The following is a 72,089-nucleotide window of genomic DNA, read 5'->3' as shown; positions in this document are numbered from 1 at the left end:
AGGATTGAATTTTCCTACAAACGAGAATATGATTCATTCTTTACCAATCCTCATTCTTTTACGAGGAAAGTGTGCTATGTTTGACATTAGTGTGTAGTAGACAAAAGTATCAGGACAATAAAATAATAATGTGGTGGAGGAAGAGCAAATGTTGCAAGTGTGTGTTGTTGCAAAAACTACATTGAATGGGGATGTGGACACTGGTGATCACATAAATATTCAGATATTATTAAAAAAACTACTATAAAATGTCCTCTAAAATTATTTTATCCCTCCAAGTTAATACAGTTAGTATTTAATAGCAAACACACAATGATTTATAACTTTCTCTGAGCATTTGGGCATCGTTGTTACAATTTTCCTGGTGTAGTGTGGGGAAATATTGTTCCAATCTGTACGTAATCCTTTTTTCAAACCTTCTTTCACCGTAACTCGTATATATTGACCTTACGTTGCAATTCGTTCCAAAGATTCTCAATGGGATTAAAGCCGGTACTGTGTGGTGGGGTTTAGCGAACTTTTGGGCAGTTTTAAAGCAACCTTTTCTTTACAACATATACTTTGTTTGGGATCAATATCTTGATAAAATTAGAAGTCCTTCTAAGAACGTTAAGATATATTTCTTCTGTATTTTAAAGCAGGCTGGAAGTTCTTGTCATTTATTTCTGTATTTCCTTGTCGAAACACTATTATTCTACCATCATATTCATGCAGGTTTAACTTAAATTCGTCGATAAAAACATTCCCACCAGTTTTGGGGTTTATTTTCAAAAGCTCTAGAAAATTTAAGTATCTTATATTTCTTAATTTGGGTAATACATGGTTTCTTTCTAGCAATTCTACCATTATATCCTTCCCGTATTAACTTACATGGTACAATACACTGACCAGAAGAAACATCGTTATCACCCACTACTATTTGAACGACGTTGTTGAGCTCTACCAAATATTCGAAACTGCACATTAAAAGCATTCTATTGCTTTATAGTCGTAAAGTAACAATTAATCACAAATATACTTACTATTAAAATATGTTATACATATGTGGTAACTTCTCAATATTTTACAAACGTAAGCAAACGAACAGAAACGTTAAGAACACAATGAAGTACTATTTATTAGTTACCTGTCTAAATACTTTCTTCTACTAGAAACAAATGTCAAACTTAGCACACACTATCGCGTAAATGAATAGAGATCGGTCAAAAGTCGACTCAGTAAGGGATGCGCACGAGACGAGTCGAGACAGAATTTTCCTGAGAATATTCGAGTCGAGACAGCTCTTCCAATAGAAAAATGCACATTTTTCGAGTCGAGACATCACATTTACAGTACATTTTTGAGACGAGACAGCCTCAAATCTTGTCTCGTGCGCATCCCTAATTCAGATTATCGTTTGTAGCAAGATTCTAGCCTAAATTTATGACACAAGTACCCCTGTCTATTTGAAAATATTTTATGGTATATAATATGCGGAATTCAAGTTGGGTGCCATGATCATTTAACGCAGTTTTAACACCAATACCAACCTGTAACATTTCCTTTTCCTTTGTCCATTTGTCTCTTTGTTACTGCCCTGTCATGATACTTTTCTCTATTAGATACATATTTGAAACACCCTGTCTCATAAACAAATGGTAATGTGTCAAGAATGAGTTCACCTTCACATTTGTGGAAATATAAAGCCTAAACTGAAGTGTAAGATCATAGCCTTTTCCATTAAAAAATGTACGATCCGCAATATACTGTAATTCAAAATGGCTTCCACGGTGACCACACTCCAAGCCAATGCATTTTTTGCAATAACACCAATTGCAACATTTGATTTTCCCCCTCCACGCGTGTCGTTATTATTGTTCTGTCCCAATACTTTTGACTAACCCTGTATGGAGATCCATATGTATGTTCTTACACCAAAATTTAAAAAAAAAACGTTTTCAAGATAATATTATTCATATAATACGTATTTTTCTACCTTGATTCAGGGGCAGAAATTGAATTTTAGAACTAAGGGAACAGTCATTAATAGATAGTCTGATTGGGCTAGGTCTCGAGAATACAAACTTAGAGATATGATATGATTTATACTTTAGCATCCCTTTCAGCAGCGAGGATGTATGAGATGTGGACCTACTGATTAACGTGGAATTCGAACCACATGAGATCCTGCCGGGAATCGAACCCGCGTCTTCCACGTCTACAAACTCAGAGAAACGCGGTTGAAAGCAAACTTTCATCGAGAAACGACTTAAGCGATAGGGATTGTTGCAGAACAAACAGCAACCAAACAAAATTAAGATCACCATTCAAGTTTCCTTTTGTCTCTAATAACCACTGATATTCTTCCTTCTATTGGACAATCACTTCTACTTACTAAGGTGGCACTATCCCCTCGTGCATCTTTGATTTCCACTTCTGTTTTGATTTCAGGCTTTCTGGCCGTGGGACTATTTCTACCCGGGCTCTTTCCACTCAAGCCCTTTTTCGCGGGACCCTTTTGACATGAGGCTCTTTTGACTCGGGCCCTTTCCTCGCGGGGCCGTTTTGACGCGGGGCCCTTTAGACTCAGGCCCTTTTGTTGCGGTGCCCTTTTGTCGCAGGGCCCTTGTGACCCGGGACCTTTTGACGCCGGGCCCTTTTGACCGGGGCCCTTTTGACGCGGGGCCCTTTTGATCCGGGCCCTTTTGACCGAGGCCCTTTTGACCGGGGCTCTTTTGACGCGGGGCCGTTTTGACTCGGGCCTTTCTGTCCTCGCCCTTTTGTCCGGGCCCTTCTGACATGGAATCCTACCAGGCAACAGGAGTATTAGGAGCTTTGCAGGCCAAGTGACCGTCATATCTTTATTTATGTGACTCCCCAGTTTTCCTGCCGTTGAAAAGCGGAAAGTCCGGGGATTGAACCCAGGAGCACGTAGACATGAGTCCAACGCTTTAGCCTCTAGACTATGGAGGCCCTCTACTTAATGAATAGATGAATGCTTGATATACAGCTAAAGTTGGTTAATACACATCTAACGAGTAAAAGTTTTATCGCTTTGGTACATGTATCAAGCATCAGTGTTGGTATAGAATGTAATTATTGCTACTTATATCAATGGGTAAAGAACTTTCTTTGAGCCTGAAGTTCGCCGCCTATCTGAGAGACCGCAACCCTACCCACCCCAGCCTGCTAAGACGCTACGTGTGTAAACACCTCTTCTCTATTAAACGTAATAAAACGAAAATACGTTACGTAATGTAGGCCTACTTACCTGTACTGTGTTGTTATCTTCTGGAATATTTGTTGATTTCTTGCTGGTTTCCTCGTTCTCTGGTTCTACGTTTTCATTTCCATTATTGTCTGTTTCAGGAGTACGAAAGAATTTATTTAATGCTGCTGCCTGTTTCTCATTTTCAGCCGCTAATTGTGCTCTACTTTTTCTGTATACATCTCCAGAAGGCTTCTTTTTTTTTTTTTTTTTTTCCAACACGTTGATAAAGCACACATTAACGCAACGATTCTTCTACTAAGAGTCAAAATTCAGGAGACAAAAGAAGAACACGCACACCATGAAGCCTGCACTACATGTACATGACTTCTGATTTATAATTTTCTTTCACGAGACATTTGACAGTACAAACAGGACTAATTTCTTTTTGGTTGCCGATAACTCAATATTGTTTGTGTGTATTGTTAGAGCGGCCGACATAGCTTTGTCGTAAGGAGTGCAATTGTCGGCACCGCGCCGGTTGTAAGTGTCAGAGCGTGTTATTGTTGCTCAAAACTCCCAACTCTTAACAATAGCCTTTAGCTTTGTCAGCGGAGATTTTTTTTATAGACAAATAAGGTGAAGGGATTTCCTTTATAAGAGATTCAAGAAGAAACCGGGGTTGTTATAAAGAGTGAGGCCTATGGCATGAGGTAGTAACCAATGTTGCTACACAATTTATGAAAAAGTTAATTTTTTTTAAAGGCCAGCCGGAGGCTAGCATCCTTTTAGAGGGCTGCACCCTCTTTTAGGTATAGGATGTGAGAGGATAGTTTAGGTTCAGAGGAACAATGGTTGGGCTAAGTGATATTCGTTAGGGATCCTTTATTATTTTTATTTTTCTGAACCAGGACATTATGATCTTTGCGACCATAATCATAGCGTTAGGAAAGGTATTCTACGTTTATTAGACAGAACTTGCAATGTAGATTAGGTGTTACACATAGAAAAATATATAATAACAATGACTATGATAAAATATATACAATAACAATCACTATGAAGGGCGACATAATGGGATACAGTAAATGGTTATTAGTTGATATGAACACATACAAAATAATTAACATGTAAAGTATTAATCAGACAATAATGAGGGCGAAGAATGTGATGAAGTGCGATGCACGGGACAACACATGGTTATGTTAGGAAGACGAATGAGTGTTATCTTCTGCCTAGGGGCATCTCTAGGCTGATGAGGACGATGGGAGCCCTGTTAGGCACAAGAGGTATCACTGTGCAGTAAATGAAGGGAAAATGTGAGGTAGATGGGCATGAAGTTGATAGTCTTGTAAGAGGACTCGATCTGGATGATTGGGAGGCAGAGTGTAGCAGTAAAGGGTGAAAAGGAGACAAAGTGGAGAGTAAACGTACCGACGACGGGCAGGATGAAGTTCATGAAAATGCATACTGGCCATGAGTAATGGATGCCGAGAGCTGTAACGAGCTGAGATAAATTTCTGTCGGAGAGACTCAAGATGATATGTGATGCTGGGGAATTTGATGAGTTCATAAAGTTCTCTGGTGGGGCTGGGTAGCTGGATACGGTGGGCTATGCGGAATGCGTGCCGTTCGAGAATTCGCAGCTTTTCGTAAAAGAAAGCTGGTGCAGAAATCCAGGCGGGGAAGCCGTAGCTGAGAACTGGACGCATGAATGCTTTGTATGTATTAAGGACTATGGTCGGTTGGAGTCCCCAGGTCGTACCAGTGAGGTGCTAATTTTTAGTTCACCGTTTACAATAATATAAATTTACCAAGGATTTTGGCGCCCCCAAACTCCCCTAAAATTTGGCGCCCCGGGCGGTCGCCCGGCTCGCCCGGCCCTTCCGCCGGTACTGAACACAATACAAAATAAGTGTTTATATTATTTTTATGCACATTCAGTTGCAAAATGAAAGATTTGTAACGTAAAAATGCATGTATTTTGTAATGTTTACATGGCGCCATCTAGGGACAACATCTGAAATAACACTTTCTTCTCTTAAATTAAGGAAAGTAATATACTGTAGTTTTGTGCAAAAACTGTACGTGATAGAAACAAACAGTTTTCATTTTCGGAATGAGCATGTCAAAATTATGAAGAAACAGCTATTACCTTCGAGACAACCGAACCCATGCTGACCATAATTATTTACACAACCACTGCAAAACTGTACGAATTTTACAAGAGTATATTTTTTAATGAATAGGGCACCCTGTCCAATTTAATTTTAAAAGACATACCACAATGGTATAAAAAGAAAAACGTTTAATACCCTCCCACTGATAATTTTCGGTTTATGGTCGTTTCTGTGCGTACTCAAAAGTTATAGATGGTCATGCATGGTGCCTATTCGATAAGTGAGGGGCGCCGCTAGGGTTATCTAGGGGCGCCAAAGGCCATTATTACGCCAATGCCACAAATCAAAATATTTCCAAACTAATTTCAAATTATATTTAATCAGTTGTGCTATGTTTGTTGTGGATTAGGCTAGTGAGATTTAAAATCTTTCTTACCAACAATCCATGGGCGCCCAAAGGGGGCTACGTAATATAGTGAACCATTCAGATGTAATATAGCGACTAAGGAGATGGCTCCCTTAGAAAATTTTCTTCGGGAGCCCATGCAATAATCAGAATGCTAATCAAAAAACAAATGGCGATGCTGGCTTGACATCAAGTGGAAATCACCATTACTTAATACAGTGAAACCTGTCTTTAGCGGAATCGAGCGGGACTTGAAAAAATTTCCGTTAAAGTCAGGTTTCCGCTTAGTGGAGGTAGACCTTTTCATTTTTTTTAAAAATACATGCTTATAAAGGGGCATACTGAGAAAATATATTGCTGCACGTACATTGTTCGATTACAGTACTTCTTTCTTCTACGAATAAATACACAAAAAATTAAAATGATTACAAAATATACTATGCACACGTTTTCTTTATTTTTCTAATAGCCAAGCAGGGTTTTCTGTGTACATTGCTGCTTGGCTGCTTGACTTTCCGCATACACTTTAGTCTGAGAAATTATATTAAGTGAATCAGAATCATTTTTCCGTAAGGCAAATTTTTGCAGTTCCTTTAAACTTCTGAGAGCATCTTGATATGTATTTATTCTACACTCTTCTTCGAACTCGGTATTGCATTCCTCTATCTCGTTTACTTCTTTCCGACATTCCGTATGATTTTTGATTAAGTTGCGGGGATTAAGGACAATTAGTGGGGGTGAATATGAGTTGTGGTTGGGGAAGGTAAACACTGTCTAGAAATATTTAACAAAAGAACTAACATTTTATCGCAGACAGTGTAATGTATATGTCGCACAAAATTTCTAAACATCTTCTAAACGTTGTAGTCCGGAACTCAGAATTTTCCGTTAAATGTTTATTTTTCTTTCCGTTGTCCGCGTAACACAGTTTCCGCTTAATGAAGGAACTTTTACACGTTTTGTTCTCCAAAATTCATGGGACCGTGAAATATTTCCGTTTAAGACAGTTTTCTGTTTAATAAAGGATCCGTTGAAGACAGGTTTTACTGTATAAATATATTAAAAGTTAAAATTAAATATATTAAATAGGTATTATTTATATATAAAATAAATATAGGTCTATAGTGGTAAGAGTGGTACCTGATCTCACTTCGGACTTTGACCCCGAGCTCTGTGACGTCATAGGTCAAACTTCAATGGCCTTGGCCCAGGGTCAATGGCCTAGAGGCACTTAGGACCACCTCTTCTAGATTTTGGTAGGGGTACCTTGGCCCACCCTTAAGTTTTGGCAGGATTATAGGATCACCCCCCTTAAATTTTGGAAATTGCCAAATCTAAACATTTGATATGGTAGCCTAGGATCATAGTATATACTTCTATCAGTATTGGGGATCCATCTGGCTTCCTTTCATGGGTAAAAAATTGCCAAAAAGTCAAATTTCAGTTTTTTTTTTACCTAATGTATCCCCTTTGATGAGGTTTAATTACTCTATATGGTTATATAGGCGTATACAGGGGTTCATTCCCTTTCATAATACATGGATATATTGACGCGCCCTTTAAATTTTGGGGAGGGGTACCTTGGCCTACCTCTTAAACTTTGGAAATAGCCCAATTTAAACATTTGGTATAATAGTATAGGACCCTAATATATATCACTATAAATTTGGGTGGTCCACCTCCTTCCCTTTTAGGGGTAAAAAATGCCAAAATATAAACGTAAGCAATACGTTGTACCACGTGTTTCGTTTTGGCCCAATTAATTCCCTTTGATGAGGTACTATTACCTTATATGGTTATACGGTCATGTATAGGAGTCCATTCCCTATCATAAGACATAGGTACATTGGTGCACCCCTTTAAAATTTAGGAGGGGTACATTGACCCACCTCTTCAATTTTGGAAAATGTCCAATTTAAGCATTCGGTATCATAGTACGGGACCTCAGTATGTATCGTGATAAATTTCGGTGGTCCATCTCGTTCCTTTTCATGGGTACAAAATTGCCAAATTTTAGTACAACCACGTGTTCGGTTATTGACTCAATTTATCCTCCTTGATGAGATCATATAGGGTTATAAGGCGTAGATGGATATCCCCTTTGAATTTGGTAGGACCCTTAGGGTGTCAAATGCTAGTACGGTCATGTGATCGATGATTTGGTTTTAATGCGCGAGTTTTTGATACGACGATGGGTCCCTGGTCAATGTTCTCTATGAGTTAGGTGGAAATTTTGAACAAGACTTTTACAATTCATGGCATTTAAAAATGTTTTAACTTTCAAACTAAAAAATTCAAACCAAAATTTTCAAAACAACAAAAATTTGAAACGAAAACTTTTAAACAAAATGTATCAAACTAAAAAAATTCAAAACAAGATTTTCGAAACAAAAAATATCAAATAAGATTTTGAAAGGAAAAATTTTTCAAACTAAATATTTCAAACAAAATTTTCAAACAAAATTTCAAACAAAAAATTCAAACAAAATTTTTAAAAAATCAAAAAATTTGAAACAAAAAATTTTCAAAAAATTTGAAACGAAAACTTTCAAACTTTTTGTTTGAAATTTTTGTTTAAAATTTTTAGTCTAATAATTTTTCGTTTGAAATTTTAGTTTGAAATTTTGTTTGAAATATTTAGTTTGAAAAATTTTCTTTTCAAAATCTTATTTGAAATATATTCAGATAAATTGCAGATTCTGTAAAATGGGTGGTGAACTGGTGGAACAAACTGTAGGAGATAAAGAAGATCTTCTTTCCTGCACTTATGGATTGTCCAGAAAGATACAAAGAGGATAAATGTACTGAACCCAGATCTTTTGGTCGTCCTTTCGCATTTCTGTTAAAGTTGACGGAATCATATTCGTCCATATTGAAAGATGTCTTGTAATACGTTATTTCAGGATTATACTTCTCAACTTTTATTTCCTTTATCTTCAACCATGGAACTTTGCACTTATGCGAATCCACTTTCCTGTAGAGTGTCTGCCTGCGAAGCAACACTAGGTGCCGTGCGTGCAAACGAATCCTGCTACGAGAGGCCATCCTGACCGAAGTGTTCCCTGAGTTTCATCAGTCCCACCAGGCGAATGTTGGAATGGTACCTTCTGTAAGTCCAAAATTGTTGCCTTTTCACATCCTTCCCTTCCCTCTCTTAGCCTGAGCATTAGTTGCCTACTGGCCACAAATAACAATTCAAATCAAAATACAATGAATTCCTCTTTTACCAATAAGACAAAAATGAAGTAAAATATTGAAAACAAATTGTTAATAATATGAACTGACATAAATGTTTGGGAACCGCATTTTTGATTAAAAACACCAGAGGATCAGATCAGGGGGGACCAGAGAGAACCTCATATCTGCTTCATTACAAATGTTTAATTTATTCGCTTCTACAAAAATAACAAGAAAATACTGGGTCTTTTGTTCCGTGGTAAGAACAAGCACTTTGCGAAGCATTCGGATGTTTTGGCAACTTGACAACGCTGGAATCATAGCCCAGCTAAATGCGAGAACCGGAAACAGAACGGCCCGATAGATACATCATCGTTTCATAGTGAACTATCTCCAAACTAATATAGAGAACATTATCATGCCATAGTGAACTATCTCCAAAATTAATGCATAGAGTTATTGCATGTATGTGTTCACCAAAAGTACTTTCACTGTCATGTAGCTACTCTTCATCTCTAGCATTTAGGAATTTTTATGCATCAAATTCTTCATTTACAGATTATTTGGACAATTTTCCTTTAGTTCACTATGGCACAATTCTGTTCTTAACATAGCGACTGGAAAGCAACAATGTAGTAATATTACATATTACTTTTAAGAAAGTAGTAAGTAACAGTTTTCGTGACCTTCGTCAGTGCTAGGAGCATATTCTGATCCACTAACACTAATATCACTCGTGTCTTGAAATTTCATGTTATTACAGCTAGGTTTCTTGGCCCTTAGTTCACGATTGCTTCTGCTGGCAGCCATGTTCTACGTCTCTTAGTTCAGTGTGGCACAAACAAATACAGGTTATTTTGGAATGGTGATATTTTCGTTACCTGATGTCGCTATCTTACACACTCTTCCAGTGGTTCTCTCTGCCTCTACAAAATTGAACCATACCTACACTACCCAAATAATACTAAATCCGCAAATCGGCGGAATGTGCGTGGGTTTTCTCGGGTTCTCCCGTTTCCTCCCACTTCTTCATTCCACCATTTCATTCATTTCTCATAATCACCGTCTCCTTTAGCCTAACCGGCATAGTCGGGGGACGTAAAACTCAAAGATTTCATTTCATTTCATTTTTTGGTATATGAATTGCGAATGTCACATATTCATACATAGGGCTGCCAACTGGCCGGTTTTTCACTGGCCTGGGCGGAACAATTGCTGTTATTTTGATTAAAGCCGGTGATGGGTAGAAATTTCTCACCAGCCCCTTTATGACCGGTTTTTTCAAATTTGTATCTAGTTCGAAGCAATTTCATGTAGTTCGAAGTATAGATATTGAAAAACTGTCATTGTGTAAACCCAAAACTCTTACCTTTCACCATCTATCAACGATTAATATATTTTGTTCACCCGTTTAGATATTTTTAGAGAGATGACAGGGACTGTATCAGGGAAAATTTGAAATTTACTTTCAACGAATTTTATACATTTTTAAGAGTGGAAAAGGACTTCTTAAAGCAATTTCCTATAGTTGAAGTAGAGACTATATGTTTAAAGAGTGAATTTCATTTTCCAAATCCAAAATTGTCACGTAAAAATTATTATACTTTTGTTCCCCTGTTTCGATAATTTTAAAGAAATTGTAGTTACTGGTAAATACAATAAATTGATCAATGCCGATTGATCAATTTTAGTTTCTCATTTATAGCACAATCCCAGACAGCAATTTAAACTTGCTGCAAGTTGCCACAAACTTGCTGTTGCAAGGTAAATTAACTTGCCGCAAGCTATACTATGCAAGCCAATTAGCTTGCATTAAGCTTGTGGCAAGCTAGTTAGTTACATCTGGGCAAGGCTTGGGGCAAGCTTGTCTTCCAAGTTAAACACAAGTCAAATTATCTCAAACGCAAGCCAAATATAAGCGTATTCTCATCAATGGCAAGCTTTATTAAGCTTATTGCAAGCGAAACACACGCCAAAGAAGTTATATGGAATCTTGCAGTAAGCGAATTTAGATAAAACAGTATGAAATCAGTATAATTTAACCGTCTGACTAAATCTATGCTACAATATATATTGTACCCTCACCTCACCAATTATTGAAGCATATGCACAACCATGAAAATACCCAAGTCTCCCATCCGCTTCTGCAAAACATCAAAATAAGCATAACTGTTACGGTTTAGTTGTGGCACGCAACGCGCCGTTGCTTCTTACAAATATCTAACATGTTGCTATACTAGCGGCGAGTACTTGAAATTTCTACCTTTTTATATAAAAACGCAGTAAAATGTTTATACTTTAAACACAGCGTTCAGATAAAGTTTATAGTAAACTGTAAGTTAAACTTGAAGTTTATATTAAAATATCTGCAACAGTTCTGTATTCTTTCGCAAAATAAGTAGGCTCAAATCTGCTGCCATCTATGTTCACATTTATGCTTTATACGTAAATACTACAATTCGTTATGCCTCAGTTTCCGAAATATCAGGAAATAAAGAGCGATATTATAGGTACGTGGGACTAGAGTACTAGAGTACTAGACGGAACAATTAAAAAATTAATTAAGTTTGTCCTTTATTCAAGCTGAATGCTAACAAGACACTAACAACGCGAACACTACCTTATCGCCGAAAGTAAGGAGGTCAGCGTCACGTGGATTTTGAGAACAACTGAAAATCGAAAGCGCGCTGGCTTTTTACCTCAATCTAAAGAAAAGTGTCTCGCAAGCGAAGCGTGGGTTGCCCGCACTACGGCTTGCGCTAAGCAGAAATAAGCTTTTGTGTATAAGCCAAAGCGAAATAAAATCAAATAAAAGCGATAGGCAAGCTTGCGGCAAGCAAACATGCTGTATCTATTAAGCTTATTAGTGAATGTTCTAAGGATATGTAGAATATATTTGCTAATGCACATTTGTTCACGATAGTACATTTCCTTTCTATGGATATGTCCGAAGAGAGATACTTCACGCTTAGACCTATATCATAGGGAATTTTGAGGAGGTGCCGGTTTTCTTATTTTACAGAGTTGGCAACCCTATTCATACATCAACACACACATATGTGCGTAAAAGAAGAAACACTACATTCCAAATCATCCGTCTTTGTTATTACGCAATGCACGATGAACACAGTATACTTCCACATAAGGCGAAACAATGCTTATCAATGTCATACGTTCTGGAAAGCAAATATTGAAACCCGCCAGATGTAGGATCGACATGTAACAGAACCCAAAAATCAAAGAACGTCAAAACAAACAGCATTGCCAGTTCTACACCCAGAAATGTTAGTTGGGAGTTGTCCAAAGTATTTGAGGGAGATTCAATAAGTCTACGTAATATCAAACCTGTCTTATACTGCACCCGAAACGACGATAAATAATAATAATTAATTACTGTCACCTATATTTTTAGAAAAAATGATAGAAGGATTATTTTTATAAGAAAAGAAAGAGTGATGAGGCGTAAAATAAAACATTTAGCACACATCAATCATTTCTCTGTTAAACAAGTATAGTTCGTTAGGAAAGTCTACGAATGTTGGTCAAGTTTCGAAATTTTTGGAGGTCCGGACCCGGTAGACTTCCCTTGTGGCTACGCCCCTGAGCATTGCTAACTATCCCAAATTCAGTGATGCCAATTGAAGGGAAATTTCCCTTGGCGCAGGGAAATTTGGAGTAAATTTTGGAGAAAAGGGAAAAAGGGAAATTGCTTGTAATCTCTCAATATTGCAGGGAAATTTGAACCTCTCTTCAATCATTTATAGATTGAATGTATTTACGTATCTGATTAATCTCATTAAAATTCAGTATATATTCAACGTCGTATTTATTGCAAACATAATCCGTTGCACATATTTCATATAAATTCTCACAAGTTATCTTGCATTGCATTCGTTAATATTTACCAACATACTCGCTGCAACGCAATATAAATTAGAGTCTCTGTGACGGATTATTTTTCGCTTTTTAAAACGGATTAACGAAACGGACAGTTACAGAAGTAAAAAGTATGTTATTTAAAGTATATATGGGAGTATTAGAAAGTATTTTTCTGTTCTTTACTACTATTGCTAATAATATTTTTTTTCTTGAAATACTTTGGTCGTTGTGCAACGCTGCAACACTAACATTAGCCGCCACTGGCCAAGATACAAAATCACAGGCGCCGACTTCGGGGATGCTCCGGTGGTCGAACACCTTACAGAATTTTTGTAGGGGTGCTCAGTACCCACACAAAAAGGAGATTTTAAAAAGACAAATCAAGATGGAAAGAAAAAGAGAGGAAAATTCTGCACGTTTCTTAAATTATACTAGATTCCGATATATTCATAGAGCGTAAAGAGGAGGCAAAGTTTGAGCTGTCTTACCAAGGATGGAAACACGTAAATTTCCAGAATTGTGACGCTGAACTTTTAAAGTGACAAATTTAATGACCGTTTTCTATGCTCTATCCCGCTAAAATATCTCACATTCCTTATATTACGGATGGACGGCACTTAGAATGGAAAGGCGAGAACTTAGTTACGGGATTAGAACCCTCAAACTTACCTGGTTACGCCGCCACACTCCCATTCAAGAATAAATATTTTCTACTGTAGAAAAAAAGAAAACGAACATAAAAAATCATTTTCATTCGACCATATTAAAGACTACATGTTCAGGATTGCCAATTTCCAAAATTTTGAAAGTTTCTCAGACACCCCGTTAAGCCTGAGTGGTATCCCATATACGAGATCTCATAGTCGTGAACTGTGAAAGCACCCCAACTGATTTTTAAAACCTGGCGCCTTTCTGCAGAGTAAAAAGTAACATAGTCTATTAGAAAATACAGGCTACAAGATGAAGGCAATCCTAACCGTTGGTCTAGTGGCTAACCTTTGTGTCTTTGGTGCACGTGGTAGAGGGTTCGATTCCCGGTAGGAGAGCGCAGTTTATTTTCACCCAATCATTCACTTTCACTAATCATCATTCTCCTTTAACCTAACGGGCATAAATGTGGTACGTTAAACTAAAGAAAAATAAACCCAAGTTAAGCAGATGACAACACGTTTACTGTATGTTGCCACATAGGATGTTTACAAATGTCACAATTTCCTAGCGGTAGAATATTTACTTTGTTGTAGATTGCGGAGTTCCAAGCCAGATTGGACATGGTATTAATGATTAACCAACATCTTATCCTTGGTTTCCTTACTTTCCGAATCTGTCAAATTTAAGTCACTTTTATTTTTCATTCTTTCCGAGCCGGTAGGCTGCGGAGTCTTAATTTTTTTTAACTTTGTGTATCAGAATTCAAAGAACGAAATGAATGTCCGTTCGATTTCTTTCTCATTTTCTGACCTCTTTAAATTCAGGGTCAACTAGTGGCAGCGAAGCTGAAGATGTGCCTCTGCCACGAGACACAGCGGATATTGCCCTCATTTAGTCGTCTGACTGCGGTTTCATATTTATAACACTAGAGGGAATTACAAGCGATAAGCTATAAGGTGTCTGCCACATCAGCAACACGTTGCGTATAACTTTTTGAACGAAGGTGTGCGTAGTGCAAACCACTCCTGTAGATTTAGCCTTTTTGGCCGATTGTACATATGTTTTTGGGCTATTGAAGTCATTGATTTTTTTTAATCTTTTGTAGAACTTCCGTTCTGCAAAAGGAACAGGAAGAAGCGTTTGAACCGAAAGTCACGTGACAAAGTCTTTTCGTGCACTTTACTGCATGGCCCCAGCATGAGCACGACACCGCAGACTCTTCACCGAGGAATTGTAAAACAAGTAAGGAGTTACTTTACTCACTATCAATGTTGTTGTGTGTCGCAATGTTCGAATATGTGGCTTTTCGAATTTTATTGCAATATTTGGTCTGGTAATATTGTTTTCACATGTCTTATGTCGGTCAGAATCATGATGCAGCTGTATACGAACGGCATGCGGAAACATATGGTTGAATAAAATCATATGTGTGTATTTACGTACTTTTCTGTAATTAGTGCTAATGTATTTAGAGTAGAATATTGCGAATTTTAGGATTCATATTTATGCTTATAAAATTTTTGTATAAAATTATTCAGTATCAAAATTATGATTAAAAAACTTGTCTTAATTTAGCACATTGTGATTTTAGTTACCTATAATGTTACGAGATAATTACGTAAAATGTTAGTTTGAAAGAAAGTATGTGACATATATTTTTCATGGTTATAGTTTGTGATTATAAAACACTGTTGTGGAAAGCTGAACTAATTACCGGTACATTAACAACCCCAAATTGAATGTTAAGAATATGCATTACAAGAATTAGGGCACATACTTTACAAATGCTTGATGAATATCTTTTTCCGTAAGTTTTAAAGGAAACTATATTGCACTAGTAGTTTTTCGCTATTTTGTAGTGTATGCTATTAAATTAGAGTAGTGTGCGTCAGCACTTCTCAGATTTTACACGTACATTCGATACAATTTTCTTTAGAGTATTTTAATTTTCTCCTTTCCCTGTCTTCCCACTTTTTTTTTTTTTTTTTTTTTTTATATAAATCATGAACAGTGTGAGAAAGGGATTAACTAATTCCGATAAAGGAACCATATGTGTACGAATTTCCACGTGCATATAGTCCAGTTAATGTAAAGAGCCTTCGGTTCGGTAAAGAATTCCATGTAACAGCTAGTGTTTATCAGGACCTACGTTAAAGGTGTAGCTGCGTACACGTCTTATTTAAACTGACAGAGGAGGCTAACTCCAAAATAAGATAACCAGTCAATAATATAAATATAAAACTGAATAGAAAGCTTTCTGGAATTGTGGTGGGGTGCGAACTCCGCAATAACTCAAAGCTGATAGGCCTACCTCATGTGTTGGTTCTATAGTATTGTTTTTAAATATTTGTGGTCCCTGATCCAATTTTAGCACTGTAATTGTTTACATTATCGTGCGTTTGTAATGATCGTGGTTATAAAGTTGGATAAATTACCGTAAGTGAATTGTTTCGATTTTACAACTTGTGTACGTATAGTTCATAAATTATTCAACATTTTGGCCAATATTTAGTTGAAGGGGCCATCCTTTTTTTTCGTAAAAATGTTATAATTTCGCTAATTTCTGTAATAGGTTGGGCTAACTGCTTGCATGATTGTATTCATATTCCCTTATGTGTGCTTCCAGTAAGTACATATACTCTCTACAACATTTCTCATTTCTACAACGTGTACTTCTATTCCATTTTTAAGAGGCACAAATCAAGTACACTTCCCTGACTTCAACGCATCTCCTGTAAATCTATTTTTTTTTTTTTTTTAATACCTACTTAGGCCCCTTACATCTAAACATAATAAACATAGCTCAAAATTTGAAGTAGGTTATGTGAATAGTGAAACTCTAATGTGTTCATTACATTTCTGAAAGAAAAGAAAATAATAATAATAACAAAAATGAACCGGTAATAGTTAAGAACAGCTACTTCTCATCTCCCGTGCACGAGGATACATCTTACTGTTGCACTACCTAAACACCCTAAGTACAAGGGCAAGAACTCAGTCTATTACCTACTTTTTAACATCCTAGATAGTCAATGAATAATTCCTGAAAGTATGGCGTTTCTCGTCCTTCCCTAAATGGGAAGTACGGCTTCTTAACTATAACCAATGAACCTAACATTTTGAAAGCCAGAATCAATTTGCAGTTCCCAGAATAAACAACTGATGCGCAGTGATATAACGCGCCTCGATGTATTCCTTCTTACTTCCATTTCAGGCATTACTCTCCAAAACTATAATTAAACTACTATTCAAAACTGATTTTTATGTTTGAATGTGAAAAATAAAAACATTCTAAATGTAGAAAAAACATGAAGTCTTAGTATCACCGAGTGCCTGAAACGATCTTAGCGCAGGTCTTTCTTACCGTGTGTGGGCGCGCGTTATCATCGTGGGTAAGCACACAATTGCGATGAACCATAGCAGTTATTTCTTCAGTAGTGCAGTCCATAGGGTTTCAAACTTCTGACAGTAGACATTTGCGTTAAGTGTGTGGTTATTACGTGGCAAGGATTCAAAATGATTAACCCACCAAATTCTCAACGTCACTTTACAAGGGTGTATACCCTGTTTTGGTTCGCGCCCCCTTCCTTCCTTTTAGCTGCCCACTGACGTTTCCGTGTAATGTTATGATAGAAGACCCACTTTTTTTTTTTTTTTTTTTTTTTTTTGTTATCATCCTCTGTCACAATTTTGTTCAGAAATGACTTACATCTGTAGCAGGTGAGCAGGGAACTGCAGATGTCCACTTGCTGCTGCTTGTGTTGAGACATTAACATATGAAATATCCATTTATCGAGTTTCGACACGTATTCAAAGTTCTGCGGATGACGAAAGAATGGTCGAATGGGTAACGTGGAGTTCGCTGAACATTTCAACAATTTGTAAATGGATTTGCCTTCACCATGCTCAGAGAGCATCGTTGTCTAGCTGCACAGGGCTACATTCTTATGGCTTGGTGTTCCCAAACCGGAATCTCTGAAAGTTCCACACATCCACAGCACCCTGACTTTATACGGCATTGATGTTTCTTGCCGCTGCGCTGGCTTAATATTCCTGGTGAAATTCATAGAACGTGACATTCCATATGTGGTCCTCCGACACTACCGTGGTCAAACACAAGCCACAATTCCAAAACTTGGGGTGCACTGTTCTCCTTGTACAGTCATGTCCAAAATGATTGTCGCATATCTATAACTGTCTTGTTGTGGAAATATAATTTGATAATGATTTTGCAGGGTACTTTTAATACTGTTACTAGGTATATAATCGGGAAATATATATTTGTGGTAAATTTCATAGGAAAAGAATTATAAACACGACAGTTAGAATGAGTAAAACAAAATGATGGTAAGTAGACACGAAAATATTTTTTTCGTTATATTGTTGTTATTTACTGCTCTTTTGACATAAAATTTACCACATAGCTACATGTCTTTGCCCATTATACACATACGAACATTATAAGAAATACCGGGCAAAATAGTTATATCAAATTATATTCCTACAACAACATATTTATAGACATGCGACAATCATTTTGGACATGACTGTACATACTGCTGCACAGTGAAGTGCCTTATATGACACGGCTGTAGCACGTGCCGTCTACTTCATATTTCTTCGTCAAATCACGTCATTGTAGCAGTCATCGAAAAAACTAAATTACTTATGAGATGAACTCATAGTACAGATCGAAGAAATAGAACTAATGTTGGCAGTGGGTTTTTCCGGTCACTTAATATATTAACAAAATACGTACTCACATGATGAGTAGAGCAACTCAAAATGTAACCTCGTGTCCAATTTATTTTATACAGTTTCTTATGGTAGGACCGAGGGATTGTGAAACATGGATACCGTATTTAGAGCGAATACTAATTCGTGTGTAAATCTTTGGACTGCTTGCGAGAAATCACATAATTTTCAACTCAAGGCATTTTAAAAGATTCATATATTCTATGCGGTTTCTGTCTAGAAGGAGGAGTTTCTTGACCCATGTTTTAGAGCTTTTTCATTCATTTATATAAAGAATCACCACCTAATTTGACGCGGTGTTAATTAACACCCTGTATAGACTTGGTAATATAAAGTTTAAAAGAGTTGTCGAATTCCTTCAGTGACGGCTCTTGAGGGAAATCACATCGCTAAATAATAAAACTTTATCGGTATAACGTAAGAGAAGAAAACTTAAATCTGTTCCATACCTTGTATACAAGAATTAATACGGGGTCGCGGTGGCTGTGGTAGAGCGTTTCATCTCTGGTGCATGGGGTCTTTGGTTCGATCCCAGCTCGCCTAGTGAACTTTGTGGTGAATAAACACCGTGCGCGTGGGTTTTTTCGGGGTTCTCCAGTTCCTCCCACTTTCTTCAGTCCACCATTTCATTCATTTCTCATCTCTGTTTTCTTTATCCTAGCCGACATAAGTGTTGGACGTAAAACTTAGATTTTATTTCAGTACGTTTTTTTTTTTTTTTTCCTTAGCTTGTAGCTAAATAATTGTAATATTCATCTCAAGAGCAACCACTGACTTTCTTTATCACTTCTGGAACAATTCAACAATCTATCGGGGAAAAGTATTGAATTTTGCAGCTTGTTTTACGAGTAAATATAGGATTTTGTTGTATATTACCATTTTAAACTGTTCATAAGTGTTGAGAAATTGATAGAGAAGTTGTTTTATTTATGAGTATTTTGGAAGTGCCTGGAGAGTAATGTTGAAACACAGTCTCAAGAAGGATATTTGTCAACAGGATTATAAAATGCTAAATCTTTGTTTCAGGTCCTCTCCGGGGACTCTGTTATCATCAGAGATCAACCGAAGGGCGGTCCACCACCAGAACGGACTATAAACTTGTCGAATGTTGTTGCTCCTAAACTAGCACGACGTGCTACAGCCAGGTATGATTCTCTTTTTTCTTTGAAGCAATCATTCTATGTACGGTTATGCTGCCTTATTTTTTCTTTTTTAAAAGCAACACAGTACTGTTTGTTTTGTTCACTGCAAAAGACAGTATCAATTTCAGTCACATAGCTACCTTATCAGTCAATACCCCATGAATTGAATTATTATATAAGGATATAAATTCGTGCATTTTCGGTGTAATTTCTAAATTTGCTCTTTTATTTACTGCATCTAACATAAACGTTCAAAGAGTTCTGCTCAGGCAGCAACAACACCTTTGCATCAAAGGTGACATCTGGAAACTTGTTTCGGGAACACACAGCGGGGTGCTACCACACCCAGTAGGTATTCAAAGAAGTAAAGCAATGATATGGAAGGAGTGGTGTTAAATATTTTCTCTCACAAGTCATTACATCCATTTATTACATTTATTGCAGAAAAGTATAAAACAATGAAAAAAATTCTGGGAGGCCCAGCACCACACTATGTGTTAAAGTGTGTGGTTTTGCCTAAGTGTTCCCAGGTTAATGCACTCTTTAACTCTGAGCAACCCAGACTTTCCTATTGTACTACTTGTGTAATACAACGGTGTAAATCCTTACACTAGGGGATCGTCTTTTCGCTTGAATTTTTCCTTTTTTTTTTTTTTTTTTTTTTTTTTTTTTTTTTTTTTTTTTTTAATGAAAGATGATTCAGTGCGAGTAATTTACATTATCATATTAACAAAATAGTGCATAACAGTTATGATATGTTAGATGGATTGTCTAACGAAGCCAAAGTGTTTGGTTGGCGAAACTGTTACATGATATTAGTTTTATAATAGAAGTCTGCTTGCTGTGCTCAACGATTAGCTTATTGTCTGGTTTATAATATTGACGAACTGGTATAATGAAGAAAATTACCTTTGTGTCTCTTGTCAAATTATTGTTAATCCATATGCATAATTTCTGTCCGCGCTGAGTTTTTTTGTCAATACAACAAATGGTTTGAGGGTACTGTTAAACTGAAATTTTCCTATTTCGAATCACCCTTCGTCCTTCATCAAACAGCGGGCCGCGGTGGCTCAGTGGTAGAGCGTTCACCCCTGGTGCTTGGGGTTCCTGGTTCGATCCCAGCTCGCCAAGTGAACTTTGTGATGGATAAACACCGTGTGCGTAGGTTTTCTCGCGGTTTTCCCGTTTCCTCCGACTTTCTTCATTCTACCATTTCATTCATTATTTCATCACCGTCTCCTTTAGCCTAACCGGCGGATAACCGTGGGACGTAAAACTTAAAGATTTCATTTCATTTTCATTTTTTCATAGAAGAGCGTTTGAACAATTTTCCTCACTCAGAAGCGAATTAGGGTTTACAACAAAAACGTTCAAAGAGTTCGACTCAGGCAACACCATCTCCTTTGCATTAAAGGTGACATCTGAAAACTTGTTTGGAACGCTGTTGAGTTAGTAGAACTGCTAGAAAGGGTGAGAGAGAGAGAAAGGGTGAGTAGCTAATCAACGCGTTGTCCACGTGAGCGTCTGAAAAAAAAAAAAGAAAATAGATATGAAGCTGGATTGAACATACTGTATCACCAGGTTCCATTTAAGATAATGTTTGTTTTACTTTTTCCTTTCCGTTCGAGGAGAAAAAGGGAAAGGTGAAATAGGAAGATTTCAGTATAACCGTATGCTTACGCGAAGGAGTGGGAGATTTATAAGTAATAGCCATTGTTTTCAGACAATAACAATAACTATGGTAAGAAAGTAGCCTAAGACTCATGGCAGGTGTTGACAAAGGACTCATCGCGGATCGAATGATGCACACGAGTTATCAATAATTTGGCACGAGTTGCAAAGGTAAAGTTATTGATGAGATAAAAGGGCATTCCCAGTGACTTCCTACTTCCTTGACCGGTGAGTAGTAGGGTCGATAGGTGTATGTAGAGAACCGGTAGGCTCTGTAGGTCACGAATACGTTGATCTCAATGTCGAATAGGAGTCGAAAAGCCGATCGACGGCCCCGACAATGTTGTAGTTACTTCTCAGGTTACATTCGCCACCGGAGAGGCTTTCGGTAGAGATCTGTGGGTCTATCCTCATCTCTTGACTCTGTTGTGTAATTGTATGTCGCACACAACCCATGAAACCACAGAGATCCAGCAGATTCCTCACAAGAAGAGACTAGAATCGGCCCAAAAGCACGATTTTTTTTCTTTTACTTGTGGGGGCGCGTATCTGGTGACCTACGGGTCGATCGAGCAATGTGAGTATGGGGAGAACATGCAGACACTCTAGTTTCCGAATATGCAAATCCCGTTGTTGTACTTGAAATTGTTCCAATGCCAGGGCCCAAAACAACCAGACATTGCTGATCGTTCTCGGCTATTTCGATCCATGAGTCGGCTGAGCTTGGTTTGTTTGTTTGTTTTTGTGTGTGTGTGTGTCAGTGAACAAAATAAACTACGCTTCTCCATAATACATTCCTAGCTACGTGCCTGCTGGATATCACAACTAAGCCCAAGAATGAGTTCCAACTGGAACGAAACCAAGCTCATCTGACGCATGGGTCGAAATAGTCGAGAGCGATCAGCAGCGTCTGGTCGTTTTGAGCCCTGGTAAATGTGACCTCGGGGTTTGCATACTCGGAAACTAGCTTGTGTTTCCGTTCTCTCCATACCCACAGTGCCCGCGGGACACGTTGGTCGCCGGCAATAAGCCCCCCACAAGTAAACAATCCGTGCTTTTAGGCCGGTTCTCGTCTCTTCTTGTGACGTTTCTGCTGGATCTCTGTGGTTTCGTAGGTAGTGTGTGGCATAGATTTACGCAGCAGTCAGGAGATGAGAATAGACCCAAAGATCTCCATCAGAAGCCTCTCCAGTGGCACACGTTGACCCGAGAAGTGACTTACAAAACTATCGGTACCGGCGCTCGGTTTTTCGACTCCTGTTCGAATACACCTCATTTTGCGACATCGACACCAACGTATTCGTGACTTAGAGTCTACAGTTTCTGTATGTACCCATATCGACCCTGGTTCTCACCTGTCAAGAAAGTAAAGAGTGGACAATGTATGGGTGGAGATGCCCTTTGCAGTTTGATAGGATTTTCTTCTCTTCCTAATTTCTGGATAATGGAACACCAAGGACTTTTCATTATCGGTATTCATATGTTAGAAAGAGAAGAAAATCTTGTTATCAAACACTTTCATTTCATATAATACGCTCTTATGTTTTTCTTATATAAAATTTTACATATTCTTCTTGTTTTATAGATCAAGCTGCTATTATTTCTACACCTTTAATGATCCTCTGATGTCTTTTACTTGCAAAAATCACGTAGAAATCGAAAATAAAATTTTCTATCTACATGTCAGTTTTGGATTTTTTCCCATTTATAGAAAGAAGGGCCTACAAGAATTAGTACGTTAGGCAAGTTTTCTTCAGAAATGTACAAGAATTGGTACATTAGGCAAGTTTTCAGTGGTAGTGTTCACCTCTGGTGTGCACGCAGTCCCCTGGTTCGATCCCAGCTCGCGCCAAGTGGACATTGTGCGTGGGTTATCTCAAAGTTCTTCCATTTCTTCCCACTATTCATTCTACCATTGCATTCATTTCTCATCATTAAGTCTCCTTTAGCCTAGGCGGAATAAACGTTGGACGTGAAACTGAAAGATAATTTGTAGCGTATGTGTGCTAATAAGACACCAGAGGGTCATTAAAGGTGTTGAAGTGATTGCAGCCTGTTATATACAAAATAAGAAGAATACGCTATCCTGCAAGACAGCAGAGAATTTCATGTATCATGTGTTTTATGTAACAGCTAGCAAAAGATGCGCTGAGGACGAAGTGAGATTTCTTTGGATATTTTAAGATGCGATACTTTTTATTTACAGTTAGTAAATATGGACAGTGTTAATAAACCAGTGTTAATCTTGAACCGTGTTAGTAATTTAATTTTAAATATATTAGGTTATTAATGGATTGTATATAGTACTGTTTGTGTGGTAGAAATGTTTTTATTTGAGTGAGTGAATTGACGCATGATCAAATATTAACTATAACTTACCTTGTAGTATGTCGTGATATTTATTTACTGGATCGTTTAGGGGAGACGGTGACTCACTGGTAGAGAACTTACCTCTGGTGCGTGGGGTCTTTGGTTCGATCCTTGGCTAAGTAAGTTTGTTATGGACAATATCGTGTTCCTGGGTTTTCTCAGGGTATTCCCGCTTCCTCTCACATTATCATTCCACAAGTTTTTAAATAATCATCGTTCACTTGGCTTGATCATCCGTCTCTCTTAGCCTAAAGGGCATAATCGTAGGACGTTAAACTAAAAGATTTCATTTCATTTCACTGGAACGCTTTAGTCAGTCTGTCCCTGTAGTGGTATTATTCAAAATATTAACTGCTAATTTTAATTCACGCCTGACGTCGACAATAACTTTAAAAACTGTACCATTACTGTTCATATGTAATAAATGGTTACTGCTTAATGAAAGAAAAAGTACAGAATACGTGGATCAGAGACATTGTCGCATATAATGCACCTCTTGAACTATTTGAAAGTTTAAACTAGTGTAATAAATACCTACTAGAAATTTCCTGTTATGAGTCCGATGATATGTCACAGAATTTCAGTAGAACTTCTCTTATCTCAATTTCCGGTAGGGACACTCGGTCAAAGTTTTAACAACTTTTTTCAGGTCAGCCATCTTGAGTGAGGTTTTTGCTGGGTTCTCCTCATTCACACCGTGCAATTACCGGGATGTTACCTACTATAATGGTCCCAGACTGTCCCCTTTCATTGGATAGTATGGTCGCCGAGGGACGTCACCCCACATATACATGACAGGCTAAATGGCGATAGCCAAGAATTCCTAATCCTGTTCTTATGTGAAAGAAGCAAAAAAAATTATGTACAGCGATTTCATTGTTCTTATTATTATTTTTTTTTTTTTTTAACACATTCGCTGCTGAGGCCCATCGGCGTCCAGTACTGAATTTGGCATATGCGCTGGACGCCGCTCGTCCCTGCAGCTGATTCACTTTCCCGCCACCGGTAGTGTGTACACGCAGGTATTGGCGAGAAAGTGAATCAGCTGCAGGGACAAGCGCCGAGCGGCGTCCGGCACACATGCCAAATTCAGTACTGGACGCCGATGGGCGTCCTCAGCAGCGAACGTGTTAAAAAACTTGCACACAACTGTATATTGTGGAAAAATAGAGAGCCGTGGAAAAATAGAGCCTGCCGAATAAATTCTGGTAAATTATATGTTACGACATATTACAAGCTGAGTTAGAGCAACTCTGTGTTTGTTAGTTGCTATAATATGAATTTTTTTGTTTTCGTTAATTTTTTCGTATAGCTTGGAAGAAACGAAAGATGAACCTTTTGCGTGGGAAGCCCGCGAATTTCTCCGAAAAAAGATCATTGGGGAAGAAGTTTTGTTCACAGCGGAAAGACCACCCAGTGCTACGCGAGATTACGGATGCATATATTTAGGGAAAGGTAAGAAGTTGCGGTGAATTTCTGTTGGTAATCTGTAGAATTAGTAGTCTGATAACGATTCATGTTTCGAATTAGGAAGCTTTTGTTGAATGAAGAGAGAATAAAAAGAAACCACGTTCATTTCATGTCTCAAGCACATGTTCAAATATAGCCACCTTGCTTGATAAGTGTTTACCTCATAATTTGTTCGATGCAAAAGTTGTTTAATGTAGCTCAACTGAAATTCAGAGAAGTGGTGAAACTACATATTATGTAGTATCTTAAGATATGGATGACGTGCGCATTCATTGTGTGCATATTTGAAAGTGAAATATCTTATTTAGTTTTAAGTATTAGAGAATAGTTACTAATACCGTTATCTTTGATGTGTCTGCTGTAGATGTGAACACTGCAGAGAATATAACTGAGACCTTGGTGTCAGAAGGTTTGGTTACAGTTCGTCGTGAAAGTATTCGACAAGGATCCGAGCACACGCGACTCATTGAATTAGAAGATGCTGCAAAGGCTGCTGGAAAAGGAAAGTGGGCGTCAACAGGAAGTCAGGTAGGTAGTTTTATGATTATTCTTTGACAGTTCTTATTAATTATTTTGTTTGCTACATTTCGAAAAGTGGTGAAATACTGGAATCTTGAGTAATATTTGAGTTACTACATTTTATGAAAGTAGTTACTGCAAAATGTATGACTCATGTTCGATCCTTGGTCCAGTCATACCTTTTCAGTTCTAAAAATTTAGAGTGAAATGATGCGACTTGTGCCTGGGCTGCGAAAGAAATCCTAGTGTTCGGCGCACTATGTGAATTTGCCGTTACAATCACGAATCTAGTTCAGAGCTCCTCGTGGTTAAACAGTTAGGGTATGCACCTTTGGCGTCGGAGACCCGGGTTCAATTTCCGATGGGAGTTCAAGTGGTTTGAATTCCACGTTAAGCTGTATGTCCATGTCTCATATAGCCTTGCTGCTGAAAGGGGCGCCAAACTAAAAATCAAATCAAATCAAACGAACCTAGTTGAGTCTCTGATCAGCCATACAGCTTCAATATTGAGTTCGGCGCTGTCACTCAGACATGGACCATACTACAATCATTGTTGGGCTTGGCACAATCCAGTGTGTACGAGAGCAGCTGGAAAAGTTTCTGTAAAGTACTACTAACAATGGGGCTCATGTTCCGCTATTACAAAATTCGGTAGGATAGCCCAATGACGATTTTATGTTTAATTTATTTTTGATTATTTAAGCCTATTAGTTCATTTTTATATATTTATTTATTTTTAAAGCAGTTTGAAGAAGATTTGTGTGAGAAATGGAAATATCTCGTGAACACTTTCGGGCAATGATTTCTTCTGATCTCAGATGTAGTTTGATACTGAAACAATGAATCAAGCGACGTATTTTGATTTTGGGGGATGAAACGCCATCCAATAGGACCGTGTACACTTGATTTTCCAAATTCCAACGTGATCGCACATTTGTCAGCGATTAACTTCGTGAAGATGGTTCATTTACTTCTTTTATTGCTACTAATGATGCTGTGCGTGAAATGCTTGAAAGATCATGTTATATACCGTAATAGTCAGGCATCCTTAAACATTGACATGAAAGCAATACATATAAGTTTGCATGGTCACCTTATCAACACAATTGTGAAGCCAAGTATTTACTTGATAACTAATCTGTACCATTATTTTCATGTAATTCTTTTTTGTTTGTTTTCTTATTAAATGTAACTCTTTTTATATGCGGTTCCCGAAGCCAGAGTTATTGTGCACAGCAAAGCACTGTACAGTTCTTCGTACCTCTAGGGCTTCTCGGTGCGTTGTGGTTCGTATCCCACATTAAGCTGTAGGTCCACGTCTCCTGTAGCCTTGGTGCTGAAAGAACATTAAACTTTTAATTCAACCAAGCAACCAGTCTTTGGTGAGTGTCAGTGATGAAAGAATGGAAGCGAGTAAAATAAACTATTTTATTTGTCTTTACTATCGTACCATGTGTATAAAAATTCTACTAGGAAGAATATATTATTTATTTTCTGCTTTCTTTCAGGAACATGTTCGAGAAATCAAATGGAACATTGAAAATCCCCGAAATTTCGTGGATAAATTTGAAGGAAAACCAGTGAAAGCAGTGATAGAACATGTTCGTGATGGGTCGACTGTTCGTGCCTTTTTGCTCCCTGATTTCTACCACATAACACTTATGATTTCTGGAATCAGGGTAAGTAGACTAAATATTTTCAGGGTTCGTAGTGAATAAATATATGATAACGTAATGTTTAACGAATATTAAGGCAGAGAATACACAATTACTTTTCAATTAAATTGTCAGTAATTTTAGAGTTATAAGGACAGAGTTTAATGCCTTGCGTTAAATCGTAGGTTTTATTCATTCTCGATTCACGTGTTCGTCTACCTGTAACCACATAGCGGATCCAATAAACAGTGCAGTACTGGAATCCATATAGGACTTCCAGACGTCGGTGTTCCCTTTAATCTCTATAACTTTGCTGAAATACTAAGTGCAATATTTAGCGAAGATCTCCAGAGAATTATTTCATTCTTGTACAAATCAAACCCAATTACAATATTTGTTCCACTGTATATATTTTTGGCGAAGGCTGAGCAAAGTTAAACTCTTCAGATTCCTTTCAAAGCTTATCTACACTTGGGTGTTCACTGAATTGCGACCACCCCTCCACACAAAGTGTGGCCAGCAGCCGAGCTGATTACATGACCACCTCAACTGGTAATATTGAAGAGAAAGAATATATTCGAGGTTCCATGTTGGCAGACAGCACACTGTTATAATGGGAGGTAGGCAGGATCTATCCGCATTTTAATAGGGCATGATTGTGGGTATCCGAGCAATAAGTGCATCAATAACGCAGACAGCAATACGTGTCGGATGCGTCTTTTCCTGGGTAGTGAAGGTGTACAAGGAGTGGGAAGAAAATAGGGTAACGATCTCTTAAGAGACGGAAGTACAGGGGCATACGGAAATTCAAAACATGGGGCGAGCGTCGCGTCAAACAGCTCGTGACAGCCAAATGAACCATCAGTGTCCTGGAATTACATGACCAATACAACACCCATATTCCACGCAACTATAAAACATACACTGATACTCATGCAGTTCCACAGCAGACGACCCACTACTTACGACTTGTTACTGTAGACTTCGTCGCGCTCGGGCACAAGGACACTCTAATTGGACCATGAATGATTGGAAAAGGACGTGTTTGTCCGATAAATCACTGTTTGTGCTACTCCTCTCGGACGGGCGTGGCACCAATAGAACGAAGCTATACCTCGTGCATGATGCGTTCTGTACAGGCAGGTGAGGGCTGCTGTATGTTTTTGGGGATGCTTGTGTTGGCATGGACTGGGACCGTTGGTGTGTATGGATCACAGCGAGACATCTGTTGTGTACCTGAAAGTATTTGAGATTCACGTATACCCTACAATGCAACACTTATACCCACACGAAGACTGAATTTTCCAGGACGACAATGCACGGTACCACCAAGCCAGGACGACTCTACTTGCTTGGCTTAAGGAATATTCCACGGAGCTGCAGCGCATGAATTGGTCCCCTAAGTCACCGGATCTTAATCCTATAGAACATTTATGGGATTATGTGTAGAAATCTTACATTTTCAGGTTATTACGCGAACCACCTTTCGTCACGTAGTGCTTTGCGTTTTTACCATGCCCTAATTTTTTTCTCCATGCAATATCAGTCATGATTTTTTTGCAATAGTTTATTCACATACAGAATTACTTAGTGGCCTGAACAGCAATTTTTAGCATTTTGCCCTCCTGAGATATTACGTCCCAAAAATGGAATCAAAATCACAAACTTCAACTTTCGGACCCCCATAAATATATGGTGTCAGTAGTATTATAGCTGGGGATATTTCTACAGATTCTTTACATGCAATAGTATTCAGCAAAAACTTATGAACCCCCCACTTTATGCCATTCCAAAATACAGGCCCTTTAAAAGTGTAATTTTGTGTACTTATCCTAGTGATTTTTGTATTGGTTAGCAACCCTGCATATTTATTTAGAAGCAAAATTTTATATTCTCCGTGTACTTCAGTCTTTCCTCTAAACATTCGTTTTTGTTTGGAGTTCGTCTGACACGTACGTCCTGAGCAACTGTAGTTTTTGTAAACACTTGCAAATGCAAAAAAATGGCATCCACTGGCAACAAAGATGGCCGCCATTCAGGAACACTTGTACATACGACAACGTGGATAGTGTTATTGACCTTCTCATACACAAGGCTCGTCACACTCAAAAGTTTATAATTTTCGGAGATGGTCGAGCAACCACCTCTGGACCACTTCGTATGGATTGACTCATATTAGGATCACTCTAACAATGAACAGCGTTTAGGTTATTCTCCGTATAGTTACTGAACAAGTCACAAAATGGATGAACATTGAGAATTAAAGTTAATAATGATAGCATAATTCTAGGTTCAGAAGCTGTATACATGTTGCTGAATACTATGTTCTTTGTTTTGCAGTGTCCTGGTTTCAAGTTGAATGCGGAAGGGAAACCAGATAAAGGAGAACCGTTCGCTGATGAAGCCAAATTTTTCGTGGAAACGCGGCTGTTGCAGAGGGATGTAGAAATTATACTGGAATCCGTAAACAATAACAACTTTGTTGGAAGCATAATACATCCTGTAAGTCATGGACTGCATCAAATATAAAATGTTCCATTGTAAAGTGGATAACATAAGAAATATTACTATATAGTGTGTAGCAAATTAACGATTTATGATAATGTGTTGTTCCACAGCACGCGTTATTCCTAACATAAGGAATCGTGTAACTGGCGATTCCTAATTCTTAGTTTTCCCGTCGACGTATTACGTGTTCTGCTGTCAAGGCTTACCTTTTGCCTACTTTAGACCCAGCTTTCAGTCAGAGTATACATACATATGTATGTAAAGAAAAAAAGATTAAGAATAAGGCATGATTTAATTTTTTTTAGGTGTCATGCCAATAAAAGGTAAGCCTCGCCTCACCCTGAGGCCAATCACAAAAAGAGGAGAGAAATCATCCGAATTTTTTTTTTTTTTAAAAACGTAGTAGTAGAGAGAATTACGACTAAAAAGGCAGTAGCATCTGCCATTTAATAAGACCATATGAAATGGCAAAGGCAGGGGAAGTGGAGAAAAAAAGAAATCAGCATATCTGAGAGTTCTGTTAGGAGCATATCAGAATTACGTGTATGTCATGTAGGGAATCCTTTTGCGCACACATTGCTGAAACGTGCATATTTGGATGGCATGTGTGTGACTTTCTTTATACTGGTATGGATTGCCATTGTCGAAATAACGCGTGCTGCAATGTAGTTCTTTCTCGTATTTGGACGACCCTAGCTCTGAAACTATGCTTTTTTTCCCTATAGGTCCATATTAACTTTTTTTATTTTGATATGATGAATCACCTCTTACAGTTTGTCGGTATAGTTCATTAACACTGTTAGTTTTTATTACTATTATTAAAAGCTAGCTAAACCTGCGCTCTCTACACAGCACATCATTCAAATATGAGCATGAATCTCCTTGTCATTCCTCACAACATCTGTACATGTCCCTTTACAGACACAAATGAAAGAAGTCTTGATTTAAAAAAAAATAAATAAGTAAAAATAAAAAATAAAAAAAATAAGGCAAGGGGCATCATAAGGGGCAATTTTTCGATTATTTTTTCTCAATATCTCGCACAGTTTGCAAGATTTGAGCCTACTTCCGGTTAGAGTTTCCAATTCATGTATGACAGTTTTCTTTCTTCTTGCATGCAGTATTTAATAAGCAAATACATTACATATAGAATTAATTATAATGTCAGTTATATTTGGTGTTCATTGGTGCAAAACACTCGAAAAATAAAGATTAATCTTAGACTGGAGAAATGGTTATCCTTCCTTTTTCATTATTTGGCCATGAAACAAACCTGAGACATATACAACCCCTATATACAATAGTGTGGTGTTGGAATATATAATGCGTGGAATGTATAATGCCATATTTAAAAAAAAAAAAAAAAAACATGGCCATTGTTTCTTTATTACATTTTTACGGATACACTGGAAGTGTTGAAATAAATAAAAAAAACCTAAAGCATTATATCCTACGCAGTATACATTCCAACACCACATAGTTGTATATTGGGGTTGTATATGTCTCAGGAGTTTGTTTCATGGCCAAATAAATAATAATGAAAAAGGAAGGATAACCATTTCTCCAGTCTAAGATGAATCTTTATTTTTGGAGTGTTTTGCCTGATGAAAACCATATATAACTGACATTATAATTAATTGTGTATGTAATGTATTTGCTTATTATATACTGCATGCTAGAAAGAATACACTTATATATGAATTAGAAACTTCAACCGGACGTAGGCTCAAATCTTGCAAACGGTCCGAGATATTGAAACAATAATCGAAAAAAATCTCCCTTTTATAGTATCCTTTGCCGATTTTTATCATGACGTCTAACTTTTGTCTGACAAGAGATATGTACAGACGTTGCGAGGAATGGCAAGGAAGTTCATGCTCATGTGCGAATGATGCGCTGTGTAGAGAGCGCTGGTTCAGCTAGTAATTTTTTTTTTTTTTTTTTTTTAAATATTTGTCTTTGTTAAACGGAAATCACAAATAACCGTAAATGAAAGGTTTGAAATCAAAAATTAAAGGTTGGAGCTCATGCGTTTTTATTGCTATTGTGGCATTTTAATAGATAGATTCTAGTGTATAGGTAGCATTGGTGGTTTGAGACAAGAAAAGTGAGTTATAAAATACAAAGAAACATAAAACCTTCTCGTCGCTTAAATTATGTTGATATCAGGGTGTTAATGAACTAGACCGACAAACTAAGAAATGTACCATAATTTATATTGCTACATCCTTGTAACTTTTAAATTGATGGACAAAAATGCTGAAATTTTGTACTATGCAAGTATCGGCAGGGGGACATTGTTTGATATACTTTGATATCACATGGTTAACAGTGTTGCCAATCTAACAGTTTTATTTTTTCAAATGACACTACTTTAGGTTATTAGACATTTCAAAGCTACATGTAAAATGACAACCTATGATTCCATACTTGTGTAGTGTAGCAAAGTAAGGACGCTATAATATCTCAAACATCGAAAAACAACTAAATTTTATAGAGTTCTACTACATGAATAACGCAAGTGAGACGGACAGAATAATACGCATCCCAAGTACCTCAATGTCGAATACTACGATTATCATATGAAGTATTTTACTTGTAGCTTTGTTTTTGTCAGAAGGCCATAAAACATGTTTTTTGGAAACTACTTCAACTGTTATTACTTCTTGAAGATGAGTGTTAGGTATTCAAAGTTTTTTTAAAGCACATAGAGTTCTTAATGCGCTTCCAGATAGAAACAAACCCAGGTTTGTGAACTCCACTCTGTTTCCGCCACGAAGCACTTCGTGTCTATTTTAAGAGAGTCCAAGTTCGTAAACATATGTCCGAAGGCTGTGTACTAATAATTCTACTGATTCCTAATTTCTAACCAAAAATTTCAACTCTTTGTTAATCATTAAGAGTAAGTTGAATATCTGTATTGAGCGCCTGCTGCTTATACAACTGTTTCTCACGGAAGTGTGGATGGTTGCAGGTAACTAGGCGTTCTGCTTTGTCTTTGTATCAACAAGTTTCAGGAGTTATAACTTTGTAATGAGAAAGAGATATGCCTTCCACAATACAGTTAAAAATCGTGAATGAAGACTTTTTTTTTTTTTTTTTTTTTTTTTTTGCGTGGGAGGGAGGTAATTTAGTGTTACTGCCTTAACAGAAGTGTAAAATAATGCACTAGGAAGGTTTTTGCATAAAATGAAGACTAGAAGTACTGAGCTCAAAAAAATTAATTTCTTCGGTTTAGTACATTTATTCTAACGGATTAATACGTTCATTAATCAGGAGTAATATTAAATTATCCGATCCCATCCACACAAAAATGCGTTTTAGTGCATTGTAGAAGTTTTTTTTTTCTTTTTTTAATACTTGTATTACTTCCAAATTAATGTAAATCGATGAAGATGCATAATTTGTCTGTGTATATCTGTATGAGATATTTCATTAGTACTTGTGTTTTTGAAATCCATCTTTTTACTATTGCAGAAGGGAAATATTGCTGAAGCTCTGTTGAAGGAAGGCTTTGCTAAGTGTGTCGATTGGTCCATGACATTCGTGACTGGAGGACCCGAGAAGTTACGGGCGGCTGAGAAGTTAGCCAAGGAGAAGAAACTTCGTATCTGGAAAGACTGGGCTCCATCTGGACCTCAAGTAAGTTTCTTTTACAAAATATTTTTGAGTTGGTGGTTCTGTGAAAGAGTTCGATAAAAGAATATCTTTTAGTTTGCTGTTTGATATCTTTAAGTAAGTATGAGGGTGCTAGCTGATATAAATAATAGCCAAATAAAATGTTTGAGATCATATTCGGTTTCTGAAAATGGCTTGAGAATCACTTAGAGTTGGTTCTACTGGAATTTAGCATCCCTTTCAGAACCAAGGTGAACGTACAGCGTAACGGGGATCAGAGCTGCAGGAGCTGCAGTGGGGAATCGAACCCATGGAATTGAGGTCAATATTCAGTGTTTTTCAAAACAACAACGGCAACGTTTGGGAGGTGATTCCTGACACAAAGATAAGACACAAATTATAGACCAACCTGGGTGCACAAATACTTCCTTTAGGAGTTTTAAACTGCCGAGAATATGAAAAAATGAACTTTAAAAGTCCATAGCTCCAATATTATGGAACCTATCGTAGTCGGGACAAGACTTCACTTAGGAACTAGTATGTGCACTATCCAAAAATACATCTTTTTGAATCCTGAGGTAATCTTACAGTAATTTTTATAGAGGGAGTTTGGCTATGGTCATATAATTTGAAGTACTCACAAACTACCTGTATAAAAATTGTTGCGGAAGTATCTCAGGGTTCTAAAATATGGATATTTGGATAGGACACATACTAGTTCCTAAGTGAAGTCCCGAGACTAAGATTTCTTCTTACATTTCATAATATTGAAGGATCCATTCTCGCCGAATGTCACATCTGTACAAAATGGCCATTCATATCTATAAATGTTAATTGTGATAACTTGTGCGCAAGGCTTTTCACAAATTTTGCTTGAACTGTTCACTTCTTTGTGAAATTAGTACCTTGTAAGGATAATTGATATGAAGATTGTAGTAACGACCACTCATATTTTTAAAGTGAGATTAGATTTTTTTAATGTGAAGATTTTCTGTCAAATTGTGATTTTATACTTAACAAAATGCTAATAATTGAACTTTTCTGTTCATTATTTTTATAATAATACATAAAAGTGAATGATTTTTGCAAAGTTGAATATTTTTGTGCACAAATAACTGTAATTGAACATTTGTAGGCAAGAGTGATATTTTGGGTAGACGTGGTGATTCAATGACAATGGATCTTCCGTATTATAAACTACAAGAAGAAACCTCAACTCCAAGAGAGGAAGGCTACAGACGGATAGCTAAAACCTTTGAGCTAAAATTGTAACTTCAAATAGGGATACGGATTGAAGTCAACATATATAAATGTTCATAATCTCCAGTAGTTGTAGCACTGACATACGCCGTCACGCTCACAAATAAACTCAGAAGTTGTATGATATACGAGGGTGGTTCAGCAAGCTCCGCCCCTGGCATAGACGCAACCCCGTAGGAATACCAAACCACAGTTATTTTTCAACATAGTCCCTGCAACATGAACACTCTTTTCCAGTCAGCTTTCCAGTGCTTCAGTTCCAGCGGAGAAAATAAATTTTTTATTAGTCTTGCAACCATTCATTCACAACATCTATAACCTCTGAATCACTAGCAAAATATTTTCCACGAAGGTGTTTCTTCATGTTTGGAACATGTGGAAGTCACTGGCGGCCAGATCTGGAGAATAAGGGGCATGAGGGGTAATTTCGAACTCAGCTGCATGAATTGCAGCCAGTGCAACTTGAGTTGATTTTGAGTTTAACCAGGATGTCTATCGGTCACAAAAGTCCCGAAATCAGAAAACTGTCATGAAAGCCAAGAAATTTAGCTTTTGGGTCACGATTTTTTTTATCTGTACAAATATAAGTACAGAATGAAAAAAATTGTTCTATAAATCATGAAAATTCACCACCAAAAATGTCTGTGGTCAGCTTTACACGCTACCAATTAGCAAGCAAAGCACGCGTCTATCGGATGCATGAGCATTCGGACTAATTCGCTCTTGAGAATGTTACGAAAGTTTACGGTTTGGTAAAGAAAAGGTCACGAAAAAGTCACGTAATTTAATCTTGGAATTTTAGTAGACAGCCTGGTTTAACGGTCCTTTCAGCAGCGAGGCTATATGAGACGGACATACTGATTAACGTGAAATCCAAAGCACATGAGCTCCCGTCGGGAACACTCCTACTTTTAAGGTGTGGATGGGAGCATTGTCGCAATGGAACAACACACCACAAGCCAACATTCCGTGGTGTTTTTCCTATATGGCAGTACGTAATTGTGCAATTAAGTTTGCAAAATAAACACCTGTGTTTGTCTTTCCCTGTTGGAGATAATCTATCAAAAGAATTCCTTCTGCATCCCAGAAAACAAGACGCCACGACTTCCCTTTGATGGTTGAACCGTGGAATTTCTTTGGAGAATTGGGGTGTTTCCATTGCATACTTTGACGTTTACATTCGGAATCGAAGTGGTGAACCCACGTTTCATCCATTGTAACAAATCTCTTCAGAAACTTTGGCTTGTCAGCCTTTATTGTCCGTAACAGGTTCTGACTTGTCACACAACGTGTTCTCTTTTGGTCGGCTGTCAGCGTTCGCGGGACCCAGCGTACAGAGAACTTTTTCATTAACAAGTGTTTATGTATAATGGAATGCACACTGCCAGTTGAGATGTCTCATGTCTCAGGTATATGGCTGGCAATCATTCGCCGGTCTGCTAAAAATCACGTCATGCTTTTGTAACCATTTCTGGTGTGGTCACCGTTGCAGATGGACTACCGCCGTGCTCATCTTTAAAGTCTGCCGACCACATTTAAATTCACGGCATCCTTTCTCCACTAGGTCTTATGTAGGGCTTGAGTCTCCAAGAGTTCCCTCACAAGAATGCCAACTTAATGACCTGCTTTATTCAATAGAACAATGTAATGTTATAAATGAGTATAACTTCTGGTGGAAAAAACGTAATCAGAGAAAATTCGTTAAGAGTCTTCATCCCGGCGAAATTAAAATACCGCTAATTTTACAGTAATTATGTGATATTTTCAAATAGATAAAAAGATAATTGAAATATGGAACAAGAGCGCCCTAGACAATATTATTTTGCGTGAGGTACCGTTATCACAAGTCACCTAACGGCTTTCCGTTTTCAGCTGTTTAGAAACGCGAAAATAAATTCCGATATTAAAAATGGCTCGAAATCGAAAGCAGATAAGTGAGTCGTGATAACGGTTTCTCATGTAAAATAATATTGTCTAGGGCGCTCTTGTTCCACATTTCGATTATCTTTTATCTGTTTGAAGATATCACATAATTACTGTAAAATTAGCGGTATTTTAATTTCGCCGGGATGAAGACTCTTTAAATGAATGATTTTATGATCGTAAAATCGTAAGTTTCTTGGTAAGCTCTTCGTAATACAGCCATCTTGTGTATATTACCAAAACTTTTTCTACTATAATTGCACCTATTTACTTCTTTTACCCTAGAATAATTGTTTTTAAATCTTGCAAATATCTTTATCTTTTCTTCAATTGCTATGAACAACTGTATTTTATTTAAAATAAAATATGAACACTTGCACCTAAAATACAAAGTCCGTCACTAAAAGTGCAATAAACAGTCCTGACTACAGGCTAGATGAAATTATATTTATAAACAGAAATGATAATGCTCGATTCTTTTTATATTATCATGTTCCATAAACGAATTTTTTTTTTCAACATTAAAGTTAAAATAGAATTTGGACTATGTAATTCACTTTTTTCTTTCTTTTTTTCAGAGAGTTAGTTGCACTGCTTAAGAAAATAAAACAGGATAGAAGTTTTACAATAACGTTATTTGTATCATAAACTTCCATTCACAATCTACTTTCCAAAGTAATTACCTCCGATATCTAAGCATCTGTCGAGGCGTAGTACAAGTTTCTCTATGCCTTCTGCAAAGAAATCCCGTCCAATGCCCGATAACCATTCTTGGGCTGCAGCTTTTTCACCTCGTCATCCGAGTGCTATCATCGCTTTGAAAGTTCGTCTTTCATGAGACCAAACACTTGGAAGTCACACGGGGGAAAGGTCTGAGCTATAAGGAGGATGATCCCACACTTCCCACCTAAAGTTTGTCAGAAATTCGCACGTTTGTTGTGATGCATATTGCAGCACTTCGCGATAGCTTGACGTGACATTGCATTTTCACCATATACTTCATGCAACTGCCAATAAATTGCAGTGCAGTTACAATTTTTCGCCAAAAAAAAAAAAGTCTCAGCATGCATTTCCAATTAGGACACCACTTGCTTCGTGAAAGCCGCTACGTCACACGATACAGCTACATGTCTGCAGTGTTGCCATACAGTTTCATCAAAATAGCCTTGGACTGAAAATATTTACGAAGGAATGCAACTAACTTTCTGACTGACCCACGTATATCCCTTGTTTCACCATTACAAGACTTGAGAAAAATGTAACTACTCTAGTAAAATACTTGAAAACTTGTACAGATAGAATACAATGGCATTTTCTTCTTTTCACACCCCATAAAGCAAGCTGAAATATTAGATTCATGCGTATCATTCAGTTGAATAGAAATTATTTCTGTCCCGCTCCTTTGAGCTCAAAATTGATCATAGTTTGTTTTTCATGAAGAAATTCAGGCCTCTTCAGGTTTCTCAATTTTCTTCAGGATAGTGAGTAGCCAGTAGATTGCATTTGTCCAGAGAAGACTTTTCAGTTAATCTTTGCGTGTTTTCCCGTGGTTTTCTTTTGAATGTGTACAGTCATTTTCAAAGAGTTTCCCTTATGAATTGATAGCATTTTTTTTTCCTTTTCTAAATAAAAAATGGACAATCAAGCGTTCTGAATAAAAATAGTCAGAGGCTTTATCAGAGTTTATGCTATGTGGCCAAGTTCATGCCATGTTAAAAATATACTAAAAGTATATTACAATCAGTGAAAATGATAAAAGTTTAACTTCTTCTTCTAAGCCTTTTTCCCAGTTAGCTGGAGTCGGCTTTTCGGGTCGTTGTCCTCCACCTGTTCTTGTCTTGTCACATCCGCTGTAACACCACACTGCACCATACCCTTTTTTTACACAATCTCCCCACTTCTTTGGTCCGCCTCGCGCTCGTTTCCCAATTACTTGTATAGCATCTACTCGGTGAGTACGTATTCCGAAGATCTTCTTACAAGCCCAAAGCATCTCAGTCTACTTTCTTGCAGGTTTTCTACTACTGGTCTCACCTTTACTCTTCTCCGGATCACTTCATTCTTAATTTTGTTCTTCCGCATCACTCCACACATCTCCATCTCCGAAACATGTAACTCCTACTTCTCTCTCTTCTTCGTCGTCCAGCATTCCGCTCCGGATAGTAAGGCAGGTCAAACTACTGTTTTGTAAACTAAAATCATAACAAATAACTAATAGTTGAAATCCATATTATGGTATTGCTTCTTAAATCGGGAAATTCCATTTTAGGAGGAGACAGAAACAAAAATTAACTAAATTTAGGTTCTTGTATTTATATTTGTAACATATAAACATTTTGGTAATAGTGAGTTAATCTTCAGTCTGCTTCGTATTAATGAGTTCTCTGGGTTGAAAATGATTACAGTGTTCAGGAGCAACAATTATAATAAAGTAAAACATTTTGTAACATTTAAATAGTATTTATCGTAAATGTTATTTTAATCTTGAAGCTAAGTAAACTTTATATTCATAATAAATCTATCTCATTGAGTTTACTAACATAATCTTATTTGGAAAAAACACTATAGCTAAATAAAATATAAAATTTTAAACAATTCAACTTAATATTAAATTTTATGATTTTGCTTTCCTTATCTGGTATCATATCTAACTGAGATAATTGATATTTTCTTCTTTTTTGCTGGAATATAAAATTTAAGGGAAAACAGGTGAGAAATCAAATTTTAATACTTCTTTCTTTTAATAGAGCAAATTTTTAAAGAAATGGACAGTTGTTCCAGTTCGAATTGTATTTTTAAATACTTTGATAGATAGTGTATTTCATTATCTCTTGTATTTACAAATCGATTTCATAGACATAGAGGATATTTAGCATTGGTTGCATGCGATTAATGAAAACCAGGTACGAGATATGTGATAGGAACTGGGAACTTACAAACTTTGAAAGGTGTTTGTATGTACCTGTATAGTGGAAGTCAGAACATTATGCGAATTACTTCCTCGGGGCTTTATTTTCTCACTGCAGTTTAATCTTGAATGTCGTTAGAACAAATTAATGTTTTGGTAATGGTTTTCTTTTGTTTTAAGATATGATGTGTTCCTATAATAAGTTACTGATTTTACGTTTTACGCAACTGTTTCGAGTGTTTGTACAAAAGATGCTGTCAGAAAATACTTTTTTTTGGGGTGGGGTGGGGGTGGAATTGAAAGTTTTAAGCATATTGATAAGTTCTTGATATCTCAGAAATACACAAGTTTGCAACTTCAAGTTTGATTTTACTTAACCGTTTATGTACACGTGTAGAAATTTCTTTATTTCTTTCTCTCTCTTGCTCTCTTTTTTTTACTTTTGTTCGGTCTTTTTTTTCTTTCTTTCGTGCTTTCTTGATTTCTTTCGTGCTTGCTTTCTTGCTTGCTTTCTAGTAGTACTTCTCTGAAAGTGGTTGAAAACTGGAGTTCTGTGACTTAACTAACATCTTTTCCCCAAGCACCTGGGATATATTGCAAATAAAGATTTTACCATAAGTTGCGTGCTTCTTCCGTTATCTTCGTATATTTCTTGTTTACTTTTGTCTCGGTGAGCTTCGTCGGAGGAACGAATTTCTTGAGGTCAAATTTTATCCAATTACTTTGATAGATTTACAAAAATAGTAAAACTGTGCTTCGGAGTATTTCAGTTTATGTATATCCGTGCTACAAGCTTCACTTATCTAGAAATGTTGGTGTTTGACAACAATGAAATAACAAATACTAATATAGATGCCTATCTTCCAAGTCTGTCTATAAAGTGGTGTGTATTTTATTTATATATTTATACGAAACCTGTCCAGGAAGTAACAAAGGTTTTGAAATACACACACACACACACAACAACAACAAAAAAAAAAAAAAAAAAAAAAAAAAAAATGTATAATATACATTTGAAAGGTACACTCTTGAAAGTTATTTTTCTACATAATGGCTATACAAATTAAGGCACTTATTATACCGTGGCACAATTCTTCAGTATCGTGGCGGTAGAAATGTGCCGCCTGTAATTTCAGCCACTGGCTTAACCTCAGCACTTCGGCATCAGTATCAAAACGGTGTGTAGCAAACCATGTCTTCATCGCTGGGAAGAGGTGGTAGTCTGTCGTCGTCAAATCCGGGATGTATGGTGGGTGAACAAACACCTTCTATCCAAAATCATCCAAGAGCTCGCAGGTACGCTCAGCTGTGTGTGGACATACGTTATCGTGAAAAAACTCTCATTATTCCATGTCCATACACTTTACACAGTTGGCAATAAATTTCAGTTGGCTTGTAGAATTTGAAGAAAAGAAGAGGGGGCGTGGTGGCTCAGTGGTAGAGCGTTCACCTCTGGTGCTTGGGGTCCCTGGTTCGATCCCAGCTCGCGCCGTGTGGACTTTGTGGTGGACAAACACCGTGCTCGTGGGTTTTCTCGGGGTTCTCCCGTTTTCTCCCACTTTCTTCATTCACCATTTCATTCATTTCTCATCATACCGCCTCCTTTAGCCTAACCGGCATAAACGTGGGACGTAAAATTAAAGATTTGATTTCATTTTCAAGAAAAGAAGAAAAAAAAACTAATCACAGAAATCACAGTAAGAGCGTCACAGTCCTCCGCTACGACACCTGGATGCGTACTGAGTGTAGCAACGTTGTGATACCAAGATGGCGACTCTATCCCCGCCGACTGCCGCGATAGGCCAAAACGTCTGGTATTTTCTGGGCAGCCTATATATATATAAAATTACAAATTAAATCTCATTTGGTACAAGTTTAAGACTGAAAAGAAGCATTCGTACTTCTATACAGAAGATTTAAAACATGTAGGGAAGATAGTAATACAAAATTTGACCCCAAGAAATTCGTTCCTCCATAAAAAGCTCACAGAAGCATAAAGTGAAATATAAGGAAGATAATTAAAGAACTACGCAACTTAATAACTGTATTGATTTATTCCTGTTAAAGATTGATGAGTTTCACTGAATTGAGTCAACATGAATGTGAAATACATTATAAACATGAATAAATTTAATATGATAGTTTCTTGTATATCACCATATTTAAATACTTCTCTATTCTTTGTTGATTGAGCTAATATTGAAATATAAGAATTCATATAATACAATAGAAATTCATACTGAATAGAACTTTAAAGTATATGAGGTGTAGCAATTTAATTATTGGAATGCATGTGGTGTTTATAACCGCACACTCCTTCGCACTGGAGCATGTTTTGACGTTCAGACAGTATTTGACTGGGCTGTAGATCTTTCGACTGTCATGACAGTAACAGAGGAAATAGCGTGTCTTCGTTGCTCTGTTGACGGAAAACTAGTGATCAATTTGGAATGGCAGGTGAACATAACATTTTGCGTTAATATTTATAAAACTACAAGTGAAATTAAGCTCTTTTTACAACAGACTTATGGAAAAAGTGATATGAGGATATCAAAAATGTTTTTGAATGGTATTGATGGTTTGAGGAGGGGCAGAAAGATGTCAGTGATGAGCTAGAAGTGGGTAGCCAAAAGCACAAAGAGCAGACTCAAATATGGACAAACAGAGCACCGTAATGTACTCAGATCGATAATTGAGTGTGCGAATGATTGCAAAAGAATTGGATACGGAAACAAGGTAAAGATGCTAACGGAGAACTTGGGAATGAGAAAAATTTCTGTAAATGTGGTGCCTCAGATCATTAAATTGAGAATCAACGCGGTTTGAATAAAGCGTTCTAGGGTTCATGGCATGGAAATGTATATTGAAATTTGACTAACCATCTTAAGTCTCTGATTTTAACAGCCTCTAACTTTCGGCTATTTTGGAAATTTGAAAATGACACAGATTAATTCATTTCGGACAGCCAATGCGCTGCAACAAAACTGTATATTACGTACAGTACTGTATTCGTAAATTGTTCTTGGGGTATGGTTAATATTTTTTTAAGTGTACTACAGTGAAGATTTGAAAATGGATGATAAACGAAAAAAAGTTGTAGTAACTATGGAGGAGAAATTACGCAAAGAAATGAGTTTATAGAACTCCGGTCTATTCGGCTGTTTTGTTACCCAGCCTGCCCTTCCGCCACATTAGACCGGATACTTGGGAATCTACTGTACTTGGATATAGTTAGGTTATTTACCATAATGACGATCACTAAACTTTACATTTTTTTTTTTTTTTAAATACATACTATAAATATGACTTCCACTTTCGATATACCTATTTTGATATATTGTGTTTCGAGTAATTGTGATATATGTTATAATTACGCATAACAATGATTCATTTATCTCTCATAAGTAATTTAAATGATTTCAGCGCTGTTAATTAGTACTTTTGATCTGTTGCAGGTGTCTGGAAAGGAGAAAGAATTCCAAGGTGTTGTGACGGAGGTTGTCAACGCAGATGCACTGATGGTGAAAGTTAATGACAGTTTGGTGAAAAAAGTCTTCCTTGCCAGCATCCGCCCTCCAAGGTAACTCTTCTTCTATTGAAACTGGTTTCATGAGTTGTTTTGTTAGCATTGACTGAATATAGCTTGTTATTCATGATTAAAGGAAGGCAAAATATAAAGAAAATATGTTCAAAGTTTTTGAAAAAAATATGAAATTTTACTGATATACTAGCTGAATTTGCGCTCTCTACACAGCGCATCATTCACATATTAGCATGAATCTCCTTATTATGCCTCACATCTGTAAATGTCCCTTTACAGACACAAGTGAAAGAAGTCTTGATAAAAATCGACAAGAGATACCATAAAGGGGAGATTTTTCAATATCTCGCACCGTTTGCAAGATTTGAGCCTACTTCCGGTTGCAGTTTTTAATTCATGTATGATCAGTGTTTTCTTTCTTCTTGCATGTAGTATGTAATAAGCAAATACATTACACACACAATTATAATGTCAATGATATATGGTGTTCATTGGGCAAAACACTAAAAACAATAAAGATTCAACTTAGACTGGAGAAATGGATATCCTTCGTTTTTTTTTTATAATTTGGTCATGAAACAGTCTGATAGATATGCAACCCCTGTATACAACAATGTAGTGTTGGAATGTATAATGCGTAGGATGTGATGATTTAGGTTTTATTATTATTATTATTATTATTATTATTATTTTTTTTTTTTTTTAAATTTCAACACTTCCAGTGTACCTGTAAAAATGTAATAAAGAAATAATGGCCATGTTTTTTAAATATTCAGTTAGAACTGGACAATCTACGCAAAATTTGTAATCGATCAGTGAAAATGTCATCTTTCTAGAGCCTGTAGTTTCCGAGATTTCATTGTCGAAAGAATTGGCCACAAGCATATAAACGTCCATCAACATATAATCTAAAAGAACTCCAAAGATGGCAGCACAATTCATTTGCATTGATTTTGGAGAAGGATTATTAAAATACAAAGGCTTTGAACAATCATTTAAAAGAATAAACTTCATGAAAAAGATCTATTTAAATAATTTATTTAAAGTATACATACTTTAAAATATTTGCCTTTGTTAAACGTGAAATCACAAATAACCGTAAATCAAAGGTTTGAAATCAAATGTTAGAGGTTGGAGCTCAGGCGCTTTTATTGCTTCTGTAGCATTTTAATAGATTTTTCTAAATCACAAGGTGATATTTAGATTTTCTAGATATGATCACCTTGTATTTGTGTCACGAAGCTTTTTTTTTTCTTTTTTTTTCGTCGTTCGAAAGTAAAAAAATATTGAGACAGGAAGTTCGTAAATCTAATTTAATCTTTGGAACCAAAAAGGTTGGATTAAAAAAATAATCTTTCAATAGAATATTTTGATATTTACCTTAAATAAACATCTTAAAAAAAAGAGCGCATTGTGGTTTGTAAATAGACATTTAGTGCACCTGTTAACCATGAAGAATCAGCACATCGATATAGCGTATAGAGAAAATATTTGTAAGGAAAAAATAGTAAGAAAAAAGTTATATAAGTTAACTAACTCTGGCTTAACAAGCCCGTACTCTGTCACGATCATGCAAACAACATTCTAATAAGGCAGTTTGCTTTCTTTTCCGGAATCTATTCCAAACAAGGATTCGTTCGCCTGGATTGAATCCTTTGGTTCTGGTAAAGTTACATTATTCCGACTTCCTTGATTTTTTTCCATTTGATTCCTACAAACAAGGATTCGACTCAGAGGGAGGATTGAGTTTGGTTCCGATGCACAGTGGTCCAGGAACCCGACAAGCCTGGCCAAAAAAATATTTTTTCAAACGCTAGTTTTGAGAAGCCAAATATCTGGGGAGTATAAAATATCTGCCATGGACATCTTGCAGCCTCCCAGTAGACATCGAGAACCATCTAAATTGTACCAGTTGCTAGTGCTTTGTCGCATTTTGCATTGAGAAAAGGGCGGCATAGTTTTGGAATTTGTGTACCTATACGCACAGAATACGGACATATTTTTATTTCTAATATGTATATAGACATTCATCTATTGAATAACAAAGTTGTTTGTTGGAACATGCGTGTACCGTGTAATAGATGGTAGGTAATTGAAAAACCGCGTCCGTTAGAAATTAATTATAAACTGAAAATTGTGATTTTATATGCAAAATTTGTTACACCTCGTTATATACTCATTTCTTATTCCGAACCTAGAGTAATATTCCCTTGAGATGGGAAGAAAGAAAGAACTTCCCGTTTTTGCCCCTTTCGTTGAAAACTACAGTTACGTATGAATGGGTGTACTATAAAGCGAAAGCCGCATTAATAGAATGTTTGAAAACCAAAGTAATTGTAACAGAAAGTCTCATGACGAACGTTGTTATTCTGTCATCTCAGGTCCTATTCCTGTTGCTGCAGTCCATGAGTGGAGGACGGGAAGAGCAATGGAGCCAACTTGTAAACCACGTTCTGGAAAAAGTGAAGCCAAAGACGAATAAAGAAAGACTATACTCTTCCTGTTATCTTATTTTAGGTAGTTCTAACGATTTCAAACTACACATGCAGTCCATGTGGCTTGTCTGATTTTTTGGCCAGGTTTTCGGAGTTTCTGGACCACAGTGCGATGATTTGAATTCTTCTGAGTTCCCTGTGGTTCCTTAATATGACATCTGTTTTCAGCCAAACGAGTCAGACCGTTTTTATCAACTGATAAGCTATTGCGAAGTTGGTTTTGGTGGGGGGAGGGAGAACAAGTAGAAGTATACAAGAGGGGAGTGCTATGTTTTGAGTTCTGTGCAGGATGTTCCAATTCTTCCTTACTTCTTGTTCTTGTTAGTAATCAGTAAAAGAAAGAAAGAAGAAAAAAGACAAAAACGGAGATTTTTTCTAGCTTCCACAGTAGGTTCATTATATACTACTTCGTCTTAAAATGTCTCCTTGGTCTGAAGTATTCCTTGTGGGCGCTTCCGGGCAAAATGATCCATCAACTGAGTCCACTCGCCCGTTGGTTCCGTCATTTCATTACATCAATCGAATCTACTGACTTAATCCATCAGTTACACAGTGAATCGATGTTTTTTAATGAATCTGTTTTTTGATTCGGCCAAAGTCAATCCAGTTCTTTTCAGCAATTTGGCCCTTTCAACCCAGTTTCTTTTAGAGATTTGATCCTTTCATTCCACTGAAGGATTCGTTCTTTTGAAACGAATCGTCCTTGGAATTATCCATCATAAGATTTCTGTCGTCCCGTGGTGTGATTACATTTCTCGATTGTCGGTGCGTGTGGTTCTTCTTTGTTGGTTGCTTCCAGATATCCATCACTCGTGGCGATATTCAGAAGCAGTTGTCTGTTGTTCCCTTTGGCGTCGCCAAAACAGACGCTTGCCCACACATTTCTCGATTGCTTGTCTACGATTCAACACTACTTGAATGGTGCGGAAATCCCCTCTCGCAATATGAGACCTCAAACAGCAGTTTATACATAATTTTGCCGTTTTTCAAAAATAGGAAAATCACACCTTTCTTTCAGTACATTGTTTAGAGCTAATAGCAATTAAATATAACATTTGCTTTATTTTATTTTTGCTTTCTTTTGTTATTTCTTGCTTTGTTTGTTTCTTTTCCTTTTTTTTTAATACCAGTTCTTTCTATATATTTATAAAAAAAAAAAAATTGTTTACAGGTTACCGGATGATAAACCTGGTGAGCCTGCTCAACGCCCAAAGGGCTTCCGTCCTTTGTATGACATTCCTTGGATGTATGAAGCTCGGGAGTTTTTAAGGAAAAAACTTATAGGCAAAAGAGTGAATGTGGTTGTAGACTACATCCAACCTCCAGCTAACAACTTCCCGGAGAAAACTTGCTGCACAGTGACAATTGGTGGAGTGTAAGTATTCCCTTTATCTGTTGTTTTATTGATTATACACTTGTCTGTTTAACGATCACTTTTACATTCCATTAATCGATCACCTGTGTTTAATTCTTACGAAAGCCCACATAAACCAGTTAGTATTTCCAGCTGCCCCTGTATGACGTAGAAGTATGGTTTCTCAATGAGAGGAAACATTTTGAGAAATAGATGGAGCAAGGGACATATGTAACATTTTTGCCGCCCCGGACATTTTATAAAAACTCCCCACCGTATCCTCGAAATCAACGAATACCAGTGTAGAAAATTAGAGATGCTGGCTGATCATGATCCTAAGCTGATAAGATCTATAAAACACATGAATAATAATAAAAGTCTGTCACAACAACGAAAGTCATAAATTACTTGCGCTGGCGGCTGGTTATAAGCTTTGAAAACTTACAGGTAAATCTTTTAAGTTAATAAATAATGGAAAAAGAGAAATAATGGATATTAATTCATAATTAAAATATTAATTACCTCTTTCTAGCCAAACAGGTTCTTGCTACTTGAATATTTACAAATGTTAAAATTCCATATCATATTCACATGCGCATGCGTAATAAATTTGTACAATTTCTGAGTATGAGGAAGAAAGAAAGAAAGAAAGAAAACTGGTCCCAGAAAATTTGTCACCCCGAAACTTGCTGCCTCAGGTCATAGACCATATTGGCCCATGCGTAATAAATTTCTGCAGTTTCCTTTGAAAAATATAAAATTAAATAAATAAATAAAAAACGAGAAAATTTGTCGCCCCTGAAACGTACCGCGCCGGCTCGTGTCCCTTAGTTGCCCATGCGTAATAAATTTCTGTAATTTCCTGAGTTAAAAAAAAAAAAAAAACTGGTCCGAAAATTTCTCACCCCCCAAAACTTGCTGCCCAAGTCATAGCCCATATATTGGCCCATGCGTAATAAATATCTGCAATTTCCCAAGTATGGGGAAAAGACTGGTCTGAGAAAAATTTGCCGCCCCGGATCATGCCCCATATTGACCCATGCGTAATAAATTTCTTCAGTTTCCTTTTTTAAAAAATCCGAGAAAATTTGCCTCCCCCCCCCCCCGAATCTTACCGCGCCGGGTCGTGCCTCTCATTGGCCCAAGCATAATAAATTTCTGCAATTTCCCAAATGTGGGAAAAAGACTGGTCCGAGAAAATTTGTCGCCTCGGACCATGACCCATCTTGGTTCGTGAATAAATACGGCCTTGGGTGGAGCAAAGCAGTGGAGAGATCGAAGTAAGGGAATGGTAGTGTACTAGTAAGCATAGATCCAAGAGTAATGTATTGACTACGCCGTTGTTATTTGCCTGTAACGACAACTTCGTGTCTGCTCCTTGTCCTCTCCATATGGTTTACTGAGAATGGGAGCAGCAAGCTGTGATATTAGAGAGCGTTGAAATAGAGGTTTTATCTAAGCGAGTAGTATTGAACCTGAAGTACACATACCTCCAGGAATACATGCTTCTCAGCTTATCCAGACCAATCTAGATTCTTCCTCTTACAGTGGAATATGCTTTTGCTTTGACACTAAAGCTATTATATTTTCGACGTTCGTAAAGAAGCCTATCAAAACTCGTTAAGAGAATCTTCTGTTTTTCAACGTGAGGTTGGTGAGCGATATCAAAGGATTAAATTCTTATGCGATGTTAGTTTCATCTGATTTAAACGATCTGTTTTGATATCATCCAGATACTTCGACCTTCTCCCATGTCCAAGTTTTTTTCCTTCCAGCTGAATGTTAATCGTTTCTGATTGGAGAATTAAATGGCCAATCGTTCAGTTTTTCTGTATCGTAGCCAAAATGCATCAATTTTCGTTTGTTTCTTTTAATATCTCCTTTCATTGCTACTTGATTCAGTAGGATGCATATTAAATACTCATTAAAATTATATATATATATATAAACTCTAATTTATTTGTGTAAGTTTCGGGAAATAATTATTGCTATCCTCAGCATAGCTTCTTTCAAATAACTACCTTGCTTGACGTTTTGATGTTATTGTGTGATTGCGAGGGAAAGGGCTGAGCTTTCTTTGTACTTCTGAAACTACATGTGAAGAAAGTCTCTACTAAACATATTACATAAAATTATCTATACTTTGCAAATTATGATCTTTTATTTTGTTTCTCCATGATGTAACGTTTTCTTCTTTTTTGTTAACAGAAATGTTGCCGAAGCGATGGTATCGAAAGGGTACGCCACAGTGATCAGATATCGTCAGGATGATGATCAAAGATCTTCTCATTATGATGAATTAGTGGCTGCTGAGGTGAAAGCAGCCAAGTCTGGAAACGGGTTGCATTCGAAGAAAGGAAATGCACCAACGCATCGGGTTGCTGATGTGTCCGGGGTAAGTTAAAGAAACTATATCTATTATGTTCGTTCATTTATTTTAACGAAGTCTTGGACATACCTATTAAAACCATTTTATACTAAAACTTTTAACAGTAAGCTAGAGGAGCGTCTCAATTTTTTCCGAGTGGGGATCACGCTTATTAGAATGTTCTACGGACCACCGTACTCTTTGTCCCCTTTCGAAAGGAAATTCACATTTTTTTTAAAGGTTTTCACCATATATCAGTATCCTTATATTTTAAAGACAGTTTATCAAAATTCTCTGCATTTTATATTGGTATTTATAAAAGAAAATACTTATTAGTATTTTTTTTAAAAAAAAATTATCATTATATTGCGAGCGGTGTTAATGATTAGAAATAATGTAAGTAAAAGATTAATAGTCTCCGCAAGGATCAAAAAGGATTTAAATCATAAGAATTTTAAAAATGTGCGAAGTAAAAATCTTTTTATGGTTTAAATCCTTTTTGAAGTGTGCCTAGGCTGACGAAGAAGACTATGTTCTTCGAAAGTACTTCCTAGTGATAAAGTTTGTTTTTTGCGGTGACTATTAGCCTTTTAATTAACGTTATTTTTTATTTAAAAATAATAAGTGTGTAGTAGTTTCACCAACTTATTGAACATGTTGGCTTCATCAGACACTGTAACAAACAAGAGGGAGTTGCTTATAAATATAAAAGGATCCTAGAAAGTAGTTCTGAACGCTGATTGACTGGTTAGAACGGACTCAGCCAGTCATAATAGAAGTTGGCAAAGATGAAACTGAACACCATAAATCCCTTTCCCTCCGTTGTCCGGCAGAAAAGTAAGCTACAAATTAAGTTTTTCCAATAAGTTGCTTTACTGTTCGTCAATTTTAAGTCCTGCATTCCAATTCATTTTTTATTTTATTTTATTTTATTTTTTTTTTTCAGTAAAGCCTGGCCTCCTTCCACTTTCTTATTATAAAGTAATGTTATGAATTGGAATGTAGGACGTAAAATTGACGAACAGTGGGGCAAGTTATTGGGAAAACTTCATTTGTAACTTATTTTTCTGCCGGACGAGAAAAGGAAAGGGGTTTATAGTGTTTAGTTTCACTTTTGTCAACTTCTATTATTATTAAACACTTAAAATGGTATTTCTGACCACTTCAGCTGGTGTTTCTATTTTATATATATTTGCAACTTCAGTTCGTAATACTCTGTTTATATTAAATAAAATTCAAAATACCATTGCAGCACAGTTTTGTCGCAATACCGTACATAATACACAATTTGAGCACAAATTGCACTACATTGCATAATTTGATCTACACAATTTGCAACTTAAGTCCATAGTACACTAGGAAAAACTGTCCTAAAATGATACATTACTTTTATTAACGCGAATAAAACCATAAACAAAAGAACTAAACTTTTTTTTTTTGTTCTAAGTACCAGTACGTCATAACGTAACTACTGGAATTAAATCTTGGTTTGGAAGTTAATAATATCGCCTTTGCTGTGTCATTTTAGACTTACACTTCGATAAAATGACATACAAGTGTGCCATTTTAACCTAAACGCGCAGTAAGTGTTACAAACTTCTATAAATCCCTTTACTGTAGAAGAAACTGTACACAAAATGAACTGGAAATACAATTTTTCAAATTCAATGTGGTAAAAAATATTTTTAATACATTGCTATTTTCATTGTTACTTAATAGTATTACAGAAATAACTGGAAATACAAATTCTGAAATACTGATGTGTGTATATATAATAATATATTCTTACTGAGTCTAAATTTAAGGAGGAATCTAAATATTATATTCCTAATATCAGAATGTTGATAATCAAGCGAAAATAGTGTAAAAGATCAGTTGTTGGATATGTGGTTATCTGTACAGATATTTCAGAATCAGCACGTACTCAAGTGTTGATAGAAGGCAGCATTCATTACAGGAAATGGAAGAATACTTGGAGGTTAACCTGGCATTCAACCTATTGTGTTATTTCTTCCAGGATTTGACAAAGGCAAAACAATTTTTGCCGTTCCTTCAACGAGTAGGAAGAACTGAAGCAGTAGTAGAATTTGTAGCAAGTGGGTCCAGATTGAGGTTATACGTACCAAAGGAAACATGCCTCATAACCTTCCTTTTAGCAGGTAAGTTTCAAGCATAAGCATAAGAAAATAGTTGGTTAGTTGGACGGAGTTTAGCGTCCCATTCAGTACCGAGGCTATAAGAGGCGTGGACATATAGCTTAACGTGAAATGCACACTATATTAGCTTCTATCAGAAACCGAACCCGGGTGTCCCGCGCCGAAGGCGAAAACGGTACAAGGTGCTCAAAACTCTTCGTGTCAAGTTTCCAGTTCTGAAGCTAATAAACAAGTTAATATGAATATTAATAATATTTGTACTTAATTAAGCACCCATCGTGTTAACTCTTTGCGGCACGGGGTTTCTAAAACGTTATCTAAAAAGGTGGTATAATAGAAGACTCACCATGCTTGAAAGAATTAAACTTCACAGTAGACCTTTCACTGACCAGTTTGTCGATTTCTTCTGTACGACTTCAAGAAATTTTACGATGCTTAGTCACATGGTCAGTAATATTCCTGCACTGTAGAATAAATTATTATCGTAGCTATCTTCTTACTCACTGTGAATTTGCTTCTATACTTTTAAAAGAAAACACTAAAGGGTCAGTGATTTTAGATGTTTTTATTCTTCACTTTGTTGTCTCCTTTTCATTGGATGCAAACTGAGAAATGATCACAATCATCATCAGGCATTCTGCCATTATTGGCAGCAACGGCGCCGACTTTCCAAAATATGTGGGTGCATATCAATGGCGAGATATGTTAGCCTATATGTTTTTAGGGAAGTCTCGATATTTGATCTTTAAAATCTTTTTATGAACACTGTCATCAAGGGCTGTGCTGTGATAAAATAAAATATACCGATAATATAAGAATAAGTTGGGGCTACCTTAGCTTGGTCGATAACACGGCTGACTTAAACATAAGAGAAACGGGGTTCAAACCTGGGTCCAAACTAAAAATCTTGTGGGTGCAGCGCACCCACAAGATCATTTGTATGGTGCCGGAGCCCCGGTGCACTCACATAGTCGGCGCGCATGATTGGCAGGCCATTTGCTGCAACTGAGAAGCTTCCGTCTATCCTCTTCGTCTTCATGTACGATTTCTCTGTTTTGATATCGTCCATCAATTGTAGTCTCCTTCGCCCCTTCCCTCTCTTTCCTGGCACCATACCCTCTAGCATATCCCTCATGATTCAGTTCCTTCTTGTCCAATGTCCCAACCAGTTTCTTTTCCTCTTCTTAATATTTAAAAATTGTTCTTTTTTGTCCCACCATTTCTAAGCATTTGATGGATCTTTTTTTCAACTCTTTATTCAAGGTCCCACAAAATAGTACTTTCTTTCTCCTAGAAGCTTTTTTCGCCATTCCTATCCTTGCTTTTATTTCACGTTTACACTTTATATCATTAGCAATAATACTACTCAAATATCTAAAACTAATCACCTTTATATATATATATATATATATATATATATATATATATATATATATATATATATATGTATATATATATATAATATATCCTACCTCTATATTTGAACCGACACCCTCGTTCCAATCACCATGGCTTTTGTCTTTTTAACATTTATTTTAATCCCATATTCTTCACAGCCCTTCCTCAAATTTTCTAACATCTGATTGATTTTCTCTTCAGATTCTGCAAAAAACGCCATATCATCTGCATACCATATACACCTAATCATTCTACCTCCTAATGAAATGCCGCCTTCATTATGTAGGCTCTTTTTCACTAACTCTTCTACATAGATATTAAATATAATGTAGACGAGGGAACAGCATGCCTCTTTAACTTCTTTTCCAATTGCACTCTCCTCTGTCATTTTCTTCCATGTTCTTACACTTATTGGTTATCAGAGTAAGAACCAGTATATTTAAAGTGTACACCAAAAAACTTTCAACCTTACTCTGAATTCATAGCGTACAATGTTCTCATCCCTAGGTTTGAATCTACTAAAAACAAGACAACACTAGTGAAAAATAAATAAATAAATGAAATCATAGAATCATTGTATCATTAACCGTTCAGTGTTTTTTTTTAAGTAAAGAAGTAAATTCAGTGTGAATAAGAATATAACTGTGATAATTTATTATAAAGTGCAGGAATAATAATCTTGAAGGAACATAAAATTCCATAGAGAAGTCGTACTGAAGAAAGCAACATGTCGGTTGCTGAAATGTGTACGGAAAAATTAACAAAACGAGCGGTTAAAAGAGTACAAACATTATTAATATTCGATATGTATCCTGCCCGATCGTTGAGTGACGTCAAGTTAGCGAAAAATAAATTGTACGATATGAAAGCCCTTGAGCTTTATTACATAAGTTGAAATAACAAAAATCTAGTCGCTGGACGTGCGGAGGTTCAAACACGATCTCTCGGTTATTGAGTGGGCAGATAATACTCACCATAGAGGGCTAGGGTAATAAAGCGCTTGAAACGTAAAAAAAAGTAAAAGTGGATAGTGATACCATAAATGATGTGAGATATTTGGGGTCACGGTTGTTCATTGCTAGAGCGCTCACTTTTAGTGCTTGGTATCCCTGGTTCGATCCCAGTTCACATCAAGTGGACTTTGTGAGAGATACTTTTTTTTTTTTTTTTTTTTTTTTTTAAATGGGGTTCTCCTGTTCTCACCCACTTTCTTCTTTCCACAGTTTTGTTCATTATTACCGTCTTCCTGAGCCTCGGAGGATAATAATGGAACGTTATTCAAAGAAATTAGCATCCGAGCAGCAAGTAGGAGATCGGGATACAAATCTCCGCCAATCCAGCAATCACATTTTCCAATGATAATCCAATTGTTTTACATATTTGTAGTAAATAGATATATAGTAATGACCAAATAAAATGTACTTTTTTTTTGTCTTAATCCCTAAGCAACTAATATTCGATATTTCGAATACTTTATATAGTATCAATTGTCAAGTACCGTACAGAATTAAAACATACGCAGCAACAAGATCTTCCACATGCTTAAAGTTTCAACTTCAGTGGAAATTTTAAATAAACAAATAAGAAATTGTAAGAGGTTAAATTTTATCGTGGTCAAGCGCACTTCTTCTAAACTTAATTACAGAAAGGGAGAATGCATACATAGAGTAGCACCCCCAAAATACAGTACTGTACAGTATAATACAGTTATAAAGTTCAGTAAAATACTTTTTTTTTTTTTAATGAACTTTTAAGCATGTGAAGATCCTGTTACTGCATGTGTCTTAAGCGTTGACGACCCTTAACAAGGAATACTTGGTCAAATATACGAAATGACAGCTCATGTGGTTCGGATTCCACGTTAATCAGTAGGTCCACGTCTCATCTAGCCTCGCTGCTGAACGGAACGTTAATATCCACTCAACAACAAATATACCAAATATCGGATATTATTTTCTTAGTAATATATAAAACGGTTAGTACATTTTATTTGTATATATAGTAATTAAAATGTTTTATTATGTGGGCTTTCTTTTGATTGCGAGGTAGTCGCTGCTATTGTTGAGCAGTATGGGACATTAGACTGGCAGTACCTTGTCTATTGCCAGTTCAAAAAACAGCATAGTTAAGAGTTAATATGAAAATAAAATAATAATTGGAGCTTAGGTTCCCTTTCAGCATCGGAACTATGAGACTGGGCCCACCGTCTACAAAGTGGGACTCGAACCGCTACTTGGATGTGTATCAAGCCAAGTACTTTCACAAGGAAGCGAATTTAGGAGTCAACCATGAAGAAACACTACCTTATATTTGAGACAAAGGTATTATATTTGTCACGGTATCCGATATATAGAATTGTCCATATAATTCCATCTGCTGAATGTAGTGATATTGTTGTTTCCATTTGACAGGCATTAACTGCCCGCGAGGAGCTCGCCCAGCTGTTGGCGGAACCGGAACCGTAGAGAGTGAACCTTTTGGAGAAGAAGCGTTGCAATTTACCAAAGACAAATGTCTGCAACGAGAAGTAGAAATCCAGGTTGAAGCCATGGATAAAGCAGGGAATTATATTGGGTGAGTCTATTGGTAGCCAATAAATAGTAATGATAGATAGTTCCAAATAGCACACTACTGACAAAAATGCAGTGCTATTTACCTACACATTTTATAGAGCCAAGATGATCAGAAAAAAATATTAGGTAAGCTTATGGATAACTAATTAAATGAAATAACATTTGCCAGAAATATACCTATAAAACGAAGTTTTGCAACATGGAATCTGCTTTTTGTTATACAGGTGGCCCAAAAGTAGGTATACAGTACCGTACTGCATTTTATATATTTTTTTATTGCTATCCATCAGGTAGACTTAGTTTCATTATTATTTGTTCTTAATGTGTTTTTACTTACATATTAAGCTCGGAGGAGTAGAATCAAATAAACCCATAAACTAGAATGTTATACTTCATCAATGCAGGGGGTGTATACCTACGTTTGGGACACTCTATATTTACTAGCTGGACCTGCGCTCTCCACACAGCGCATAATTCACATATGAGCATGAATCTCTTTGTCATTCATCACAGTTGTACATGTCCCTTTACAGACTCAAGTGAAAAATGTCTTGATAAAACGGCAAGGGGCAATCGATTATTTTTTTTCAATATCTCGCACCGTTTGCAAGATTTGAGCTTACTTCGGTTAAAGTTTCTAATTCATGTATGACCAGTGTTTTCTTTCTTCTTGTATGCAGTATGTAATAAGCAAATACATTACACACAAAATTAATTATAATGTCAGTGGTATATGGTATTCATTGGGCAAAACACTCCTGACAATAAAGATTCATCTTAGACTGGAGAAATGGTTATCCTTCGTTTTTCATAATCATTTGTTCATGAAACAAGCACTTGAGAGATATACAACCCCTGTATACATCTATGTGGTATTGGAATATATAACTCGCAGGATATGCTTTACTTTTTTTTTTTTTATTTCAACACTTCCAGTTTACCCCTAAAAATTGTAATGAAGAAATAACGGCTATGCATTTTAAATATTCAATTAGAATTGGACAGTCTACACAAAATTTGGAATCAACGAGTGAAAACGGCACGTTCCTAGTATTTGTGGTTTTCGAGATCTCATTGTCGAAAGGACTGGAGATAAACATAAACCTACCATTTTAATATATAGACTAGCTGAACCTGCGCTCTCTATACAGCTCATTATTCACATATGAGCATGAATCTCCTACACATTCCTCACAACATCTGTACATGACCCTTTACAGACACAACTGAAAGACATGTTGATAAAAATCGGGAAATGGTACCACAAAGGGGAGATTTTTTTTCGATTATTTTTTTAATATCTCGTACCGTTTGCAAAATTGAGCCTACTTCCGGTTGGAGTTTTTCTTTCTTCATGCATGCGGTATGTAATAAGCAAATACATTACACACAATTAATTATAATGTCAGTTATATATGGTGTTCATTGGGCAAAACACTCCAAAAATAAAGATTCATCTCAGACTGAAGAAATGGTTATCGTTCCATTTTCATTATTTGGCCAGGAAACAAACGCCTCAGGTATATACAACCCCTATATATAACAATATAGTATTAGAATGTATAATGCGTAGGATGTGATGCTTTAGTTTTTATTTATTTATTTATTTCAACACTTCTAGTGTACCGATAAAAATGTTATAAAGAAATAATGGCCATGTTTTTTAAATATTCAACTAGAACTGGACAATCTACACAAAATTTACAATCGATCAGTGAAAACATCTTTCTAGAGCCTGTAGTTTCCGAGATCTCATTGTCGAAAGGATTGACCACAAATATATAAACGTCCACAAACGTACAGTTTAAAAGAACTCTAAAAATGGCAGCACAATTCATTTGCATTTATTTTGGAGAATGCTTATTAAAATACAAAGGCTTTGAATTATCATTTAAAAGAATAAATTTCATGAAAAAGATCTATTTAAATAATTTATTTAAAGTATACATACTTTAAAATATTTGTCTTTTTTAAACGTGAAATTACAAATAACCATAAATCAAATATTTGAAATCAAAAGCTAGACGTTGGAGCTGAGGCGTTTTACTTGAAATTGTAGCATTTTAATAGGTAGATAATGGTTATGGTGTATATCTAGAATTTCCATCTTTTGATTTTATCGAGTCAGGCCTTTCTACCACGTTTATTTGCAAATAAACTACTGTTCTGGAAGAGATGTGGACTGTAACCTTTCTTGATATGATATTGTATTGACTTGTTTCTAGATAAAAATATCTTGTTTGTAGTGTCAACTACCACGTTAAGGTTGGATATTAGCACATTTTTATGTAGTGGTTTCCTTTTACCTACCACTTTTATCAGTCTACAATTATCATTCATATCATTGTCATAGTCTCTCGTAGCTTCGGTGACAATCAGGGACGTCAAATTCAGAAAAAAAATGGGATGTTAAATTTAGAAAATAATATTACTTGTTTACTTCTAATAACTATAAATCCACCGAGACAACTTTTTAAATGACATTTTTTTTAAGAAAGAAAAAAAAAATACTACATCAGTTAATTTTATGATCTGTTAATATTTTTATTCGAATGGTGTCTGTATGCTAATATATACCTTGTCTTCGTGTAGATGGCTATGGATTGGTGGTCAAAATTTGTCCGTGATGCTTGTGGAAGAAGGATTGGCCAGCGTCCATTTTACCGCAGAGAGATCAAACCATTATTCAGCGCTGAAAAGAGCAGAGGATAACGCCAAGAGGAAGAAGGAAAAGGTGAAGTTTTTCTTTTAGATGTGGTTACAATATCAACAGGGTTGCCAGATTTGTCAAAATTGAAAAAGAAGATTTTAGGATTTTCAGGAAGGGAGGAGGGGAAGGAAGATATGTGATATTCAGCATTTATATTTTCCATGTACAAGCCTTGCTTTAGGAGACTGAAATCCGATTAAAACTACTCGCTGAGCAAAATAATACGTTTATTCTAAAAATTAATAACGTGTAACAGTTTCGCCACCTATCCACTTGGCTTCATCAGACACTATCTAGATTGCAGATTTTTAAAAACATTGTACATCATGTCCAAAATGATTGTCGCATATCTATAACTGTCTTCTTGTAAGAATATAATTTGATAATGATTTTGCAGGATACTTTTAATACTGATACTATGTGTATGATCGGGAAATGTATATTTGTGGTAAATTTCATAGGAAAATGGTTATAAATACGCCAATTAGAATGAGTAAAACAAAATGTTGCTAAATGGACAAGAAAGTTATATTTTCGTTTTATTGTTCTTATTTACTGCTCTTTTGGAATTGAAATTTGCCACATACATGTCTTTGCCGATTATACACACACTAACATTATAAGAAATACCGGACGAATTCGCTATCAAATTAAATTCCTACAACATATTTATAGACATGCGACAATAATTTTGGACAAGAGTGTACCTAATTAAATGAAGTCTAGTTTGCAACGCAAACATTCAAATTTTGAGCACGGTCCTTGGCTTCTTACGACACTAGTTTGTAGTATTATGTTATCCGTGTCCTAGTCCTGGGTTTGATTCCGATAAACAAAGTGTCTGGGTTCCATTTTAAATAGTAGATTGCGTCTTGTACAACCTCTGCGCTGTAGAAGAAAACCAATCAAATAATTTGTACTGTAGGCACAACATGCTTCATAATTTTAATACTATCTTTTATATTATTTTGTGAAAAAGAAAAATGACGTTAGTTTCTGTTGAAATGGCTGTTAATAGTGTGCTTTTGTATTAATGAATAATATTTTTGATTTATTTAAAAGATATGGGCAAATTTCGAGGAAGAGAAAGAAGAGGAGAAACCTGAAGAAGACGAGAAGGTAACGGAGAGGACACCCGAATATCAGGATGTGTTGGTAATAGAAGCAACACCAGAGCTTCATTTCTATGCGCAGTTTGTAGAGCAGGGACCTAAATTGGAACAATTAATGGAGAAGCTGCGACAAGAATTCACCGCCAATCCTCCTCTGACTGGTGCTTACACGCCTAAGAAAGGTTTGTTGTTAATTTCAATGAAATTAGATAATTCTTGTTTATGCGGATTGTTTTGTCTGTTCTGAATTATTTTCCGAAATTGACCACTGTTTGCTGAGTCCAGTGTAGTAATGCCATTGCAGTGCCGATCAGTTCTTCAACTGGGATGTAAACTGAAACACTGTGCACTTTTTTTAAGGAATGAACGATAACCGAAGTTTTTGCTTTCTTCAGCTTCTTATGATATACAGGGTGGCTCAAAAGTTCCCTGACATAGGCTAACTGTTATTATCAGTTACAGAAAAATGTAAGAGGGGAAACAGTCTTCAAATATGATGTTTTCAATCTAAAGTGAAGAATTTTTTTAAATTGGACGAGCAGTTTGGTGTGTATCTGTACACTCTGTGCCTCCAATGTTAAGTGAAAATGCAACGTTGCCATTTACCTAAACCCACAACGTAAAGTGAATGGGAATATGTTTGGGATGGCTAGCCATCAACACGTTAGCGTAAAAGACAATAACCTCATTCACTTCTGTTGTGGGTCCAGGTAAATGGCAACGTTGCATTTTCATTTAACATTGGGCACATAAAGAGTGTACAGCCCAAACGGCTTGTCCAATTAAAAAAAAAAAAAATCTTCACTTTAGATTGAAAACATCATATTCGGACGCGGTTTCTCTTCTTAATTTTGTTGTAATTGTGATAATAACAGAGTTAGCCTATGTCAGGGGATTTTTCAGACACCCTGTATTTTATCAAATTAGGAATGTGATTTTCGTGCAGTTGATCCTACAATTAAAGATGTCACAGCATGTAATGCGTGAGATACCTAGGTTTAGTTTGGAGATGGTCATCATGGTTCCATTTTCAACAGGCTGTTGCCTTGTTTCCCTACGAGGTCATGCAACCCACGGTGGCTGGAGATTGTATACCCTGTCCCGTGGGTTTTTTTGGCTAGACTAAATTGAATCTTGAAATTAGAAAAACATTACTCCTGAACAGAGAAATGGATATGAAAGCACACATGTATATTTTAAAAAGTTTATCTCGTTACATAAAGTACTGGTCACGCTACGTTGTACGCTTACGTCACGTTCTCAATTCAAATTCACTTTCTTACGATTTCTCGATTTCGGTTTAAAAATCATAATGTGAGTTCCTTAGCAAAATATAATAAAAATGAATTGTATTTTGTAAACGAATGTAGTTGTTCCGTGTCATATTTAAAATGAAATAAATACCTTGGAAAATGATGAAATTGATATTTGGGCTATGTTCCCATATAAATGTAACTTTAGCTACTGAAAATGAATGAATTTTTAATTTTAAAACTATGAGTAACTAGCAGAATACCTGTTCTTCATACGGGGAGAATGCGTTTTTAATTTTGGACATAAAGGCTTGCATTTGGATTTAAACGGCATCGGAAGTGTCACTATTCATCTCAGCGACCCGAAAACTATGGATTTGACACTAATATTGGTCAGTGTCGATCATTTTTAAATATCTCCCCTAAGTTGCAGCATCAAAGTGAAATGATAAAAAACATTACAGGCCCGAACATCATCTATGTTGAAAATTTGATCGAGATCGGTCAGGTGGTTTAAGTCACATACTTTTATTTCTTTTTTATATTTTTTATAATATAGATAAATTGTAAGTAATAATTCTCCAAAACAAAATATAACAGCTACATTTTCAGTATGGTTGTTATATATACTATAATCTTTCTATTAAAATAATTTTATTGTTCAGTGTTGTAACAATCCTACAAACCATTCATTGGAACAAAATCCCGCGTTCTCAGTTTATCTTTTTTATCTACAAATTGACTTTTTAAATACTAATATATCATTAACTGTATCATCGTTATATAGTAATGAAATCGTCGATGTAGTAGATTTGTTTCGGCTAAGATATTACAGTTGTTTCCGTCCAGCCAACTGATCAGCATGCGTGCCATAGTCCTTCCTTAGATTTTCAGCGCTGGCAGGTAATTTTTGAATTTATCTAACGTGGTGATGGGTTGGTCATCGATGTAGCGACGATGAAATTTCTCGTTTAATTAACGTCCATTGGTTATGCCATTAGGCTAAGGGAGACAGATCATTAATGAAAGTAAACAGTTATAAAACAATTAATGGAATGAAAATGTGGGAGAAACAGGATAATCCATGAACGCAATATTGTTTATCATGAACTCACATGGCCTGGACCGAACCAGGGACCCGTCGGATCAGCGGGGCCGCTGTGGCTGAGTGGTAGATCGTTCACCTCTGGTGCATGGGGTCTCGGGTTCGATCCCAGCCCCCGCCAAGTGAACTTTGTGGTGGACAAACACTGTGTGTGTGGGTTTTCTCGGGGTTCTCCCGTTTCCTCCCATTTTCTTCATTCCACCATTTTAATTCATTTCCCATCGTCAATATCTCCTTTAGCCTAACCGGCATAGTCGTGGGACGTAAAACTGAATTACTTCATTTATTTTTTTCCGTCGGACCAGCTTCTACAAACTGAGCCACTGTGCCCCGGACGAGTGTTAATTGATATTCATAAGGTACATACAGGACGAAAAGAAATCGGAAACTTATTACTTTGTTGACTCTGAAAAATTGTTGTGTGTAGCTAAAGGTATTCATTCAAGTGTTGTAACACACACACACACACACTCAACAGAATGCCCACCCAACCATGAAAACAATAAATAAGCTGTGGATTTCGTATATCACGAAAAAAAAAAACTAGAATAAGCCGTGAATTTCTTATCAAATGTGAAAAAATTAGAAAATTTCCAAATTAACAGGAAAAGAAAAAATAAAACAAGTTTTGAATCGCTTTTTTGGTCCAGCACAGGCGGTTTTTATTGTTGTGCGATCAGTAAAAGTTATTTTAACAAACTATTGAAATTAAACTGCAAAATTGAAAAATTGTGGATCGTGAAAACTGTGAAACAGCTGTGAATTCGCGTATTTATTTTGTGCGAATCCCGACCATTTGCCACTATTTGTGCTTAATTGTTATTTGCAGGACGAGGTTTTCTGAACTTTCAGGTAATAGATTTTAATAAACTACTGAGAGTGGTACACGTGGCTCCCATCAGGCAGTTAGGTGTGAATTAGAATTTATTAATATGTATATAATTACAAAACGGTTTGGTAACAATTTTTTATAAATAATTCAGGGAGAAACCGAACTTTTGCTGTTTTATAGTTCTCCCTTTCAGAGAATTTTTTTCACGTATACGATGGCGGGTAAATGCTTAATACGTAACCATATAGCGAACAGAAAATTACATGAAGTTATAAACATTTAATAAGTACTTAATAATAATCTAAATCAGAGCTTTTATTATATTGCAATACATAGTGACTTTTTTAAGTGAAACTCAAATGAGGGTCTGGGGTCTCGGGTTCGATCCCAGCCCCCGCCAAGTGAACTTTGTGGTGGACAAACACCGTGTGCGTGGGTTTCCTCGGGGTTCTTCCGTTTCCTCCAACTTTCCTCATTCCACCATTTCATTCATTACTCATCAGCACCGTCTCCTTTAGCCTCACCGGCATAACCGTGGGACGTAAAACTCAAAAATTTCATTTTATTTTATTTTATTTTTTTTTCAAATGAGGGTCAAACCGCACTCATTTCAAAAGTTTTAAGTGGAATTTCCTTCGGCGTAAGTCAAGTTCGAGTACACTAGAAATCAGGGAAGTTCTGAAAATTTCTCAACAGCAAATGTTCATTCTCTTATTTTACTTGCTTACTGCTTGGCAACACTACCTCGGAAATAATAATAATAATAATAATAATAAATTAGGCATGCTCCATTACGTAAACGTTGTGTTCATTGCTCCAATAGTATTTGAGAAAAATACAGTATGTTCTCATTTACAAGAAAAGTAGAAAATTAAATTTAGCGACGTGGAATATAGCACTTTCTAGGTTTTTTAAATTTTTTTTTTTTAACCTTAAGCGGAGAAATAAAAGAAAACTATTTCTTTCTTCAGCTTTCGTTTATTTTGTAGAAGTTTAACATGACTGTAATGTGTGGTATAATAATGCTTTTTGCCCTTCTTCATCAGGTGATCTTTGTGCTTCGAAATTTATTGATGGTGAGTGGTACAGAGCCCGCGTGGAGAAGGTGCAAGGAGGAAAAGTGTCGGTATATTACATAGACTATGGAAACCGAGAAGTTGTGGAATCGTCCAAGTGTGGAACACTCCCTGCTGGATTTGCTACGGAGAAACCTTACGCACATGAGTACGGCCTTGCGTGTGTGCAACTTCATAATGATGTAAGTAGTTCGAAGAATAAAATAGTAGTATTAAGCTTTCCATTAGACCCAGGATGACTTGTCTTTGAAATTGTAAAGCTAGCAACAAATTAGTAATCGATAATTGTGCATATGGAATACATCATAACCCTTATACCATCCTCGCTTTTTGAGGTAAATTTTAAACTTTCATTCAAGCAGATAGTGCTCATTTGTATTTATCGTAGGATCATGGTTCATATTAAGAAAGAAAGAAAAAAAAAGTTTTCCAATGGTACCACTCGTTTGTCCGTGTCATACACCTGAAACTGTAAAATTGGGAAAAACCGGGAATATTTCCGGAAACAATTTTGCGCCTCTGGCCCGGGCTCACGTAGGGATCTCAAAATTACTGGAAAAATACGTAATGTACACAATACGTGTGCAAAATTTCAATGTGATATAAGGGCGGATTTTTTTTTTCTTCCAAAATCTCAAGGTAACCAATCTTATATGCACACAACGTGATGTAAAAATTTCCTAAAACAAGACTATTTGTCCCTGGACCATGGTTCATACATCATTCTCTTCAGGATAAAGCAACCTTTCAAAGAGTTCTATCATACACCAGAAACGGGAAATTAGGGGATATCCAGGATTTTTTCCGAAAAAATTCCCTTTTGAAACCTTTGAGATCCTGGAGCCCGAGCCCGGTTTTACGTAAAGATCTCAGGAAAAAAAGAGGTACACACAGAAAAAAAAAAAAAAAAAATAGAGGTGTACATAATGCGTATGAAAAATTTCAATATGATATTTTGAAATGTAAGGGCGGAATGAGATTTCAGTCCCGTGTATCCTCATTTGGCGCAACCAAGCTGATCGTCTGGTTCCAAGCCGCAACAGTGTGATGTGAAAATGTATCTTCCAAATATGACAAATTTTAAAAACAATATGTTCACCAATATTTGAATTTTAAGTCTCGTTAACTCAAAATTACGCATGTTTGATTTTGCGTTTAAGCCACCTTTCATAAGTGATAATTGAGTGTATGGAACACACAATATCAAAAAGTTCTAGAATTTTGTTGTAGCTCTTTATTATAGCAATATAAGTACATATTTACTTAATAGCTTTCAAAGAAGGCACCTTCGACGACACATACACTTGCTCAACCGCTCTTATCATTGCTGGAAACACCGACGAAAGTCCTCTTTTGGTATGTTTCGAAGTTCAGCCGTTGCATTGATTGTGATGTCTTCTACGGTTGTGAAACTAGTACCGGTGCTCTCTCCTTGAAGCACTGTCATCGTAAGCTGTTTTTAAGGTTATCGAAGCACATTTCCCAATTTTGCACATGAATTTCATGTTCGTGCTCGTTGCTCGAACTACGACATTGCTCCAACTAATCACTACACACTCCCCTGTTCAGCTGCGCTACTCATGCACTGTCTGCTATGACCTGTTCACACTTAGCAAATTCATAGTTAGGGTTTATAATGTGAATTTTATATATATTATCAAACAGTGAAGAAATCCCTTTCATCTGAGCTTATTCGGCCCTCGATGAACAGGAATGTGTCCATAGGAATGAAACCAGTATTGTTGTTTGCTGGATGTAACCTTAAGAGAGAGAGAGAGAAAAAAAAGTGAAGTTGATATAGTTTTGTTGTCTTAAGCCATGTCTCCACGAACAAGAAGAACCACAATATCCCTTGTCTCAATTTACCGTATATTTTCACAAAATTTCTTCTTTATAAATTGAATCTACATCCATTCATAATGGCTTCCTTACGTATTATATCTTAATTGCATAGAAAAATCTGACTGGCAATAAAAGAAAATGATATCTTCAGTACCGGACCATTGTCCATAACAACATTTACATATTTATACAAATTATCGTTACAAGTGGTAGCATAAGTTGTTAATGACAGTGCTACCTTGGTGTACGTCCTTAATCCGTTCCAAATCTTTGAACTTACCCAAATACAACGTATACCAAATGAATTTTTCTTATAAGAAATAAGTAGCCCCGCATAGCGTAGTCTCTAACGCTTTCGCCTTTGGTTCGATCTGTCCTGGGTTCGATTCTTGGGGACACTTGATCGAAATGGTTTGACACCTTGTTCAGGCTAGCTATTCTGAGTGCGAATTTTCCTGGGTTTTTCTGATTCACTAATGCCGGGATGGTACCTAATATATAGATCCAGCCCACTTTTTCCTTTCCCCATTCCTTTCTTTCCCGAATAGTGTGCTTGCCGAAGAGCGTCATCCCTCATACGTAGCGGGATTAAGACTATAGATGCCGTAATGCTTTAAAAATCTGTATAAATAAATAAACCCCTTAATAAATAGAGAAAATAATTAATTTGTTCGCATTAAAAAATGCTATGTATTTTACAATCAAAGTGTATTTTTAATATATATATGTATATACATGTTCTCACTTTTAAGTGAAATGTATATTCGTACTTAAAGCAGAGTAATTCCCATTCGAAATGTAGGAGATAAGAGGTCCATTGTTTATTGCATGTTCTTTACGAATGCCGTACTACTCCCTACGGTACTCTGATAGCTACGACTCGTGGGCAGTCGTGGCTTCGTCTCCAGATGTAAACATGGGTAGATCACACGGTGTCGTGACTCATTTTTACTCATACAAATTTTAATATGTGAGTCATGATCTAAACAAAGGTCATGCAAAATTTTTCGTGTCCAAGCAGGACGTGTATCAAGTTGCAAGTTGGACTTATTCCTAAGCGGACGTATACCGGGGCACCGCTGTAATTCCGTTGTGAGGAAAGCTGTGTAAATGTTTTCTTACTGATTTGCAGGGTTTCAGGGAAATGGCGGATTGGTCAGGGAAAAATCGATCTAGGTCCATTTTTCAGTTATTGAATTTGAGATAGTAAGTGTAATATCGGCCTAATACATATGTTTGTAAATTTACATTCAGTTGGATTAAAGTAAATAGTAAAAAGAAACAGAAATGGAGAGAACAAAGCAGACAATGGGGAAGGTGGGGACTGGGGTTTCTTTCTTGTTTCTTATTTTTAAATTATTCAATGGTCAGAGAAATCTGGAACTTTAGTCATGGAAAGTCAGGGAATTTTTTTTTGGCCAAATTGTATGGACATCCTGTTTTCGATCTGAATTGTACAGTGCTCTTTATAATTCATTTTCCTATTTTGTAACTACTTGCTTATATTCTCTGACGAAAACTTTCAATGATTTTCGGGTATCAGGTATATATGTTTTTAAATAATAATGCACTGTGAGTATTCTAGTACAAGGATTTTGTTTATGATATCTCTTAAAGATCCCACAGATCTGAGAATTAGTGTAAACATGAGAAACTGTCAATGCATGAAATAAGAAATGGCAAAAGTTTTTAAAATCCAACTAATTTTTGGTTGTCACATTGAGTTTATTATTAGAAGTTGTTGACCTTGATCTTCTCGCTCCCCGAATTTGGTCAAAACAGATGTGTTTACACTTTTATCTTTTATTTATTTATTTATTTATTTATTTATTTTTTTTAACGTTCAGCTTAACCCTCAGACTACCAACGGAAGGGGGGGGGGGTACTTTGTGGCCACCACAGTATATTTTTGTAATTACTTTTCTAATTGTTTCTTTAAAATTGTAATAAAATATGTTATTGGTCAACATGTTTGGTTAAAGCGAATACCTTCCGGTGGTTCAAATTGAAGTTAGTGTGTCTCATAAAATTTGCTATTTTTAAGTTGATGGGCGCAAAGTACCTCCTTCTTGTTGGTAGGAGATGTGATTGACATTTAGTAGTGTCACTCCTAGATGGCAGTATTAATAAATAGCTGTTCGTCTTATCGTGTGTACTACTTACTTTAGTCTCTGTAGATTTTTGTGAGAGTTTTTAATTTGTTTCTTTTGCGAGATATATTTAATATTAACAGGTGGGCACAAAATGACTCTCCCTTGGCAGTCCGCGTTACAGAAAAGTACCTAGGTACTGCGAGGGTTGAATGAATATTCCTGTTTTTATTGTGTCAATAATTATCCGTTAATCGAACAAGAACACAACCGCTTGTTTCAAATATTCATCGTTGTTTCTTGTAATTTTGATGGTAGTTATAAAGCAAACAATCCCTAGATTTAGCACTTCAGGAAAATGTTCATATTTTGCACTCGTAGTGTTCTTAGTTTTCTCATGCTTTTTTTTCTTCTTTCTTTCGTAGCCTGAATACAAGCAGGATGCCATTCGAGGATTCATGTCAGACGTTAATAATCGAACGTTACAGCTGAATGTAGAGTATAGAGCAGGAGGCGTGCCTTATGCTTCTTTACGTGACAGTGAAACTAAAGAAGACATTGCGCAAAATCTGATTAAAGATGGCCTCCTTCTTGTGGAAAATCGACGCGAGAAGAGACTTCAGAAGCTGGTAAGTAATATATCGGCATTATCAAGACTTGTAGAAGATAACACTATCCATGGCTTTGGATTGACTGACCAAAGCTTTAAAGACATACTGTATTTTAATACTATTATGTTACAGTTTCGGATATCTACCATATCTTTCATCAGACTCTATATACACACTATAGAATATAAATGAAGATACAGACATATATATATATATATATATATATATATATATATATATATATGTCAGCCTTATGAAAAAGTCTTAACTTGTATTTGTTGAAGCCTTTAGCCAATCCCGTGGGTCCCTGTGTCCATTTTCCAACCAATCACATGCCACTGTTTTTTAGTCCTTGTAAGTTATGGTCATTTATGTTCTATAGAATAAGTAGTGTCTGATGAAGGATATGGTAGATATCCGAAACTGTAACACATTATAGTTTTAAAATACAGTGTGTTTTTAAGCTTTGGTCAGTATTTTTGTTGTTGAAGATGGTTAGAGCTATGAGATAAATAGAAATGAAAGTTAATAATTGCCTGAGGTGATACAAGTTTTAACGTTAATCAATGTTTAACTTCGTGTAGTTTTATAAACCCAAAACAGTATGAACAAATGTGGTATTAGATTTTTTAAAATTTTATTTATTTATTTATTTAATTTTTGTAAATGTTAGATGCTGTCGTGTACCGGAATCACTGAGAGATAATTACACACACTAACAAATATACTACAGGCCAACGTACCATCTTCTTTTGCATTTGAAAATTTTTAAGGTGATGTAGTTCATTACTAAGAAGTAACATAACGGTAGTCTGTCAAACAAAAACAAAAAACAAAAAAAAAAAAAAAAAAAAAAAAAGTAATCGTATTTTAGAATATATAGAATTTCCTTATACTAAATCCACCTTGAAATCCACTGAATCAAGGTTAAAATACTTGTTCTGATTGAGCACGGTAATATTAGCTTTCTCTCTTCTGGAAACTAGTAGACAGACACATTGCGAGTCTGGGGATCAAGGCCGAAACGCATGCCCTACATATATGTTATTCCTTATGACTTTTGACGTATCCCTTTTTAGGAACTGCTGCTGTCGCAGTTCTTCTGGGTCTAGAACCTCAGTGTGTTATTTGGACGTGGCGTCTTGTGGATATAACGATGTGGTTGTCTTATGGCAATTGGTGAGATGTTGTTGGATATGGGGGTTGTTTGATACGCCTCGAGAATTTTGCTGTAGAGCGGGTCTTGTTTCTATGAGTGGTAGGTCCAGTTCTTCATAGATTAGGCTATTGATAAATGAAATACTAGTAACTTTATATTCGTAAGAAGTTAATCTTCTTGAAAGCGGACACAAGGAGCGTAACAGTTCAAGAAGCAGCAGAAGAAAGTAGCAGAGACTGCTGAAATAGTTTGATGATGATGATTGATGATGATGATGATGATGATGATGATGATGATTATTATTATTATTATTATTATTATTATTATTATTATTATTATTATTATTATTATTATTATTATTATTATTATTATTATTATTATTATTATTATAGATACAAGATTAGTAATTTGTTAATTTCATTTACAAATACATATCCTATAGTGCCCATTAGCAAGTATTGTATTGTTGATGTTTCCTTGGAGTGGCCTGTGATGGCGCTGGTTGCTTTGTTCTGGAGAGTTTGCAGGTGTCTTAGGTGAGATATTTCAGTATTGCCAGGCGGGCAGGAGGTTCAAGCGGACGTACACGATAAAGTGGCGCATAATTTCTGAAGGAATTGTACACTTAGTAGTATTGGAAGTAAAGAATTAGTCGTCTAGAGCAGTGCTATTCAACTTTTATTTCTTTTTTTCTCGCTTACCCCTAGATACAGTTCGCCTGAAGCTGTTTAAAAGAAATTAAATCGAAATGAACGTATTAAATTTAATGCACATATTCTGTTGATAAAGAGGGGGGGGGGGAATCGAGATCCAGCAAAAGGACGATCAGTGTCCCAGTCAAAAGACTATTTACAGGGGGGGGGGGGGTAAAGTGCACATCCGAAAAAAATAACGTGGGAAATTTCAAAACCTATGGGAGACATCCAGTTCTGCTGAAGGGTAGATTTTCCTCTCATCCTCCCTTATAATTCGCACACTGAGGACAATGTTAAGGTGGATCACTAGGTGTTCTCGGAGCTATGTTAAACGTTGCTTGAATAGTGCGGCATTGCCAGATAGTGTCTAGTGTTTACTGATGCCAGATAATAAAGGGAGTAATCATGGAATTCTGATTGAATACTTACTAGAGAAATTATTTATCGACCATTACCGCGGTTCCTCCTCTTGAACTGTAACGCTAGAATCAAGGAATTTTCTTATTGTGACTACTACAGTAAACGTACAAATTTGGCAACAACGCATTATTGCGTTCTGCGCAAGTTACTTCTCAAAATACATTTCCGTAAATGTAAATTAATATTTAAATAAAATGTGAAACATAACACGAAAAACGGTCAAACAATATATATATTTCTATTAGAAAATTCTTGTTATACGATTGAGGAGTACGTAAATATCATGACAAGATAATATTACTTTATTTTACTCATGTAAATTTTTTGTACATATGACGCATGTTACACTTACTTGAGGACATTACAATACAATACAATACATACAATACAATAAGATCGTTACTTTAAGGTACTTTACACATTCAAATAAACATTTCATAAAATTGAGCACTTCTAGTACGATCTAATAGCAAGTGCCATCTTCTGTGCTCATTGTAAAACGAAACAAATCTTTTCTTTTCCTACGACTATCGTAGCTTAATTCACCCGAAGTTGGACTATGGATGCTTTGTTTATGGATTTACCAGATTTATCACGTTGTCTCAACTGAACACTGTCCATTATTTTGGCATACGTTTGGCGACGGGTATTTTAGCTAACAACATTAGTGATATAGTAGTTTTTCTGTGTTGTGCTAGAAAGATGTAGTTTATGCATTGAAAATGATACATACTTTGAACACTTGATTTAGATAACCTAATACAACTATGTAATAATACAACTTGTAGTAATTGTCTTAATTTCGTAGTTGATAACTAATTTCAAATGCATTTTTGTCAAATGACTTATAGGGTGACCATGTATTTTGCATAAAAATATCTTTCTTTTTCTTTTCTTAGATCGAAGAATATAAAGCTGCTCAAGAAACAGCGAAGAAAAACCATGCTGGAATCTGGGAGTATGGAGACATCACAGAGGATGATGCGAAAGAATTTGGTCTCGGACTGGGACGTTAAAAGAGAAACCTTGAAATAAACAACTGAAATCAAAGACAAGATGAAGAGAAAATAGAGAGAAAAATGCTTCCATTGCTTCGAGCTGTGGGCTGTGCTCGTGCAGAATTTTTGAGAATTTTTGTTTATCATGGGAAGAATGAACTTGTGTGAAGTGTAGGTGTGATTGTGTTCAATCCATTGCTCTCCTCCCCCCTTTACCCTTTGTAGTATTCTTCACCCTCACAACCCCCTTTCCTTTTCCCCCTTTTTATATTTGTCGTTGCCTGCTTCGTGCTAGGAAGCAGTAAGAGATACGATTAGTCTTTCTGGTAGATCTCCTGTACATATCATACAATCATTTAATTTCATCATGTTCATCAACGTCTGGCTGAAAGTTGTAGTATTAATGTAAATTGAATATAGTGTATGTTATGTCAGCTGAGTCTTACTCTAAAAGACTGGTTCTTTAAAACTCTTTATCATCTTCATAAGGTGATCACAGGAGACGGCTTTTTGTCACTTTTTTGGGGCATAATATAAGCTATCAGTGAACGTTTTTATAAATAAAAGAAACAATAGAGCCTTGTCTTTGTTGACGGGGTTCACTTTGGTGGATGCGGGCTGTGTTAACTATTGAATAAACTTGTTGAAACAATGGTAGCATTTTTGTGAAAACGAGATTCTTTTGTTTCATCTAATACCCAGTTCCACTTCCTATTTCAGAAACGGTATATTTTACAAGAAAAATGTCTCCTAGACTTGTTCATCTGCAGTGTTTATTTGGTAATAAGAATGCTTTAGTTTGAGTATTTAAACACTCAAGTGCTTAAGCATTATACAGGGCTTTCCAAAATGATTGTCGGCACGTTTGACGAAGTGGTAACTCAATAAGCCACCACTGTCTTGCTCGAATACAGGGTGGCCCATAATTATGTACGAGGAGAAGTCAAAAAGTAAAGGGACAATTTCTCCCACTAGGGTTTGGTAACTGATAGTATCCAGGGCAGAATTAATGTCGTCTGCAATGTTTCACTCTTATTTCCGCGTTAGTCGTTGGAGTGTAGAACATGGCAGCTCCATTGTCG

General features: G+C 36.3%; 1 protein-coding gene across 1 annotated transcript; it reads left to right on the top strand.

The window, feature by feature from the left end:
* The first annotated feature begins 14,357 nt into the window (after positions 1-14,357).
* Positions 14,358-71,659, top strand: Tudor-SN (Staphylococcal nuclease domain-containing protein 1). The gene is made up of 17 exons (XM_081727653.1): positions 14,358-14,662; positions 19,202-19,320; positions 24,671-24,813; positions 25,193-25,356; positions 26,856-27,026; positions 29,343-29,504; positions 32,988-33,152; positions 42,675-42,799; positions 46,427-46,630; positions 48,818-49,004; positions 50,995-51,136; positions 54,943-55,105; positions 57,697-57,838; positions 58,877-59,108; positions 63,163-63,374; positions 67,550-67,753; positions 70,909-71,659. Exons 1-17 carry the CDS (start codon positions 14,618-14,620, stop codon positions 71,023-71,025), a joined length of 2,697 nt encoding a protein of 898 aa, XP_081583779.1. The 5' UTR covers positions 14,358-14,617; the 3' UTR covers positions 71,026-71,659.
* Positions 71,660-72,089: the final 430 nt, after the last annotated feature.

Source organism: Thermobia domestica, chromosome 10, assembly GCF_964235325.1.
Source record: "Thermobia domestica chromosome 10, izTheDome1.hap1.1, whole genome shotgun sequence".
Classification (NCBI taxonomy): domain Eukaryota; kingdom Metazoa; phylum Arthropoda; class Insecta; order Zygentoma; family Lepismatidae; genus Thermobia; species Thermobia domestica.
This window is presented reverse-complemented; position numbering and strand designations above follow the sequence as displayed.

What these genes read in the sequence shown, in the direction of transcription:
- Tudor-SN (XM_081727653.1), top strand. Translation starts at nt 14,618, where the DNA reads ATGAGCACGACACCGCAGACTCTTCACCGAGGAATTGTAAAACAA. An exon ending in ACCGAGGAATTGTAAAACAA is followed by an intron (nt 14,663 to 19,201) that starts GTAAGGAGTTAC and finishes TCTTTGTTTCAG; the next exon opens with GTCCTCTCCGGGGACTCTGT. An exon ending in AGAAGAGACTTCAGAAGCTG is followed by an intron (nt 67,754 to 70,908) that starts GTAAGTAATATA and finishes TTCTTTTCTTAG; the next exon opens with ATCGAAGAATATAAAGCTGC.